Source organism: Corylus avellana, chromosome 3 (assembly GCF_965113065.1).
Source record: "Corylus avellana chromosome 3, dhCorAvel1.hap1.2, whole genome shotgun sequence".
Lineage (NCBI taxonomy): Eukaryota > Viridiplantae > Streptophyta > Magnoliopsida > Fagales > Betulaceae > Corylus > Corylus avellana.
The window spans coordinates 10308888-10379333 of NC_142492.1; the positions used below are offsets into that span (position 1 = coordinate 10308888).

Here is a 70446-nt window from a genome sequence, read left to right on the forward strand (position 1 = left end):
GCATTAAAATTATTTATTTTTTTAAAGAGGGTAGTCCGGCCGGGGGTGGTTTCGGCCACCCCCAGGTTAATAAACTATATGCAATTTGTGTATGTATTTTTAATAAACTATATGAAATTTTTACATATATTTTTAATTTAAAAAAAAATATATAAATTGAGAGAGTTTGAGATTTTTTGTGTTTACAAGTTATCTTAAAGGTTTGAGTTTCAAGTTATCTGTGGTGTGACTTAATAATAAGTGGTTACATTTAAGAAAAGGAAATTACACGTATTCGAATATTAATTAAAGTACAATTCGACATCTTTGTCGGGAAAATAAATATAACCTAAGATTGGGTTTTATTTGCCGAGAAATAATATATAGTAAAGAAGATGGGTGTGCAAATTTGTTTTTGCCACGTCAGAAATGATTGTAAAATAGTTATAGGTGTAGTATTACTTCCTGTACAAAATTGCTATGAGTATGTTTTCTTAATGTGTTTTAAGGGGTAGTTTTCTTTTTAGTTTGAAAAAAAAAAAAAAATTGTAATAATGCGACCTGTTTTTATATTTTGAATTGTTTGATAGTATTTTTAACTTAAAAGCAGGAGGAAAGAAAAAATACTTGGGCCAGATTCAGTCTTTAGAAACTAAGGGCCATTTGGGCCCAATAGGACCCATCTCAGATTCTCAATGACTGCAAAACCCTTAAAACCCTAACACATCATCTTCCTGCTTAAACCCTGCACCTCTCTCTCTCTCTCTGTCTCTGTGTCTCTGTCAACTCAAACCCCACTTCTCCAATCACTCACATTTCAACCAAAACCAAATGTACTCTTCGATCCTTCTGGAGCGTCATAGAACCTTCTCGAAGCTCTGCGCTCTCATCTTCACGCGCCCCATGGGCGGCGGGCCACGCACCTTCCCCGGCGGCGTAAACAAGTGGCAATGGAAGCGCATGCACGAGAAGCGAGCCAGAGAGAAAGAGAAGAACCTGCTTGAGCAGGAAAAGCAGATCTACCAGGTCCGAATCCGCTCCCAAATCCGTGTACAAGTCGCTGGGAAAACCGACTCGAATCCAACCACTGACCCGTCCACCGGTCACGGCCCGATGAGCCCCACCGACCACATAAAGGCCCTAGCCAACCGCTTCATGAGAGAAGGAGCCGAAGATTTGTGGAACGAGGACGACGGTCCGTTGAAGTCCCCTCCGCCGCGTGGACCGGACCGGCAGTCGGGGTTCACTGGGTCGAACCGACGGAGGGGATCGATCGGGTCGCCGATCGATTTGAGGAGGCTGGTATCGGAAGGGCGGGAAAATGCGAATTTGACAAACCTCAACCGCACTTCCGTAAATGAAAGGAACTACTCCGTGCAGAGGCGGAGGCGGTTTCGGCGAAACGGGAGCTCAGAGAGCTCCGACGACGACTCAGATTACCGTCCGGTGGTGAGCGAGCCGGTCAGGCCATTCGCAAAGAATTTGGCGGGAAACCGGAGAGATACGAATTCCAAAAATGCGAAATTCTGTAGGGATAATGAGAGTTCTGGGAGCGATGATTCGGGTTTCAAGGGAGAGTCAAAGAGGTATTTCGCTGGAAATTCGAGTTTGAAGTGGCCGAGGCTGAGTGTGGATGGAGAGGAGGGATTGAAGGATGAGAATGAGGGAGTGAGAGGTGGGAGGGGAGTGAGGAAGGTGGTGGGGAGTAGTGCTTCTCTGGGGAAGTATGATGTGAAGATAACGAAGAGGGTGCCGCTGCGGTCGTTGGAGGAGGAGTGTGATTTTTCGGGGGACGTGGAGTTGATAAGGCGTGAGCTTAGCAAGAGGAGGAGTTTGGTTGAGAATGGGAGGGAGAAGGGTGAGGAATCGGTTCTTAGTAAGAAAAGGTATGCTTTGTTTGGTTAATAAGTGAAGCTAGAAATGAGAAAAGAAGTATCGAAGTATTACTCATTGATCATTTGGAACTGCATTATTTGTAGTTACTTTTTGTAAACTATGAGATTGCTATTTCATTTATTCATTTGTCTTTTCCAGCAGTCCGCATGGAGCGTATAAAAATATGGTTTTGGGTGTATAGATAAAAAAAAAAGGTTTTTGAATTGGGGAATTCCTCTGTGCTAACTGGGAATTTTTTGGGTTTTCTGTTTATCCAGATTTGATGAGTGTGGTATATCCCCAATGACAGTCAAGGCATTTTCTGCTGCTGGATATATTCAAATGACACGGGTACAGGAGGCTACTCTATCTGTTTGCCTTGAGGGTATGTTTGTGGCTTCTTTGGCATTGTCATTTGTAATTCATATCCAGTTTTCTGTTACTTCTTCAATTCCTTAGTCACATTGATTTCCGAGGTAGATATTGTTGATACTGCTATGTTCTGTTATTTTCTAGGAACTTAGGCTCTTCATTCACCAAAGTACTGTGGTATCAGTTGTAGGTATTACTGAGTTGCGTCATTCAAAAGAAAACTTTGTGGTTGAAATATGCAAGTGCGTGTTAGTTACCTCCACCTTTTAAAAGGTGAAGGTGTGAGAGAAGTAGGGTTTTACATCCGCCGGATTTGGATGATTGAGGTGGTTTCGTAGGGAGTTAAGACGTCGAGGAATAAATTTGAGGTGTGATTCTGAAGTCCTGCATCGCATTGATAGATAAATTATCAATATGATTAGAATGCAGAAATACGAATTTGAGTGCTAAAGTGAAGCTTTATGATTGGATCAAGATATAGTGTTTACTGTTGCAGCCATCTTATGATGTTATAATGAGTGAAAATTTTGGGGACTTTATAATTACTACATGGGCTTGCTGCATTAAGCCATGTGCGGTTCATCTTTAATACAGTTGTTTCTGATGCATTCATCTTTAAGATTGTTGTTTACTTGATTAATTATTTGCTTGAATGCTAATTCCATGCCTAAGTATTATGTTCTTGTAGCCCCTGTTTGAGTCAATTTGTATTGCTTAAAGATGTTTGATTTCTTCTTATTAAGAAGAATCAAGATTATAATTGATGGTTTCCGTTCTACTGTGGGGGCAGGCAAGGATGCTTTGGTGAAAGCTAAAACTGGTACTGGCAAAACTGCAGCTTTTTTGGTACACACTGGCCCCTTTACGTTCTTGTGAATTAATATGTAATAGCTTTTGTTCTTTCCTTCAAAGTTGTTAAATACAAACAGCTTCCTACCATTGAAGCAGTTCTAAAGGCTACAAGTGAAAATACTGTTCAACGGGTGCCTCCAATTTATGCTCTTATTCTCTGCCCAACGAGGGAACTTGCAAGTCAGATTGCTGCAGAAGCGAAGGTTATGCTAAAGTACCATGATGGCATAGGTGTGCAAACGCTAGTTGGAGGTACACGTTTCAAAGAGGACCAGAAACGACTAGAATCAGAGCCATGCCAGGTTTGTTTATGTGTAATGCATGTTAAAGTTTCTGCTTTTGGAGTGTGTGATTACTAGAGAATGGACAGTTAATTTACAAAAAATCAAATTCTCCTGTTTTCATCTGTTACAACATGGATGCAGGAAGAATAATGATATCCTTTTTCTTTTGAAAATGAACTTTTTGCAGATAATAGTTGCAACTCCTGGTAGGTTGCTGGACCACATTGAAAACAGGTCTGGCTTGTCTGTCCGTTTGATGGGATTGAAGATGCTTGTCCTTGATGAAGCTGATCACTTACTAGACCTGGGATTTCGGAAGGACATGGAGAAGATTGTTGATTGTTTGCCCCGTGAGAGACAGTCCCTTTTGTTTTCTGCAACCATCCCAAAAGAGGTTACATTTTCTTAATCTTTCATCGCAAGCTCTAAAACCATTTTATTTATTTTCGTATAAAACAGCTAAAATTTTATGTTGCGGATCATGATTATGCAGGTTCGCCGAATATCTCAACTTGTTTTGAAAAGAGAACATGCTTTTATTGACACGGTGGGTCTGGGTTGTGTAGAAACTCCTACTCAGGTATAATATAACTGTAGTAATAAAAAGTTATTGTTGCTCTTGAACTTCTTGTAAAACCTTTAAGCTGATGACATGTATATTTTGTACGATTCTAGTAGACACTATTTTAATTGATAGTGTCTTGATGTTCTTATGGTTGTATACAGATCCTGTACATTACGTGACAATGGATGTTATGGTTATTTCTAACTACAACCTGGGAAGCAACAAGTTATAATGCTCATTTTCATTTGCTAAATGCAGGTTCAGCAGTCTTGTCTTGTTGCTTCGCATGAATTACATTCTCAAATAGTGTATCATCTTTTGAAGGAACATATCTCGCAATCACCTGACTACAAGGTAAGAATTTGTAGCTTCAGCTTTTCATTTTCTTGGTTTGTCTGTCCTCGTGGCCTAAACATATTTATTTGCACCCAGGTTGTTGTCTTTTGTACAACTGGGATGGTAACATCACTTATGTATCTACTTCTACGGGAAATGAAAATGAATGTTAGGGAGATACATTCTAGAAAGCCCCAGCTTTACAGAACTCGTGTATCTGATGAATTTAGGGCATCCAAGCGACTGATTCTTGTCACATCTGATGTTTCAACACGTGGAATTAATTACCCTGATGTTACTTTGGTCATCCAGGTATCCCTAAAGGCTTTTGATTTAATTCATTAGCTGCTAATATATTTCAAATATATCATTGATTTTGCATCTCTTACCTTCTTCCCCTTTAATAGACACATTCGCAATGATGCACTGAAAATCATGTATATTTTTACTTAGTATATTGGATTTCCACATGCTACATGAATATTTCATGGAAAGCTAGGATAGCTGTTCTGGTTATTTCTAATCAAATCTGGAAATCTGGACCATTAAAGAACAATTTGCTGTGGAAAATTATTAGATGTTTACAGTCGTGCAATATTAAAGTAAATGTCAAATAGGCCTGTGTACATAATTATCTGTTGTCTCTGCATTACTTATTGGTAATGTAAGCTAATGTGAAGGTTGATTATTACCAGATAGGAATTCCTTCTGACCGGGAACAGTATATACATCGCCTTGGAAGAACTGGACGGGAAGGCAAGGAAGGGGAAGGCATATTGTTGCTTGCACCATGGGAAGAATATTTCTTAGATGAAATTAAAGACCTGCCGCTTGAGAAAGTTCCTTTACCGCATTTGGATCCAGAGATAAAGTTAAAGGTTAGTGTCCAACTTGACACATGCTTAAGTTGCATTTCTCGTCAAAAAAAAAAAAAAAAAAAAAGTTGCATTTCTCGTCAGTATATTTTCAAACTGGATTCAACTAATTTATTAAGCTTATAAGTTTGAAAGATAATTAGAACAAAAACATCCTTGTAACTGACAACGTAGAATTTGTAGTAGTCTACATGCTGAAGTCCTGTAATTCAATGTTTTAAAGTCCCTGATGCATTTCAGATTTCTGGAATATATGGCCGCCTTGGATGGCAATTATCACTGAAGTTATACATTTGATAGATGCATGATGCAAAGCATCTGCTTTGTAGAATGTACAGAGATGCAGCTCTCTGTAAATAGCAGAACTTCAAACATATATGGTCTATTCCAATTTTCATTTGACCCCCCTCTTCTATGGCCTTCACCTTTTTGGCATGAGTAATTATATTCTTTAAACCCATTTCACACCACCGGCTGACATGACTTTCCAGCCACTTTAAACACGCTACGTCAGCCGGTGTAAAATAGGTGCAAAGAGTAGTATTACTCTTATTATGTTTTTGAAGCGTGCATTGCTAGGTTGTAGGTTTTCAGTCCCTTCAGGTTTCCTGATCATAATGCTTGGGATCGGTTTACACTTGCAGATTGAAGATTCGTTGGCAAAGGTTGACGGCAGTGTTAAAGAAGCAGCATATCATGCTTGGCTTGGCTATTATAACTCAATCAAGGAAATTGGGAGGGATAAGACCACTCTTGTTGAATTAGCCAACCAATTTTGTCAGTCAATTGGTTTACAGAAGCCTCCTGCGCTCTTTAGGAAGACAGCTCTTAAAATGGGTTTGAAAGGCATCCCTGGCATACGAACTAGGAATTAAATTTGTCTGGGAGTTGGGCAAAGCTCAAACTGTACACCAAAAACCAATACATTTTTGTGTAAATAATTGTAAGCAACAAGGTTTAAGATTATGATCGCATTGTTGTTTTGATGCACTTTTGCTTGCTTTCTAACGTGGTGTCCTCGTCTCCTAGAAAACAGGTATTCATTCCTTTTGAGCAGAATGATTATACTATATTAAAGTGTGCAGAATAGTTATTTTATTAGGAAAAAAAAATAGTCTTTATTGAGAATAGAAGGTCGAATAAAATAGCATATACTTATACTATAACACTTATAATAGCCATTCTTATGGTCCATGAACGAATGATTATTCTATAAAAGTTTTAGGAGAACTAGATTTTTCTTTCAATCATCTCAATTGTGATGTGACTTTTAAAATTACCATTGATTTTGAGATAATCATTATTGAATTTTGATTTATTAACGATTCTAATTAGGGAAATGGCGAACTACAACCAAATAAAAAAGAGAAGGGTGGGCAACCCAAACAACAGCTCAAAACTAACCAGAAAACGATGCAGAAACAAGGCAATGCGAACAAAGTAACAAGGTAACAAGCAGAAATGGGTCAAATAAATAACATGACCCATAGAGAGAACCAATGCAGCAACAAAGAGTTGCTATTAAATGCAAAACAAAGAGTTTCGGAAAGGGCAAGCCGACTGGAATCTTTGCAAACAAATCAGAACCTGCACCACAAAAGGTTTGATCTGGGTCACTAACGAGTGGCCACACCATATGAAACAAATTGGCAAACAACAGGCGAAAGGAAAAGTCCCCACCCAAAAGATTAGCAGCAATAGTCAATAGAGCAAGGAGACTAAATCCCACGAAAGAAAGCAACAAAGAAATAAAGGAAACAACTAAAAAACAGTAAAACAAATAACAAAAACCCAAAACACCGAGTTAACGAAGGTGGAGAGCGGCAGCAAGAGGAGCGTGATGGCCATGCACCGGTGCGTGATACACAGATGGAGGCTCGGAGGTGGACAGCAAGGGGCGAGATAGTCGATGGTGAGGTACGAAGGAGGATCAGAGAGGCGGATATGAGCATATCTCGTTATGCTCGTCAAAACCGATCGAGGATGAGCGTGACACTGGGCTGCCGAACAACGGAGAGGAGGTGGAGGACGATGGATTTGTGCAGGAGAGGAGAAGGGGACACCATTACCAAGGCTGGACTATTACGTTTTATGTAAAACCAAAAGAAAGGTAGAAAAAGCAAGAAAAGAAGAAAAAAAAAATGAGAAGAAAGAGGGAAGAGATGAGCTATGGACACCTCAAAAAGCTCACACGACTGAGCAGCTGTCTCAGAAGAGACGATGAAGAAAAAATCTTTCAGAGGACCTCTCTCAGCAAAGCCACGTCACATTTAGTAGAATTCAATGAGGACTCTAGCCTTCTTTCTAACATTACTCATGCGTCCAATAAAAATACACCTAAGGGTTTGAACTCACTACTTATACTTTAATACTACGTTAAACTATTACTTATATAATTCAATTATTTAATTAATATTCTAACATTCCAGAACTTTTTTCTCGGTCTTGAGTTTTTAGAATGATTACTTGTCAATATTAGCTGCTCAAAGACTAAGGATAACTAAACAACCCTAAACCTATAATAGGATGACCCACATATTTCAACAAAATAAATAGGTTAGTCAAACCAACACATTATCCAGCATGTACGATTGTAACAATTAAAAGCATGAAGTAGATTGCGCAATTGCTTGTACTCCTAGGTTTTGATGTCAGAAAAATCTCTCAATAGAATTTGAGATACTCAAAACAATAATATAATTATCTTTTATCCTTTGTGATAAACTGATAATCAAAGAAAAGGCCAAATATGACTTTTGGATTGACTCGAACAATAATAATGCAATGCAGAGCAATAATGTCCTCTAGAAAAAGTATCAAGTTTGGCTGCAGCTGCTGATCATCCTTCTACAAGGCCAAAAATGAATACATCATCAGTGTTGAAGATAACTTGAGCAACTTGCACTCAGCTTAAAGATGCAAATAAACCATTTTTTAAGATTTTTAGTGGGATAACCAAACATGCTTAAATAAATCTTAATCATATACAAGCCAAGCTTGAGCAAAATTGTGGGATTTTAAGAGCAATAGTATGGAGCTAGCCGCGCGCTTATTGTATTGTATTTATTTCTTATTATTATTGTTATTATTTATAGCTAAAATTTGGTTGGAATCAATAAAAATCACTCTACATTGGACTCTCCAAAGTTAGAATGTTATCTAAAATAAAAAATTGAATACAAAATTATCAAAAAATATTATTAATATAATAGAAAAAGATTGAGAGAGCGGAATGTTCATAATATTGATGTTAACACATATTGATAGACCACGCCTTATAAAGCAGATGTCACTAGTTCGAATACCTCCTTCCCCTCTTGTGTGGATTTAAAAAAAAACATATTGATGGAGCATTGATGGTTTCTTACATTTCGTATACGTCAATCATGCTTGTTAATTGGCCATCTCAATATCTTGTCTTCAAACTCCAAGATTTTTCAAGCTTTTCAAGCTTTTCAAGCCAAGCCTGATCCAGGAACAGTAGGGGAGGGGATGGGATTTTTTATTATTATTATTTTTTTTTTATGGCCAAGCCTTGCTTGGGGTTGGGGGGTTTTTCTAATGTAATAATTTAATTTAATTTAATTTAATTTGTCCATGTTTATCTATTTATTGGTGCTTGCTTATATAAAAATCCCAAAATTTTGACATTTGAGAAATGTTAGGGGTACTAATTCTTTTACTAATATATCTATATATATATATATATATATATATAGATATAAGCTTATTAAACTAATGTGTACATCATTTATTGGAGAAAAACAAAATAATTAATTACGAAAAATGTAATGAGTACCAATAAATAAACTACACATTAGTTTAATAAGTCTTTGCTAGTAAAAGAGTTAGTACTCCTAATATTTCTCTTGACGAGACATTTAGACTTGTTTTTTAAGAAGGGCTTATGAATCCATTTTGTTTTTGCTAAGTATCTTCAATAAGTTATTAGTTTTTTTTTTTTTTATAAAAAAAATGAAATTACACTTCTCCCTCAAATTACATTTACTATGTCTTCCCTGTCTTTCAATTTGTTTTATGTACTCTACCGATCTACTATAAAATAATAATAATAATAATAATAAAACCCACGGACATGCCATGGGTTAGTTAGTTTTTTCTGTTTTTTTTTTTTTTTTTTAACAATTTTTTAATATTTTTTTATATAGATTTTTTAAAGGGCATTTTTATATGTTTGGTGGCAAAAGGGGAGAGATTGCAACCTCAATGATAAATTGGTAAGGTACATTAACCAAATTAAAAGATTGAAGATTCATTACAAACTACAAATGGGGCGGTAGAATGAGAGAAAGTAAGTATAATTATTTACTTATTTAAAAAAACTATATCTAAGGATGTAGGTCTTACACATAAATATTGATGGAACAGTGATGGTTTGTTTATATTCCCTATCAATATCATAATCAAATCTTCTTTATGTCCTCCAATTCAATATGTAATCAAATTCAGACCCCAATGGAACCTGACAAGGCATTAAAGAAAATGTTGTAACTCTTTGGCTATTTTGAAGCCACTAGCCATCCTGGGATATGAACATCTCACAATACCAACCCCTCCATTAAAACTCATCTTAACAACCCTTTGCATTGGTGACCATTTCCACCACCATGACTTTTTTTTTGGGGGGAACATAATACCATGAAAGATGGGTAATTAACGTAGCTTATTTGCCTTCGTATAAACTAGTGTTACAGTCTATGTGGTACTTACTATGTCAGTCACTGAATGATTAAATTTAGAAAAAATTTCTGAAAGCTCTCTTGAACTTTCATGCGTTTTGAAAGTACCCATTCAAAGAACAAAAACTCTCAATTAAATGTATCAAACTTTTAATTTATTTCAATCATCCAATTCCATTAGAATTTTCCTTTAAATCTTGTCAAAATTTTCAAAATATTTTTATTTTTTTATTATAAAAAATTGTAAAAATTGAGGCGTTTATGTATTTTTTTACTAAAAAAAATTGCAATTTTTTTGCAACATCTTTGCAATTTGTTTTTTATAAAACAAAATATGGGTATTTTGAAAAAAAAAAAAGGGGGAATTGGGCAATTGAAACAAATTAAAAATTCGATAACCCTTAATTGAGAATTTTTAATCTTTAGGGGTAATGTCAAAATTAGTGAAAGTTTAGAGGGGATTTTTTAAAAAATTTCTCCTTATATTTATCAGTTAAATTTTATAGCTTAATTTTTTTTTTTCTCTCTCTCATATGGCATCATGTAACTTATAATAAAAAGGGTAATATCTCAAATATTTTTGAACTGAATATCAATAGAATAGGACCAAAATATCCTGGTCGGTCGGTCCAATTACCATTACTAATTAATGAGAGCTTAATTTGGAAACATTAACAACTAACAAGGGACGATTTTCATGGGTCGGTGCAGGCCAAGAATCTACTAGAAAATGCAATTGTTTTTCATGGAATTAGTCTTCAAAACCACGTCATTTTGGGTCTACATCCTATTAAATAGATTCTACAAGCTCATTGAATTTTCAACCCTTTGAATATTAGGTCTTCACTAAATCATCATTTTCCTGATTCCCTCTCTTCATGACGTAGTAGGACTATTGCGGTCATAATTTCTATTTCCCACGTTCTTCTTTTCTATTTTATTTATTTTTTATTTAAAAAAAAAATCAAGAAAATAATATTCTTTGGTGAAGGTGTATCAAAAGATAAGGATAGAGGAATTGCAGTTTGCCCGACCGTGCAAGAGGATTTAGAGAAAACTCTCTTATTTAAATAAGTGTTCGGACAATTTGAAACTTGTTCAAGTACGTAAATCACGTTGAGATTCTCTCTCAATCACCCATCCAAATTAACTACAAAAAATTCTACTCGGTATCGAAATCTTAGCTGAGATTATATATTAGCAATAATGTCTAGTCATCTTAAGCCAATACGGACAAGTAATTATAGAGAATCCCGATCCGGATCAAATGTATCAAATGCGTATTAGAATCAGAAATTTGGTGCCATTTTTCATTTGGAAATGGCCGGCTTAGAAGCAAGAACATGTGGTGAGGTAAAAACCATGACAGAGAACGTGGTGCCACTCGTCAATTTGATCAAGCACCACTTGTCCATGAACATACCACAATTCTCCAACAATAATTATATCACGACTTAAATAATCAAACCCATATGGGCAATTAGAGATCCAATTAATGAAGAGTCAACGGCCTCACCTCACCTTCACAAATGGTTTTTCAAATTGGCACTCCACTGCATGCAATAGGACAATCATAGCTTTCAACCTCTCATATTACATCAAATCAAGATGTGACAAGACCTCCCCACATGGATAAATCTAAAGTTAGGCATGAATAGATGCATTTGTGTCCATAACAATCTTCACCTTTATGAATCATCATGGTTCTTGTGGGATAAATTTGCGAAATAATTACATCGAAAAATGCTAAATTTATAATTTTTTTTTTTTTTTTTTTTTTTACAATTTAGTGGCACATGTCAATATATGATTGAAAGGTGTTAAAATTTTTCGGTAACTGACATGACTCCAATCAGGCAATCACATACCGACACATCTCAACAAGTTATAAAATAGTTGTAAAAATCCACATTAGTTGCAAAATAGTTTGATTGCAAATTCAGTGACAAGAAGGGGGCATTTCAGCCATTTCAATGGAATGAATTGAAGAGTTTTGGCTCTATCTTCACCACAGGTTTCCTGATCCTATATATTAAAAGAAACCAGACCTACCTGAATACTAAATCATAACTTGCTTCCTCTGCCTTTGTTATCATCAACAACAAGAAGACATGTTCTGATCACTGAAATCATGGGAACTCAATATCTCAGGCTTTCATTTGTGGTCTTTGTGATCATACTCACAATCAGCCAGCAATCATCTTGCCGCTTCATGTACAAAAGCATGAGTGAAAAAACCAAGCCATTCAACTCATATTCCCAGTTTTCATGGCATTTCTCTGCAAAAGGTCAAGAGGGATACCACAAAGAACGTACCGACCGAGCTTATGGAGTTTCGCTACGAGCAGTTCCGGGGGGACCAAACCCACTTCATAACTGATCAGCCTTCTTGTAAATCTTGTGTACTCAGTGAATATTAAATTTTTGCAGTTTGCAGTATAAACTCATTTTCTTTTCCTTTTACAGAGATGTATAATAGATAGAGTTGAGAAGGAATGTCAGTGATTGTAGTCTCTGAAGAAAATGTTATTGTACTTGATTGAATATATAGAAAAGACAATCCAAGAAGCAGCATGCATACTTGCACAATGGATGATATTCAATCATGTAATCTGCAGGAGTTTTGCTTTTCCCAGCAGAGCTGCAATCTGATCTGGGGAATAGCTTAATTGATGAGGAAGACGATAGAATTTTGTAATAAAGAAATAACAGCCAACAAAGAGTTCAACTCATGAAAAGTCAGAAGTGAGTTAAATAATAATTTCATGCTAAAAAAATAATGGATTGAAGTGCTACAGGAGGTATGAACGGGTTAAGCCACCAACTAAAGTATGTATTGGTCTAAAATAACTGTAATTGTCTAGGAAAGGAAGTCAAATTCATGCACATCAATGATTTTTAATTATTATTATCAACCAGAATGGTGGGGCAGAATTCTGGCTCTTGTGAAGTTTAAATTTTTTAAAATAAATAGTGGTAACAATAATTGATTTGCAATTTTTAAACATGTCTATAGTTCTCCCTGTACCAAGGTCAAACTCCAAGATGTGCTAAAAACCAAACAGGATTGTGACAGGCTTTATTAGACATAAAATGTTTATTTTGCTTATTTATGCAGTATTATCACATAGAGACTAAGGCTAGCACGCAAGTACCTAGAGGACAGATCAGAATGATCAGTGAATGCGGCCACTATACAGAAATTTTCATTCCATGAGCTGAGTTGAGCTGAAAATTATGCTAAAAATATTGCTAGTAAACAGGGAAAATCTTCTTGTATGGGTGACTTCAATCAATTTCAGAGGATGGAACTGATTAGGTTCAAAGCATCACCCAACATATTGCTTCCTTACCAGGGTCTTGTAGGACAGAACAAGTATCTGGTAGTTGGGCTTGACGCCATACATGAATAACATTTTAACCAAAAAGGTCATGTCTCTGTCCAAGCATACATACTGAGTGTGTTTTGCAGTTAACATATGCAGACAAGCTAGAAACAAGTTTCAAAAGTATATCACTTCTTGTCGAAGAGAAATGACACAAGAGATGGGCGCCTACAATTAAAGAAAATGCACATACAAGTGCAAGAGAGAAAAAATGCAGTTGGTGAAATATATCTACAGTAATACATAGGCAAGGGTAAGCAAAAGAATCAAGAAAGCAGAATCAGCATAACTTCGTAAACTGCCACTGTTAAGATAAAGACAGAAACTTCAGATGTATTGTTTGACCTTGTAGAGGAAGAGCTATAAAAATGTATAAAGAATTATCAGTCTATGGGGTCACTATACAGAATATTCATCTCATGAGAAGCTGAAAATTAGTATAAAAATTATTACAAGTAAACAGGAGATGTCTTCATGTATGGACATTTCCATCATTTTCTAAGGATGGAACTGATTAGGTTCAAAGTATCATCCAACATATTGCTTCCCTACCAGGGTCTTGTAGGACAGATCAAGTACCCAGTAGTTGGGCCTGATACCAACTATATACATGAATAACATTGTAACAAAAAACTCATGTCTTTGTCCAAGCATACATACCGAGCGTGTTTTGCGTTAACATATGAGAAACAACTCTTCAAAAGTATGTCACTTCTTGTCGAAGAGAAATGCAACATGAGATGGGCAACTACACTTCAAGAAAATGCACATACATGTGCAAGAGAGAAAATGCAGTTGGTGAAATATATCTACAGCAATACATAGGAAAGGGCAAGCAAAAGAATCAAGAAAGCAGCATCAGCGTAGCTTCGTAAACCGCCACTCTTCTCCCCTTCCCCTCTGTTAAGATAAAGACAGCAACTTCAGATGAAGTGCAACAGCTTTGAACAAACCCAACACAAACCACCTCATCACTTCGAACAACTTTATCAGCTTTATCAATAGAGGAATTCAGCAACTACAAGATTTAAATTTGAATAGTTCAATGATTTCAATCTTTAACCAGAAAATCTTTCAATTCCCTCCCCCCCCTCAAAAAGTACCACAAAAAAAAAAAAGAAAAAAAAAAAGGAAGAAAATCTGACCTGTACACCTACTCTTAGAGTGTTGAACAAAATAAGGAAGAATGCGTTTTCAAAACCTGCAAGAATTTGATGTAAACTATAAGATATAGGTACTCTTTCAAATAGGCATCAAATAAAAATTCACAGGGATTAATACAAACCACGAAGGACCTCGCTACATGATCTCAGTGCCCACTGGATCTACAGAAAAATGAATAGAAAGTGTTTTCTGGGTGATTGGATGGAACTTAGACCTCCACATCTGTTTTTCAGAATTCAAAGCTAATTAGATTCTTGCTACTTGATATCTTTTACAAGATAAATTTGCAACAGCTTGAGTTGAAATTGGCAGAAGGCATTGAGTCTGAAAAATTTAGAAGACTTCAGTTTTTTTTCATTTCCTTCTATTTTTCAGTTTTAAAGCTTTTAAAAAGTTTTAAGTTCCAGAAATTCACCCTTATCCATATGTAAAACTTCAAGATTTCCCAAGAAATTTTGGATTTTACTTATCAATTTTGACCAAGTCTGAAACAAAATCTAAAGAAGTAAAATTTAAAACTTCCACAGAAACTTGCATTAGACAAGGACCATAAATAGAAACCTATCAGAAAACAACTTATTGAGCCAAATAATTCAGAATTTTATTATCTAATAAAATGGAAGCATTTGAGAATCCTTAGCCACATTCATGATAAAAACACTTTCATTGAATTAACTATTGAGGGAATCCAACGGTGATTCATAAGGAAAACATTACTACAAGAGCTTGAGATATTTTTGCCATTTTTGCCTGCCCTCCCTAGTGGTCGGCCAGCGCATAAATACTAAGGGGCCATCAACACCTGAGCATTACAAAGGAAAGTGAAATATTGTGATATGCCTAATGGGCTTTATGGCTTATTTATGATTTAAAGTAAAAAGGGAAACTAATTAAGGAGTCAACTAACACATGTTTTCCATACATGTTTTTGGAGCCAACTATGTATGATGATCCTCTATTATTTTATTTTATTTTATTTTTCTTACCATGCAAGAACTCTTTCCATGTAAAAAAGAATAATGCATGAAGTGGATTCTCTTACCATGCAAAGAACACTTGCCATGTAAAGAAGAATAACGTAATACCTTAGACCCATATTGGAAAGATGAATAGTCCATATAAAATGGTTGAATTATAAAAGTATTCAAGGGTGCTAAGTCTCATATTGGTTCCTTACTAGGATTGAGCTTTATAAGTGATTCTAAGTAATCTCTAAAAATTGACTAATCCTTTTAGAGTGATAGTGTAGATGTGGCTAGCACTTTTCTGAGTCGTTACAAATGGTACGAGAGTAACCTAGTAATGCCATGTGCTACTCTCTTGAGTCCCTCCAAGAATGATGTAGCTATTAAAATCATCATTGAATTTGTGATTGATCATTATTGGAGTTTAATCAAATGATGATTTTAATAACCACATCATTCTTGGAGGGACACAAGAGAGACTTCTAGAATTACTCGGGGGAAAAGAAGGGGGGGGGGGGGGGGGGGGGGGGAGGGGGAGCTTATAACACTCTAGTCTCACAATGGGAAGATAGTGATCACTTCGAGGGGATTGGGCCTCCAATTCTTGTTTCAAGCAAAGGTAAATGTCTTTGATGATTTTGCCACATGACATCTATAGCTTTTATAGGGGAAAATCAAGCTAAATATGGATATAAGAAATCAAACATAACAATTAAGACAAACGTAACTAGCAAGAAAATAATCTATAGAAGGAAATTGATGTAGCGACCAAACTAGGTGTAGGGACCAAGCCAAGGGGAGGATTCCTTGAATCCTCGAGACTCCTATCAGATTATAAAGGCACTCTTGGGTGCTAAGTTTCACATTAGTTCCTTATTAGGTGAGACTCAATTTTTTAAGTGATTCTAAGGAATTTGCAAAAATTGACTGGTCATTTTGGAGTGATAGAGTAGAAGTCGATAGTGCTTTCCTTGGATCGTTACAAATAATGCATGAGCTGGATGTGGGTGTGTGAACCTATTTGTTCAATAGGCAGAATTTCCTCAAACACAGTTTGCAGGAAAAATTTGTTCACAGAAAAATCACATTATTCGTCTAGAAGTTCTTCACCACAGCTAGGGTTTCTTGAATGACTCATGTACAGAATTGAAAAGAAAATGCTTGCTATTTTATCCCACAAAAACTGAACAACAAATGATCACAACATTAGGATCCTTACATCTTGGTATTCTGAACTTCCCATAAATAACTCAAAGGCCTCGACTGCAAAATATGCAAGTACAAAGCAATCAACAAATGGAGGTGCCATATAATCAGATAATAAATGTGAAAGAGAGCTCACATGACCGAAATCGTATCACTATTCCATGTGTATATTCCTTATTGCTGAGATTTAAATTGAGACCTGATAATCAAATACTAATAAGATACGAGTCATGATTAAAATATTGAATATAATAGATTTTTCTTCATAGGAACCAAGAAACAAAATGATCCAAACAGTCCCAAGGGTTGTCTGGAATTGCTGTGAAACATAGATTATCTATAACCTGTTTATAGTTCAAAGTGGCCTGCTCAGGGAAGGCCACCATGCAGCATAACAATTGATGGGTTTCAGCTCACACACCTTGAGTAGATTGGACAATTAAGGATGGAAACCCAATTGTCAGCCTCGCAAAAGAAGCCAGTGCATGTTCAACAGGTCCACCAATTGCATTATTAACAAATGAAATCAAAAGTACGAACTCCAGACCATAGTTGAATTCCTGTCGCGAAAGTAGTATGAATCTCTTTAGATACTACAGTTTAATACCAGTAACCAAGAACAAATACCATATTGTAACATATGGAACTAAGAATGGAAACTCAAGATTCTATTTGGTTCCAAATTGGTAAGAGAATGGAAACATAAATGTAAACAACCAAGACATATATGATTGAGAAATGCTACTAAGCATTCTCAAATGTCCATCTCTGAGTATTCACATTCACATTCAGCCTCGCAAAAGAAGCAAAAGAACAAAAAGAATGCTAAGAGATGGACACTTGAAAATGCTAAGTGGCATTTCTCTATATGATTTCATATCATTTGAATCCCTTTGCTGTATCTGCATGATTAGCAATGAGCTATAGACAAAAAACCACAGGGAAATCAAAATTCAAAGCATTTCTGTTTCATCTCTAAAGCCAAAGTTCAAAGTACATCACACCTTACCTCTCCTTTTCGAAAGATAGGAAGGATATCATCTACTACTTCAGCTTCAAAGTCTATATTGAATAATCCCTGTTAATAGAGGCAAATATCAGTCCAACAAGTTGCACAAATTTGAAAATCTGAGGTAAGGTTGATTAAGAGAAAACGGGAAGAAATGAAATATGAACAGAGTGTCAGTGTTTACATGTCAGACCATACATGACAGTAAGGCATAACATGCTCTTTGAGAACTTCCAAGTAGAAAGGGTTCTCATAGAATTTTGCAAGGTCTTCTTTCCTTTGGAAACGGATATAGACAGCATGCGTGTAATTTTCGAGATTTTCTTCTGAGATACGTCCTGCTGGAGAAATTAGAAAATCTATTCTATACAAACTGAATCAATAAATATATGTATGTGCCTGTGAGAGAGTGTGCATAAGTGCGTGCCTCATTGAAATCGCAAATCAATTGATAGGTCATGCACATAGGCCCATTTATCAGTGTGGGTCGGGCAACTGCAAAAGCTACCAAACTGAACTGGTGTTTAGTACCATCAAAAGGTTGTCTTGGAGCTTCGACTACAGATCCAATTTTTTGATGCTTTGAAAAGAAAATAAGGCTTCCTTCATGCAAGTAATGTTAGCTATACAGTATGTGTCCTTGCATTCTATCGAGAGCAGAAACTCACCTAATGATATTGCAACAATTCCACCCATTTGATATTGAGTTGTATAGAGATAATCCAGCATATCCTTCTCTTCCTCATCAGATAAATTCTCCTTTGCTTTGAGCAGACAAATGTGCTCCACAACTTTTCTGTATAAATGAAAACAACCCATGAATAACAAGCAGCAGTGTCATACAAATGAAAGGAAACGTATGCATCAAACTGAAAAACTGAACTTGATAACAGAACCTATTAATATATGATGCTTATAGTTAGCAGGGACAATGTATGCAAGAATATATACGAAACAAACAGAAACAGCCTAGAAAACTATATTATATTGTTAAATTCAAGGGCACTGAAACTATAAGAAACCGATACGGGGATATAACTCAACTTGCATCAACTCTCAGAATTAAGAGTGGTATTCAAAAATAAACGTATCAGTAACTTCTATGCGTGGTACATGTATTCTATAATTTCCATTCAACATATTACTCTCATTGTCAATTGGCATGTAGAAGGAGCCCTGGCAACACAAAGGTTACCCACCATTTTTACCTATAGATATAAATGTAAGAAATAGTGTATACTTCAGAGTACTATCAGGTCTGAGCAACATGCATGACAATTCAGACTACTAAAATGTCACCCATCATAACTAAAAGCTGTCAAATCCCAGACAAATTTTGAAGGACAATTCGTATGATCCTTAATTTGTTCAATACAATGACTCTCTGAAATCTGAAAAAACAACATATGAATAACAAAATAAGCACTATTGGTGCTTTTGATTCATACAATTGTTTTTCATTCTGATACCCATATAAATTTTCATGACAACAATTAAAGTGCTATATGAACCTTTTCCGATCCAACTTGGAGCTCGAGCTCCTGTCCTCAGAGGCTGAAGCTACCACTCGCCGGTTCATTGCCCACCTCTGCCCCATGTTCATGACTCCATTCACTCGAGAAACTAGAATAGAATAGTATCCAAAAAAAAAGAAAAAAGAAAAAAAGAAGAGGGTAGAATAAGTGAATAAATTCATGTTTAGTATCTAATTATATCATAGTAACAGCTGAGCTTGACTCTGACATTACTCTACTTCTTATTTAAAGCTAAAAATTTTGCGTGTTTACCTAAAATTTGGGCTCACACAAGGGAGGAAGTACTAAAAATAACAAGGACGAAATTAAATTTAGCATTTCCTATAAGCACAGACATTTGGATGAATATATAAAAATTATCAAGAAAAAAACGAAGATTAAATAACCAAAATCAGATGCTGGCATGCAGATGAATCTAATTCAATAATGAAACCTACCACTAGAATGACAAGTATGAGATTGAATTGAGCATTTCCTACAAGCTCAGACATTTGAATCAATGGTAATTTATAAAAAGAGAAGGAAAACAAAGCGGAAGAAATAACCCAAATCAAGTCCTGGCGTGCAGATGAACATAATTCAATATCCTAAACGTGAGGACAGTAATGAAACCCTCTTGCATTTCCTAAAAGCTTAGACATTGGAATCAATGGTAATTTAAAAAAAAAAAAAAAAAACCCAAATCAAGTGCTGGCGTGCAGATGAATATAATTCAATATCCAAAACGAGAGGACAGTAATGAAACCTACCATTGAAAGAAGCAGAGCGAGGAGATGAAGTGTTAAGGCGGAGGAGAGGGTGGTGGATGAGATAAGTGGGAGAGCTTGTTGATGATGCATGGGGAGCTTGACTGAGCATTTTGGTTCTCTGGTTGATGAGTGTGTGTATGTGCGTTCGTTTTTTGATATCTCCAACGTTAAATAGAGCAGACAGTCCTCAAACTCACGCTCCTCAAATGGGTGGACGAGGAAAAACGATTTGTTAAAAATAACGTGTTCTTCAATTGCCGCCTTATTATCAACGACATTACCAACTTCCCCTTCTAATATAACCCCCATTTCATTTTTGGGTTAAATGTTCACCCATGTGTTTGCATTCTTTATTTTTAATCACAGGAGATCTTTTTGGTTTGCCTAAAAATGAAGATGGTCTCTCTACTCAAAATTTAACGGAAAGCCACTTCAGCATCAATTACGATTTGACACGTGTCCATATAATTAATTAAAAAAATATTATTTAATTAATATAATATATATATATATATATATATATATATATATATTTGCAACATCTTTACAATTTTTTTTTTTAATTTTTATAAAAGAGTATTTTGGGCGTTTTGACAAAAATTAACGAAATGAGGTAATTGAAATAAATTTAAAGTTCGATATCTTTATAACTAAGAGTTTTTAAACTTTTAGGGAGTAGTGTTAAAATGAGTAGAAGTTCAAAAAGATTTTATGAAATTTTCTTCTTTTTCTTTTTTTCACAAAGTTTCCTATGAGGGAATTCCTCTAAATTAGTTTGTTAAAATAAAAATAAATTTATTTCGGACCATTAAGTTATGCATCATTATGGAGTTGAAATGCATTTCGGGCAGTTTAAGAAAATAAAATAAAATGGAAATTATTTTTGGAGTATTGATATTGTCAAAATTAAAAATTCGAGACTATAATTACAAAAACATTGATATTTTGAAGAATAAGTGAAGTTTTTCATTCTCTTTCCTTTGTGTTATGATTTGTATAGGTTAAGCTTATGTTTGCTATATATCTAATTATGTATTTATGAATTATTAGAAATACTTAATATTATACTTTTATCTAATTTTTATTTGAGATCAATTTTTAAATCTAGCTTTATTAAATTGATAAGACATTAAAGCCGTAAACTGTTAATAAAGCTGAATTCTTGATTTATCTAATGCGGTGCGGTGATTGGATGTGATGGAATAGCTCGAAACAAGTACGGTTGTGGTAAGAGCATCAGATGATTTCTATCCGCAAGATCCATATACCGCCCAATTGATGCAAATACTCTTTCCCATCCTCTATAGAAAGTGCTATCACAGTAATTACCGTGGATTCGAATACCTACACATGCACCACAATCCTAGCCGTTAATTCCACGTAATCTCAATCATCCAATAAACCACTAACCTAAAATGCTAAAACATACTCGAACTCTTCCAAAGTTTTTCTTGCCTCGTTTCAGAAAACCCAGAATTAGCTTCACCCTAGCGCGCCTCTCTCTCTGTATTTCTGGCTCTCTCTACATTTTTAGGGTTTTAGCGATGGAAAACTCTAAAATTCCCCTTGAAGCCTAGGAAGATGAAGCAGGTTCAATCATTGGCACAACACTTTCTTGTACCAACAACAAAGAAAACTCCAAATCTTTGAAATCTTTGAAGTTGGCTCAATCATTGGTATTGACATTGGCACAACGCTTTATTGTTTTAGTGTCTACAAGAACAGGCAGGTTGAAATTATAGCCAACGACGAAGCATGTCTTATGTTTACTGACAGTGAGAATCAGATCGGTGAGGCTGCAAAGAATGAGGCTGCTGTCAACCCTGAAAGGACTATCTTTCACTTCATAAAGCCAATAGCAAGAAATTAAGTTGTTTTGTTGATTTGTTTTGTGATTATTTGTTTTGGTATTGACATTGGCACAACGCTTTGTTTTGAAGGATGCAATTTGTGTGCCCCATTCGTGCTAAGATCTCAAGCTGAGACAACTTCAACTCTTAAGCCAAGCTATGTAATGTGTGTTCAAGCTTGGCCCATAAGAAGTTCAGGCGAGCTCGAGCTCAGAGCTCATGCTCGAATTTGGCCGGTGGTAGTCCAACGCAACATTTCGTTTGCATCTGGTGTGACTCTTAATTTCTTCTATGCGTGTGTGCGGTTTTTTTTTTTTTCCTGGCTCTTCATTGCATTGTCAGTGTGTGTGGATATGGTTCGAATCATATCCACGAAGCTGCTGATCTAAGTCCGAATTTGGCTAAAAATATATATATATATATAGTTGGCCTAGTCCATTTAAATCAAAACTAGTGGGATTGACACTCAATTTCTTCTATGCGTGTGTACAGTTGTTTTTTGTTTTTGTTTTTTTTTTTTTTTTCTGGCTCTTCATTGCATTATCAGTGTGTGTGGATATGGTTCGCATCATATCTATGAAGCTGCTGATCTGAGTTCGAATTCGGCTTATATATATATATATATATATATATATATATATATATATATATATATAGTGGGCCTAGTCCATTTAAATCAAAACTAGCGGGATTTCTTCCTCGCCCTATCTCTCTTTTTGTATTTCTTACTTATTGCTCTCTTTGTATTTTTTGGGTTTTAGTGATGGAAAGCTCTAAAATTCCCTCTAAAGCTTATGAAGATGAAGCAGGTTCAGTCATTGGCACAATGCTTTCTTGTGCCAATGACCAAGAAAACTCCAAATCTTTTGAAATCTTTGAAGCTGGCTCAATCATTGGTACTAACATTGGCACAATGCTTTATTGTGTTAGTATTTACAAGAACGGTCAGGTTGAAATTATAGCCAACGACGAAGCATGTGTTGCATTCATTGACTGTGAGAATCTGATCGGTGAGGTTGCAAAGAACCAGGTAGCTGTCAACCTTGAAAGGACCATCTTTCACTTCAAAAGGCTAATAGAAGAAAAGTAAGTTGTTTTGTTGATTTGCTTTGTGATTATTTGTTTTGGTTTTGACATTGGCACAACACTTTGTTTTAAAGGATGCCATTTATGAGCACCTTTCGTGCTGAAGTTGAGATCTTGAGCCAATATCTCAAGTTGAGACAATCTCAGCTCTTAAGCCGAGCTATGTAATGTGTGTTCAAGCATGGCCCATAGAAAGTTCGGGCGAGTTCGAGCTCAGCACTCAAGCTCGAGTTTGTTAAGAATGTCATTTCGAGCCGAGTTGGGTACTTGACAAGCTTGCTTAAACTCAAACTTGAGAAACAAGGCTATTAGATTTTTTAGTGTGTAATCCGAGCGGAGTTTAAGCCCGAATTTATGAACAACCTTTATATATATATATTAAATTGTTATATACTAACTACTAATAGTATTACATATTAATTAGTGATTTTGTAGGCCTCCCATGGTTGAAAAGCCTTTCATGCAATGATAACAGTAGTTTTGCTTAGTTTTCTCTCTAGGGCGCCGTAAAACCCAAGAGGAGAAGAAGATTTCACTTCTGATTTTTTGATCTCAGAGAGTGGGGAAATACTCAACAAGGCGATTTCCTTGGAATCTGCGTGTTCCTATTGTGTAGCAAAGATGGCAGAAGAGTTGATAAAAAAGTGGAGGAAATTCTCACTGTCGGAAGAAGAAAGTGCTAGGGTGGAAGCTATTGACAGTGTGGTGGATGTTCTGGAATCGAGAGGACAATCCTGGCTGGTGGGCAAACTCATTGGTGAAAAGTTTATTGGGAAGGATTACATTCGATCTACACTCATTAAGGATTGGAAGTCGACCGGATCGTTATGCTTCAAAGTCCTAGGATAAAATTTATTTCTCCTAGATTTTAAACATTTTTGGGATAGATCGCGAGTACTAGAGGGACGCCCTTGGATTTTTTAGGGTCAACTGTTTGCGATTGAAGAGTTTGATGGGTTTACACCGCCCAATCAAATGAGATTTGATACAGCCACCTTTTGGATCCGAATGTATGATCTTCCGCTGGTCTGTATGGAGCAAGAGATGGGATTCAAAATAGGATCCACAGTAGGAAAGGTGGAAGAAGTTGATACCGACATTGACGGAACGGGTGGGGGGAGTACTTGCGGGTTCGGGTGCATGTAAATCTCTCAAAACCAATTCCAAGGGGACGTACTCTGAAGTTGAAAGACAAACTCTTGGGGTGCCTTTTCAATATGAAAAGATTTCAAAGTTTTGTTTTACCTGCTGAGTTATCAGTCATGGACCTGAAGGATGTCTTAAAGGGGGCGACAAGGGTAAACAGGGAGAAGGAGCAGAAATGGAGTATGGTCCATGGCTCAGAGTTCCACCCAACAGAGCTTGGTTGGAGAGATGGTGGATGCGACTCCGAAACGAGGCCAAGAATTATATGCAGGGGGTAGGGTGTGGCTCTTCCAGTTCACCGGTAGCTGCAGCGACGGCGGCGGCGCCTACTGCCAAGGGTGGTGCTCGTGTTAGGAAAGAGTTTGAAAAATCCAAAGATGGGCAAACTGCCCATGCACCCTACGTGAAGATGGGGAAATTTCCATATGAAGCGCTAGATCCTTTTGATGATAATAATGAGGTGAATAGCGGTTTTCATGGCAGAGGCGGAGTTGCGGGAAGGGGACCTAAGGACGGAAGGGCAGAAGGGGAAACTGGAAATGGTTATTTTCGGAAAGTTGTGAATGTTACACAAAATCAAGCGAAATCGGCAGAGTTGGTTCCAAATCCTGTTGATCACGCAAGTTCAAAAGCTATGGATTCAATGTCCCAAAATGGTGAAACAGAAATGGTTATGGAAAATAATAATGGAGGCATTGATGAGAATGATGGAAGCATTGATGATGAAGCTGAGAGAAGGAAAGGATAGAGTCAGAATGCAAATAAGGGAAGCAAGTCAATAAATGGGGAATATACGAATGAGAAGATACGACAGTTTTCTTTGGTAGATGAAGATAAGGCGTCAGGTTTGGGAAATAATATTAACCTAGAAAGTGATTTTGTGGCACAAATGACACCCTCTTTTGAAGGGCCTGCGATGGGACTGCCAAGTGGCTATTCTCATGGGCCACTTGGCGTGAGTCTGAATGAGGAGACAATAGTAAGGGAACATGATGAAGCATGTGTAAATCGTGGTGACGTGGAGCAAGAGATAGTACACTCAGTGAGGAACGTAACTGGCTGGAAGAGACGAGCACGTGCAAGCCAAGCAATACAGCAAGGTAGGAGTGGTTCAGTGCCGAACAAAAGAAAACAAGAGACTGAGATCGAGGAGGTGGGCTTGAAGGGGGGAGAAAAAAGAGTAAAAAAAGGAAAAAAGAAAGAGGACAATGCTATGGGGGTAGAAACAATATTTGGTTGGGGATTGGCGGGGGTTGTTAAACACCCCCACCGACCGCAATGAGTCTTTTATGTTGGAACTATCGAGGGCTTGAAAACCCTTGAACAGCTCAAGACCTCTACCGTATGGTGAAGGAAAAGCTGCCCAATGTAGTCTTTCTTATGGAGACCAAGTTACAAAATAATAAAATGATCTCCATCAAATATAAATTGGGTTTCCAAAATATATTTATGGTGGATTGCGGAGGAAAAAGTGGAGGTTTGGCTCTTCTATGGGGTGCCGAAGATGATGTGGAAATACAAAACTATAGCAAACGACATATAAATGCAAAGTTATCTCTCTTGTCTAGAGGGGTATGTTGGAAGTTTACGGGGTTCTACGGCCATCCAGAAGCAAGCAAACGACATGAAGCTTGGAAGCTACTTCGTCACTTGACAAGTATGGAGCCACTTCCTTGGCTCTGCGCTGGGGATTTTAATGAAATCCTTGAGGCATCCGAAAAAGTGGGGGGGAATGGAAAAACACAAGGTGCGATAGAAGTGTTCAAAAATACTTTGGAATTTTATGATCTCCATGAATTGGGATACCGAGGTTCAAAGTTTACATGGTGCAATTATAGGGAGGGGAATGACTTCATCAAGGAGAAACTTGATCAGGCGGTAGCTAATCTAGAATGGGTCACAAGTTCAGACCACTCCTCGATGTGGATTCTGTTGAAGAAAATGGAGTCGGGCCGAAAAAAACAAAGGTTGTTCCAGTATGAAGAGAGTTGGGGCAGAGAAGTGGAGTGTGCAAAAGTGATTAAAAAAGTGTGGAGGCGTAAGATACAAGTGGAGAGTACTTGGCAATTTGTAAAAAAATTTGGACAGGTGTCGGATGGGTTTGTTGAGATGGAAAAGAGTGGAAAGGAATGGTTTGGAGGAGGAAATAAAAATTAAAAAAAAAAGGATTTGCTGGACCTTTATGGGCGGGGATGTGCAACAACCAAATGACACCGAACCAGATTTACGACGGGAAGTGCGAAGATTGATGGAAGAATAGGATCTCAGGTGGAGGCAAAGAGCAAATGAGGAATGGCTGGAAAATGGGGACAGAAATACCAAGTATTTCCATGCTTGTGCGACTCAACGACGAACGAAAAGCCAAATTTTTTCTATACAAGACGAAAGTGGTCATATGTGGGAAACGCAAGATAGCATTGGTGGAGCTTTTGTGACCCATTTCTCTTCCCTATTCACGTCTGAATTTGTGGGGGGGGGGGGGGGGAGGTGGGAGCTTGTTTAAATCCGATCGAGAAGAAAATCACACCTGAAATGAATTCAACATTATTGAAGAAGTTTACAGAAGAAAAGGTGACAGTGGCTCTGGGGCAAATGTCGCCCTTAAAAGCATCGGGTCCTGATGGTTTTTCGGCTGGGTTTTATCAAAAAAATTGGGTTACAGTGGGGGATGAGGTTAAATAAAGAATTAAATTCTATGTACATTGCTCTCATTCCGAAGGTAGTGAATCCTACAACAGTAAATGAGTTCCCAACCTATTAGCTTGTGTGTCTTGTATAAGCTTATTTCTAAGGCACTTGCTAACCGGTATAAAACAGTTTTGCCTATGATCATTTCTCAAAACCAGAGTGTGTTTATACCTGGTAAGCTAATCACTGATACTATTTTAGCAGCCTATGAGACCCTTCATACAATGCATTCCCAGATGTGGGGAAAGAAAGGTTATATAGCTATTAAGCTCGACATGAGCAAGGCGTATGATAGAGTGGAGTGGGGGTTTCTGCAAGCGGTGTTGAGAAAGATGGAGTTTCCAAGAAGATGGATTCGACTGATGATCATGTGTGTCAAAACAGCAAATTATGCGGTACTTGTTAATAGAGTACCAATGGGTAGTTTTCAAGCTACTAGAGGATTATGACAGGGTGATCTAATATCCCCTTATTTGTTTTTGAGTTGTGCGAAGGCACTCAATTGGTTACTTGCCAGGGCTGAAATGGATGGGTCTCTTTCGGGGGTGCCAACTTTGAAGAGGGGGCCTCGGATTAATCATCTTTTCTTCGCAGATGATAGCCTCCTGTTTTGCAAGGATAATGTACAACAATGTCATTGGATGTCCCAATTATTAGATATGTATGAGAGGGCTTCTGGACAAAGATTGTATAGGCAAAAAACTTCAATTTTTTTCAGTCGTAATACATCCGTGGAAATGAAGTAGGAAATTATGGATATCTTTGGGATACCCTCTCACCAGAGGTTTGATTAATACTTGGGATTACCGGCATTGGTAGGGAAGTCGAGAACACAAGCTTTTAATGGTATAAAGGATCGAGTGTGGAAGCGGCTCCAAGATTGGAAACTGAAGTTCTTATCACAGGTCGGAAAAGAGATCTTGTTAAAAGTAGTAATTTAAGCCATACTGACCTACAGTATAAGTATTTTTTTACTCCCTAAGGTTCTGTGTAGGGAAATCAATGCTCTTATGCATAAGTTTTGGTGGGGTCACCTTGAGAAGGATACACAGATTCATTGGATGAGTTGGGAAAAACTGGGCACCCCAAAAAATAGGGGAGGAATGTGTTTTCGTTACCTACACTGTTTTAATAGGTCTCTACTAGCAAAAAAATTTTGGAGGTTACTTAAGGACCCGGAGTTGCTGTCCTCTAGAATCTTGAAGGCAAAGTATTACCCCAATTGTTCTATCATGGATGCAAAGGTGGGCTCAAAACCATCTTTTGCATGGAGGAGTATACAAGGGGTCAGAGATATCATCAAAGAAGGTACAATTTGGAGGATAGACAATGGCTGTTCAGTACGTATTTGGGGGGAGCGGTGGATTCCAACCCCAAACACTTTTATGATCCAATCATGTCCAATGAGCCTCAATTCGGATGCCACAGTGGCCGCATTAATAGATGTAGACACGGGGTGGTGGAATACCATTGCTTTGGAGGAGAATTTTTGCAAGGAGGAAGTAGCGGTGATTAAAAAAATTCCTCTAGCTAGTTTGCAACAATCGGACATCCAAATTTGGAGGGGAACAGCAAATGGTTGCTTCTCTGTGAAAAGTGCATATTATTTAATAAAGGAGATGGACAGAAGATCTTCCCCGGAAGGCTCATCTCGAAGTGGAGATAGTGAGATTTGGAGGGCTATGTGGAGTATGAATCTTCCAAATGCGACAAAAAATTTTATGTGGCGTGCTTGCCATAATCTGCTCCCTACTAAGGATAACCACTTGAGACGTAAGGTGGTATCGGATCCAGATTGTCCGATTTGTGGTTTGGAGGCGGAAACAGTTTACCATGTAATGTGGGGATGTCCGGCGGCAAGGGACGTTTGGGGGGTGAGTGACCGATGTTTTCAGAAGAGTACATTGCAATGCCCAAATTTCCTCCACGTCACAGAAGGTATTCTCACAAGCCACGGTAGGGAAGCTTTAACCATTTTTGTTGCAATAGCAAAACAAATATGGTTTAGAAGAAATCAACTAGTCCATGGAGGTATGTTCATTCATCCTAATCTTGTAGTTTGTAACACAAGGGTGGCAATGGAAGAATTTCAAACGATCAATTAGCCATGTACAATGATGAGCCCAAACGAATCGGGTGAGATATCTCCACGTTGGATTGCCCCACAAGCAGGGTGGAGAAAAGCAAATTGGGACGTTAGCCTCGACGAGAACAGGGAGAGAATGGGTATTGGAATTGTGGTTCGTTACCATTTGGGCAGCGTTCTTGTAGCTTGAGTTGACACGAGATGGCACACCAGATCCAAGTTTAGCCGAAGCAATGGGTGCGTATTTTGCTACTTGTTTTTGCAAGGACTTGGGCTTTCAAAAGATTATTATAGAAGGAGATGCGAGGGCAGTGACCAATGCGATATGTAATAAGGAGATAAATATGTCTCGTTTTGGACATATAATATCATATACACAACGAGTCCTACAAGGGTTTGGGGAATGGAAATGTAGGTTTGTACGTAGAGATGCTAATGGAGCGGCCCATATTCTAGCAAATGTGGCCAAACAATTTTTCATGGATAAGATTTGGTCGAAAGAAATTCCGGGATGCATCCGTGATGTAATTTTGAAAGAGAAATCTACTATTTCTTTTGATTGATATGTAAGAATGAACATTTATTATTCAAAAAAAAAAAAAAAATTACATATTAATTATAATACTTTGATAATATTATATATATATATATATATATATATATATATATATAAACTAACTAGTTAACACTAAGTTCTAGTATATGTTTACACGCACATGCACACAAAGTTATAGTAGGTACAATTGAATTAAAATATTTTAGGTTAAAATGTTTTGGATTAAAAGATTCTTGATTAATCTTTTTGGACATTTTAAAATGTTTTGGATTAAATGATATTTTATGATTTTTCTTCAAAAAAAATTTCAAGGTTAATCCGACGATGATTAATTCTGGCTTACAACTTTCTCAATTGAATAACCGTGATCCCTTTCTAGATGATAATCATTTTGAAAAACATGAGATGCTGAAGGTGTTTTCTAATGGTTTATACATCGATTGGGTTTTAGATGAAAGTGTTGATATACAACTTTTCACTATCGAAAACCAAGTTTTGAGCCAAATTATGACATGACTCTTCCTCTATGGTCTTATCCACTGTCTAGCTCCAAGCTATTGGGAATAAAACGAGCTAAATTTCTCTATTTGCTCCTTACAAAAATCCCGATTAACTTTGGTAAACATGTGGTCGATGTGATCGTCACCACTTTCAAAAGTGAAACTCGAGAGTCTTATCATTTGTTTACATTATCACACTCATGGCATTGTCTGCGGGTGTCCTGTTATCCGCATATATATTTTCTTCCTCGCACCCCTCTCTCTGGATTTATTCCTTCTTGCTCTGATCTCTGCATTTTTAGGGTTTTAGCAATGGAAAATTTTATGATCTCCCTGAAGCCCATGAAGATGAAGCGGGTTCAGTCATTGGCACAATGCTTTCTTGTGCCAACGACCAAGAAAACCCCTAATTCTTTGAATTCGTTGAAGGTGGGTCAGTCATTGGTATTGAAATTGGCACAACACTTTGTTTTCAAGGATGCCGTTTGTGTGCCCCATCCTTGCATCATTTTGGTCGAACATTTTAGATATAAGCATCCTAACATCACCGTTGTCTAACATTACCGTCACTCTTATATTCTCACCGCCACCACTAACATATAGACCACCTTTCCAAACGGCGCCACGTACAACACATCTCCTGAATATGCGCCGTAAATATGGAATCTCGTGCCACCACCATGGCCGAAGTGGCGAAACGCCACATAGACATAAGAGACTCACGTTGCTCGATCCCCTTGTCGAGTCACATATGGAGCTGTGGAAGCGACCAACGCATGAGGGTTGGCTGGTTGTAGTCCAACGCAGCATTTCGTCTGCATTTGGTGTGGCTTTTCATTTTTGGGTCACTGTGTGACTAGGCCACCCCACGGCCAAAAGGGGTAGTTGGCCCAACGGGTGGCTACGGCCAACCCCAATTTTTTATTTTTTATTTTTGAGTTTTTTTTTTAAAAAATAAAAAATAAAATTGTAGGGACAATTTAATATTTTCTATTATTTCCGTTAGAGAAAACAGAAATAGTTAACAGATGGGCCACATTGAAAAATTTTGAAACTTTGATGGGGTGCATTGCAATTTTTGAAACATTGAAAGTTAAATTAAAAATTGTCTAAAATTTTGGAGGTAAAATGTAATTTTCCTTTCTTTTTTCTTCTTCTCCTTGGGTCTTCCTTGCTTTATGTGTGTGTGGATATGTTTCGAATCATATCCACGAAGCTGCTAATCTGAGTTCGAATTATATATATAAACTGGCGGGATTTCTTACTCGCGCCCCTCTCTCTTTCTCTATCTCTGGATTTCTTCCTTCTTGCTCTGATGTCTACATTTTTAGGGTTTTAGCAATTGAAAATTCTAAGATTCCCCGAAGCCTTTGAAGATGAAGGATTTTCTTGTGCCAACAACCAAGAAAAGCCCCAATCCTTTGAATTCGTTGAAGCTGAGTTAGTCATTGGTATTGACATTGGCACAATGCTTTGTTTTAAAGGATGTCATTTGTGTCTCATTCTTGCATCATTTTGGTCGAATATTTCAGATATGAGCGTCCTAACAACACTGTTGTGGGCAAAAAAGTTGGGGTTGTATCATACCTTTTTAAAAATCTAACTGTTGTTTGTTAACTCCTGCCACGTAAGAAAAAAACAGAATTGTTGCAGAACTTTTGTTGTTCCGTAGCATTACTCCTTTTCATATGGAGACTTGACTGAGCATTGTGAGTGTCTTTTGCTTTTTGGTTATCTAGTTGATCAGCGTGTATGAGCATTCTTTTCTGATATATATACATATATACATAAACCAAGACATATGTTATCTGGGTTCAAATAACAAGACTGAGGCACTTTGTATTTGGCAAAGCTAGTAAAGATATAACAACGATAGTAATGGTTTGACATATAGAAAAGACTAATAACGACAGTAAGCATAAGAAATATGTTCAGAATAATGATTAGAATAAACAAAAACTGTAAAAGTATATAGCACAAGTAATTCCGAAGTTAAATATACTGGAAACTGATACTCATAAATAAACACTTACAAATAAGTTTGTTTGTTTGTTTGTTTTTTTTTTTTTTTTCTTCCAAGTCAAATAAGTTGCCATGCTCTTTGAAATCATTTCAAAGGTTGTGGGCTTCAAAGGTTTACACAAAGGAAATATTCCAGAAGGAAATATGGTTTCAAGGATCACAAAATCAAGGAGATTGTATTGTGCAGTCTGCCTGATCTTTGGAACTGGAGTCCTCTTATATAGGCCCAAAGGGACGATTCCAATCAATGCATTGTTGACTGGATGACTAGGCTCAGCAGGTGCTGTCTGGCATGCACCATATATATATCTTTTCCCGTCTAAGCTCAAATACAACTTTGCTCTCTTGCCACAAAGAATTGATCATCATCAGGCTTATCAATGGTTCTAAAGGCCAAACTCATGCTCAGGTTTGTGTTCGCACCAAATCTAACCCAAAAAAAAAAAAAAAAAATCAATTTCCTTAACCAAGTTGAGTTTGTGGATGTTAGAATATTTAGAAAATATTCTCTATATTAGAGTTTATTCCCTTCCTTATTTATTCTAAGGTTTCTTGTTCACTATTCTTAATCACTAGATAAATATCACAGTATAATACAGTTTAATATTTAGGATGTAGCCCATCAATCTTTCTCTCTACGCTGCCACTCTCAGTCTTTCACATTATACCTCATTCTATATTTCTTCATTTTAGTGTTATTGTTTTGTTGCTTGAATAAATGCAGGTTCCTAAAGCACATGATTTGCTAATTTGTCCTCTTGGCTTAAGATTTCATAATGTTTCAGCATGGTGTTAATTATGTGGCATAAGATAGAAGTGTGAAGCACTGAGGCCACGACTTCAATGTAGACGGAAATGGAATGAATCTATTCAATTAGTGAGGACTCGTCCATTCCTTGGAATGAATCTTCTGCAGAAAGATAAAACACTAGAGCTACATTCTTCCAGGCAAACAAAATATCTAACTGAGCTAAATTTACAAAGAAAGAAAAATTGATAGGGGCAATCTGTAATTACAATGTTGGACCAAATAGGCTTTTCCATTACAAATCAACTGATGATACAAGATCACACCACGTAGTCTGATGGGCCGCTTCCCAACAAGTGTTCGGAAGCTTTCCCGCCGACGTCCTGCCCATGTCTGCCATTAGTATCAAGAGTGGCAAAGACCCAAGAATCAATTTGGGTTTAGAACTACTAGAACACTACATATCTACAAAACCGATGCAAGTAGCACAACAGCAAGTTACATCTGTGTATGGTTCACCAATGGCTCATCGGAAACTTCAAGAATTATTAGTGCCTAGGTTCCGGAAAAGCTCTGGAAGATGGGCGTTTGTAAGCTTTGTCCTCTTGGTGATCTCATGCTTCTTTTTCTTTGGCTTGGGCTTGGAGGAAATGCCTTGAACCTCTGATCTGGCCCTCCTCTGAGCAGTGTTGGTAGCAGGCTTCATCCCGTTCTTCTGGAGATCCCTCTCAATGTCAATCATATCACGAGGCAGTTCAATTCCACGAAACAGCTGTTTAAGGTCATCATCCACCATAATGGGCACCCTGGGGTCATTTGGATACGCAATGTCTTCTTGGGAATCAAAGTTTGATAGGAGCCAAATCAGACCCGCAGCTTTCAAAACCTAAGGAAGAATAAGTTCATATAATTTATTGCAAGAGAAACAGGTAATCGATTGTGTTCCCACTTAGTACCAGGGTACACCTTCCCTTTTTTGCAAGGAAAATCAACTTTTGAAAAGCTAATCCATGCATCCAAAGCCAGAAAAACTTTACCAGATACAACTATATCACACAATTTGCTCCTTTTAATGATAACTATTCAAGCCCTAAGATCTTTTTGTTTATCATACTGAGAAAAGGAGTTCCCACCCGACACCAAAAGGTCAAGGGAAGGAAGGCTTCCAGGCCCTTTCAAGTCCCACCAACACACAGTCACCAGTCACCTCTGAACTATGCTCGGGAAGTTGTACACAGAGAGATAATCAAATCCATAGAATTCAAAGGTTTGTTCAGTGGCCTATGCAAGATGAATTTTTTCTAGCAACCTTTTGTTGTTTTTTTTTTTTCTTTGGTCAATCAGTTTTTTAAAGGCCACATGATAATGGATAATCTTTGCCCTCCCCAATCCAACTGCTCCCATGGATTAAACCCAAGACTACACCTTACAGAAAGAGGGAGGCATGCACAAGGCTAAAAGGCCTAGCAGTTTTTTCCAGAGGCTTCTCTGAACAAAATTCTGGTGCTATAATGAAATCATGAATATCATGATGTAAAAGTTCATCAAACAAAATGGGGAAATCAAATATTACATGTACCTGCAAGTCATCCATCACAGTTGGGTATGCATCCTTAAGATCAATGACAGCAATCCCCTCTGGTTTTTTCCTTATTAAGTAAAGAAGCTGATTCTTTTCCTTTAGATCATACTTAGACTGTAGACCAAGTGACAAGTCAAAATGTTACCCACCATGAAAGAGGTATAAGGAAAAAACTAAATACAACTTAAATACTAAATCGAAAAAGTTTATTAGTCCATGAAGTTCTGCAGCTACGTAAGTTTAATGTTACCTTGTAAGAGAAACGCTTCCCATCATAGTGCACTTTCGGGTTATTCCTCAAACTGTCAAAGACAGCTTTGTTGGCATTCGCATCAACATAACATGATTCATTTATTTGCTCCGGTGTGAAGGCTTGCCTTGTCTGCAAATACAAACAGCATTCAGCTGGTAGTAATTAACATTCACCTGGTCCAACCAGGGCAATGTAACTGATGTTGACTTCTATTGATTTTATATACCCCGTAATTACAGTAAACAAAACCGCAATACAAATTGCCCACAAACATCTATAATTTATAATTACCTTCAATTCAAAGTACAAACTGTCTATCAAGTATTATCAGTTTCCCCTTAAAATCATGCCATATAAACAAGGTTTTGAGTTTCCCCAATTAATTGCAAAAAAAAAAGGTCCCAGTTTGATGAAGGTGGATGACTATAACTATTTCTTTTGCAGTAAACACACAACTTTTAAATCATTTCCACAATGAGCATTGCGAATAACTAGAGCATTAGGCAATACGTATGTATAGATAAAGGCAAGAAGAATTTGGTTTAAACCTCCAGTAGCAGATCTATAACACGCTTGATCTGAGCTCCTACAGGGGCTTTCCGAATGCTGTTGATGTGTTGAAGTCTCTCTGTATCATTTGAAAATTTAACGGCAGGAGCAGGGGTTCTTGCATTGGCTGACAGTGCTGCAGCTACAGGTGTGGATTTCTGAATTGTGGACTTATTAGCTGCTGCAATGCTCGTGAGGGTTGACTGGCACTTCTCTTGCTGCTTCTTGAATTTATCTAACTTTTCTTGTAATGCCATCTAGACATGAAAATGTTTGCTTTTTTAGTAAGAGCTACTCAAACCCATCATTAATATTTAAGAATGTAAGAAAATAAGGGATTTTAAGTACAAGATGGTAAAAGATAAGAATTAAATTGAAATCACTGAATGGCCAAAATTGACTCCAAAATATAAATACTCATGTCATAATTCAGGAAGAATTAACAGCTAATAATCAAGACATTACCATAATTTACTAAGAAAACTGCATGCTCACACAAGCAACTCTGAAAACTCCCATTTTTGTGTAACACAAATTTCATGAAACAAGTAGAAATAAATAGGGCACATTAAATCTAGGGAAAATTACACTTTACCCCCCAAAGTTTGGGGTCATTTTCAATTCGACCTCCAATGTTTCAATTTTTGCAATCCACCCCCCCGAACTTGCCAAACTTTTGCAATTCAGCCATTCCATCAGTCAAAGCCATTTTGACTGATGGAACAGTGATCACGTGTGACCCACGTGATCACTTTTGTTTTTTTTTCTTCCTAAAATACCCCCATCCTTGACTTAGCCGACTCCATGGGATCTTCAACTCCTCGCAGTCGATCACATCCAAAAGGGTCTTCTCTTCCTCAAACCTACACCCTCCCAAGAAAAAAAAGTAAAAGGCAGTGAGAGTGTCATCGATCACCTAAAGACCTCTCTATCCCGCATGTTGGATATTTCTATCCTCTCGCCAGCCACTTAGTCATGGTTGAAAACGATGATGATAAGACCACCTCTTTCTTTGTCGACTGCAATAACCATGGAGGAGCAGAGTTTGTTCATGCAGTGGCAGATGGCGTCACTGTGGCCGATATCCTTGAGCCCCTCTACGTTCCCGATATTGTCAACTCCTTCTTTTTGATGAACAGGGTGTTGAACTGCAAAGGTGTTTCCAAACCATTGCTGGCGGTGAAAGTGACTGAGCTCGTTGATGGCCTCTTCATCAGTTGCACTATAAACCACAGCCTTGCGGATGGCACCTCCTTCTGGCGTTTCTTCAATACTTGGTCTGGGATCTCTACGGGTTCTTCTGATCCCACTTCACAATCTCCTCCGATCATCGGATTGGGTTTTCTCGATGGTATTATCGATCTCCCCATTCGCATTCCTTTCCAATTCCAGCACAATGAAATTCATGAGGAGGAGAGTTCCAACACTTCTCCACCTCTAAAACAAAGAGTTTTTTCATTTTTCAAAGGAGAAAATCCAACAACTTAAAGCCAAAGCAAATTCTGAAATGAGCACTAACAAGATCTCGTCCCTTCAAGCGGTTCTTGCTCATCTTTGGCGATCTGTGGTTCGTAGCCGGTGTCTCAATGCTGATGAAGGGGGCATTTTAGGAAAAAAAAAAACCAAAAGTGATCACATGCATCGCACGTGATCACTGTTCCGTTAGTCAAAGTGGCTTTGACTAACGGAATGGCCGAATTGCAAAAGTTTGGCAAGTTTGGGGGGTGGATTACAAAAATTGAAACATTGGAGATCGAATTGAAAATGGCCCCAAACCTTTTGTGGGGGGGGGGGGGGGGTAAAGTGTAATTTTCCCTAAAATCTATGGGCAATAAACATTCCAATCGTTCTCCCTACATTAATCTCTAGCCTGTAAATGGCTTAATGCAGAACATGTGCAATAATTTCACCACCATGTACAGTGCACAAAGAACAAAATGCAACTAGAAAATGAGTATCCAATTTCTATGATACTGAGCAATTAGTGATCAGACAACAGGCTTTACTCATTGATCAATCCTTAATCTAGTATTAAGCAAAAAAAAAAATATATATATTCAAATCTTTCCTAAAATTCATCACTAATGTCAAAAATCAATCCAAATTATTTGTTGCAGTTGGGGCTAAACGGTTCTCTCTGATAACATTTTACATAATTGCAAGTCTGGTAACACTAGCCTGAATATTATTCAAATATAATAAACCAGTCCACATTGATATTTAGAGTCTCCTACATAGGTCCCCCCAATTCTAATGACCCAGAAGAGTCCCATAAGCAATATTGCCCAGGTAGAAGCAACAGACATACTTGAAGACACCTAAAAGAACTTCCAAGAATTGACAAAAGAGAAACATAATCGATGATAGTTCCCAATTAAGTTAAAAGAAGTTCACTTAAAATTCAACATCCCAACATAGACATTGAAGGAATTTACAAGACCAGTCCATATCAGTTTGAGTGAGCCAACTCCAACAATTTTTCACCAACGAAGCACAAGAATCTTACATAAACATTCAAACCAAAGTTTTTCAAACAAAGAAAAACGCATTTGATTCCGTCTGAACCCTAAATTAAACCTAATTTATCCGGACAAAAACCTTAGGTTCACTACTAATGCAAGTAATAAATATATCTAAAACCACTTGATAATAGTACAAATTAAACCCCTGAACCCTAGAACTGAATACGTAAATTACGAAAGTCTAAAGAATTTACAAATTAAAAGTTTTAGACCGGAAGCGATCTTACCTCGGTGTCCCTGAGAACTGTGCTTCTCGTCGATTGGAGAGAGAGAGAGAGAGAGAGAGAGATTGGGTATGTGATTTGGGCGAGTTGAGGTGGATTGGGTTGAAAATGAAAACCCAAGCCCATATATTTTTTAGCGAACAGAATATAGTAATATACCTTTATTTTTTATTTTATTATTTTTTTAAAAAGAAGAGTATTAAATATGATAATTTCTTTACACACGGAGATTCCTATGAGAGTAATTTTTTTTCTAAGGAGTGCTATAAGTGACATCCGCTATATTATGAGTGGTTCCAGCTGATTGAGGTACCTCTCTGGGATGCTATAAGTATTTATTATGTCTCTTTTGTTTCATTCCAAAAAAATGAAGTAGCTTGTAAAATTATAATTTGATCAAAATTAAATAGTGATAAATCACAAGCCCAATGATAATTTTAAAAGTCACAATTTTTTGAGTGATACGATCGAGAACGACACATGAAAAACTTTTAGCATTACTCATATGTAGCACACATGCAAGAAATTACATACACACCTAACCAAAATGAGAAGGGAAATGCTAGGTTTTTCAATTTTTATTTATTTTTTATTTTTTAAATTTGGTTTCAAAATGATGTGTTACCATTCTATGTGGTCTATTGTTTAATAAATAGACAAATATGGTAATAGGATGGTGATACATCATTTTGTAACAAAATTTTTAGAATTTTTAACTTAAAAAACTTAGCATTTCTCGAACAAGAATTGTAATTAGACAAATAATTTAAGGATCCGTTTGGGATTGGGATTTCAATAAGTACGATTTTAAAAATTGTGCTTTTGAAATCATTACTTTTTAAAATAGTAAAAACATTTGGTAAAATGTGTTAAAAAGTATTTTTTATTAAATATTTATTATGCAAAATCATGATTTTGATTTAAATTTGCGTTTTTTCAAATAAGCACCATCTAACCTGTTTATAGAATTGCAGATTTTTTATTTATTTTTTATTTTTAAGATTAAGTGCTTTTTAAATCGCAATGCCAAACACCTTACGTTTTATGATATCTTAAAAAAATACAAATTATTCTTGCGAAATTGCAATCTCAAACGCACTCTTATTCCGCTCTTTATTTATTTTCTTATTTCTAGTTTCTTGCTCAAAAAACAAGAGAAAAGTCTAAAACGTCACCGTATACGTAACAAGCAAGATTGCAAGTCGAAAGATGTCACTGCGTGCGTAGAAAACCCAGAGATGACCAACTATAAATACCCCATAACCTTACCTTAAACAATAAAACCAACAGCAAAACCGTAAACTTCCATAAATTGGCATCAACGAACAGCGGAAACAAGTCAACAAACATGACGAAGAGGTAATTTCATCTTTAACAAAAAAAATTCATATGAGCCTCATATATATATATATAGTGAAACATCGATCCTTAATACTCACCCTTAATTTCGTTTTTTTTGCATTCGTTTCAAACTTTTTTCTTCAGGGTTGCTGTTGTTACGGGGGCCAACAAAGGGATAGGATTTGAAATATGTAAGCAGTTGGCTTCAAATGGGATCAGGGTGATATTAACTGCTAGAGATGCGAAGAGGGGCAATGAAGCTGTTGAAAAACTCAAGGCTGCTGGATACTCCCATGTGATTTTTCATCAACTTGATGTGGGGGATAAGGCTACCATTTCTTCTCTTGCAAATTTCATCCAAACCCAATTTGGGAAGCTTGACATACTGGTACATTTTCTAAACTCTAATGAATTTTTATCGGGTGTAATTAGCTCTCTTTATTGCACGGGAAACTCTAAAATGAGAGGGGTATAGGTGAACCTCATATCTATTTGAACTATCCAAATACCTGCACGAATAAGTACATATATGACTCATCTATCCTCTCACATTATTTGCCCATATCAATTGAGTCATAGCCTCACTCAGCCCCACCAGAGTATCAATGAAAATTTAAAGTGGTTAATATTAATCCGGCATATGGGGATTCTCTATTGTAGAGATTCGAACTCACACTCTAGTATATGCTTTGACCACTTGAAAACTTTCTTGGGCTATTGAACCATCACCCTTGATAAGGAGGATGATAATAATTACATAAAGATTCCTTTCTAATCAGTCTATAGGAGCCTTTTTTAAATGAACATAACGTCATTTGCTTGTTGAAAAATAAAGACCAATTGTTAACTAGATAAAATCTTGTTCTTATGTACTCTGATATTGAAATTGTTTCAAATTGCAGATAAATAATGCAGGGATTGGCGGATCCATAATCACAGCAGAGGATCAAAAGAGCTTAAAACTAGAGTTTGATAAAGTAAGGTTTTCAATGCAATATAATCTTATATAGTTTAATGTTTTCTCTCCCACACTGTAGGAGAAGTCTCATAAATGAAAAAAGAAAAAAAAAAAAAAAAGGACAGTTTTTGGCCGGATAGGAGGAAATTCTTTCTCATAGTATTCAAATGATTTTAATTTCTAAACATGTATGCTGCATCATGATTTATCACTACATACATTAATGATACAGGTTATAGGTGCAAATCCCGGATCCTTGGAGACATTTAAGCAAACTTACAAAACTGCCTTGGATTGTCTAAGAACAAATTATTATGGGATGAAGCAAGTGAGCAAAGAACTAATTCCACTTCTTGAATTATCCAATTCTGCAAGAATAATAAATGTCTCCTCCTCCTTCGGACAGCTAGAGGTACAATATTATTATATTGTTGGAAGTGCGTTTTAAAAAATTGCGGTGCATTTTCAAATCGTGGGTAAAATGGTGCTACTCAAAAGAACTCCATATATCAAAAAGTAGCAACTTCTAGTTATATCATACTTGCTAATTAACAACAATGGAATTTCAGCGTGTCTCAAATGAGAATGCAAGAAAGGAGCTAGAAGATGTAGATGGCCTTACAGAAGAGAAAGTGGACAATGTGGTGGAAAGGTTCTTAGAAGACGCCAAGGAGAATTTGATAGAAATCAAAGGCTGGCCTGCAAATTATTCTGCTTATATTGTCTCCAAGGCAGCTCTGAATGCTTACACAAGGGTTTTGGCTAAGAAGTACCCCAACATTGCCATTAATGCAGTTTGTCCTGGCTTTGTTAAGACGGATTTGAATCACAACACCGGCGTCTTGACTGTTGAAGAAGGAGGTAAAGGTCCTGTCATGCTGGCTTTGATGCCTGAAGGTGGACCTTCCGGCCTATTCTTTGCTAAGACGGAAGTGTCAACCTTTTAAGTGATATATAATTGGTGCAATACGATGCGATGTTGCTCATTTTCATGACACATTTTGTAATACTACTTTCTCTAGTTCTTGCAGTTGTTTTACTTTTCAGTACTTACATTGAATAAAAGTTTTCTATGTTGCATATTGAGAAAGGTATCAAGATCATTTTGCATTTTAAGGGATCAAGATCAACTGCAAGGAAAGTTGTGTTGCCTTCTGGAGGTGACAATGTTGTCACCGGAATATTGCTGTATCTACCTTCTCTTTCATGCACCACAGCTCCCGCTGTAAAAATTAAAGGGAAACAAAATATTGATGATAATTAAGTTGATGCTTCATATTCAATAATTTATTCAAAAAGTTTGATATTTTTGTTTGGTTCATCTGCAACCTTCAAACAGAGTTTGTGGACGACGGCTTCTACTTGCAAAATTAGTCCAAACTGAATGGCTCGTCTACAACCTCGTTCGGACGGGGTTTACATAAAAGGGGTTCTGTATGCTCGTTTGCAACCTCATTTGAACGAGTTTTGCAGACGAGTGGTCCTATACAAGAAAGAGAAGGAAAAATATTTCATTTTATACTTCCATTGCTTGAACCCCAAATTGGGGTTTGCCATCCGACTTGTTAGCAATCCGAGCACCTAAGTGCATGAAATCCTCATTCTATAATAAACAAATATGCCAATCGATTCTTAACTGACATGTCTTCTCATTTGAGCTTAAACCGCAATCATAAAATTAACATTCACCTTAAATAAATATATTAGCTAGGGAAGTGGCTAGGTAGAGAATATAGATATTAACATATTTGTTAACTTACTACTTATTCCAAAAGTTTAAATTAATAATAAAAATAATAAATTTAAGGGAAAAATATAAAAAAGCCTCTCAAACTATCAACTGTTTTTTGATTTAGCCCCCTAATGTTTCAAAAGTGATAAAGTAGCCCCCTAAACTACCAAACTATTACATTTTGGCCACTCCGTTAGTCAAAACTGTCAGTTTGGATGGAAACTACAAAACGACGTCGTTTGGTTACGGGTAAGTTACTACAATGCCCTTGTATGAATTTTATTTTATTTTTATTTTTTTAAAACAAGATGTAAAACGGCACCGTTTTGCTTCAAATTAGAGTTCCCTTACCCTAAGCAAAACAACGCCGCTTTGCTTAGTGGTAAGGATTAATACTGAAATCCCTACTTCTCTGCGTAGCCGGTCCCGTCTTCCCCATCCAGCCGATCATCTCCCTTAAACATAAGAAACCTCTCTTATGGTTGTGTCCAATCCGCTTTACAAGAAACCTCTCTTCTTTTGGGACCTTGTGGACAGGAAGGTACTTCACACAAACGAACACAACGACAAAGTGAATTGCAGGTAGGTTGGTGATGAAGTGGGAAAAGATCTGGGGTACTCCACTTGCAAGCTCAGTGTACACAAGTCCTATCACAAGGACACGGACAAGTCCTAGACTGGGGCCAAGCCTGAGAATCCATGCCATGGAAACCTTATTGTGAAACTCGGATTTCGCTGGGTCTCACCGGATTTCTGATTGGGTTGATTGTAATTTCTGATTGGGTTGTTGATGTAGCTGATTGCAAAAATTTGTTTTTGTTGATTTTGTTGGGTCTCTTTTGGTTCGGCTGATTGAGGTTTGGAGTTTGGGAAGAAGAGGGGATTTGGAGTTTGGGATTAGTTTTTTCTGTTTAGTTTTTTCTTGTTTTTTCGCCAGCCGTTTTTTTCTGGATGAAGAGAAGAGGGTTTGGGAGAAAGAAAAGAGGGGTTTTTCTGGTTTTTCCGGCTGGCGATGCTGGGTTTGGGAGAAAGAAAAGAGGGTTTGGGAAAAAGAATGCTGGCCGGCGATGCTGATTTTTTGGGGCCGGAAAGCTGGTTTTTGCTAGCCGGCGATGCTAATCGGTTGTATGCTCTCCGGCGCTAGTGGGGGTGGGTTTGCTAGCGCCAGTTTGTTTTTTGGTTTGCTGTTTTGATTTTATTTTGTCAAAATGAGCTTGGTGATGTGTCACCACAAGAGTTGATGCTACAAAATATCCCAAAGGGCTCCCTTTTAGTATTAATCCTTACCACTAAGCAAAACGCCGTTTTGCTTAGGGTAAGGGAACCCTAATTTGAAGCAAAACGGCACCTTTTTTTTTGTTTTTTTTTTTTTAAAAAAAAAATCTTACAAGGGCATTGTAGTAACTTACCTATAACCAAACGACGTCGTTTTGTAGTTTCCGTCCAAATTGACGGTTTTGACTAATGGAGTGGCCAAAATTCAATAGTTTGGTAGTTTAGGGGGCTACTTTATCAGTTTTGAAATATTATGGGGCTAAATAAAAAACGGTTGGTAGTTTGGGGGGCTTTTTTATATTTTTCCCTAAATTTAATTATTTAACTAATACTTAACACTCCCCTGAGGCCTAAACACCTCCTTAATACATTTATGGTACACACCCTTCTTCTCCCTTCAAGGGATGACCCCTCTCTTGATCTCTCTCTCTCTTTATCGCCCCTCAAGCTAAAGTCAACATTGACTTAAGCATTAAAGTGTCTTCAATATCCTAAATGGAAGCTTAATTACTGAAATTGACGCCTTTGATCCCTGTTTTGCAGGTGATCATCAACCCCGTCCGCACGTGCATAATTTGGGATCTAACAGATTTCTTTGTACAAATTCAAATTCCTCTGTTATGAGGATTACCATATCTAGTAATTGTATAAATATATGATGTATACAACAAAGGCTGGTATTTGTTACTTTAAACATCAAGGATAAGTCTTCGATTTCAGCCACTTCCTCTTCTCCATACATTAAGAGAGATGAGTGGAAAAAACCCTAGCCGTCTTTTTTCTCTCTAGCCGCCAGAGAGAAAAGCGAAACCCTTCAGCCACATAGGGGAGGAGGGTTGGCCGGTTGGCAGCCTCCCTCCTCCCCTCGTCCTCCTCGCTCCGGTGCTAGCTATTTACCTGATGCCCTAGCCCCGGTGCCTCCTCTCTTCCCCTTCCTTGCAGCTCCTTTCCCCCTCCGTTTTTCTCTGTTTTTGCCCAGTCCCTGCTGCTTTTCTTCCCCCGCCTTCATTTTCTGCAGCGGGCTCCTTAGCCTTGTTTTGGCTCTTTGTGGGTTCGAATTTTGTCTATAGTCGCCGCCGACCTGTGTCGCCGCTTTGCTGCCTGCTATTAGGGTTTTCTTTCATGCGTCCCCGTTGTCGGGCTCCCACGCCCCTTACGCGGCCGTTTCCTGCCTACACGGGTCCGGCGCCCTTCCAGCTACTGTCTTCCCACTTTGTGCTCATTTTTCTTGTTTTTTCCCTGTTTTGGTGTCTCCTTTTTTTTTTTTTTTTTTTTTGTGGTTGTTTTCAGGTCCTGCTTTGCCAATCTTCTCCGCGCCTGTTCCCCGCCCACCATCCACTGTTGGGCCTTTCGACGCGTCCCCGCCGCGATGAGCTTCGAACGCTCCTTCGGTTTTCGGTTCTTGGTGTGTGCATGATTGGAGTGTGCTGTTTTTTTTTTCTTGTTTTATTTCCCTATTCTGTTGCTTCTTTAAGATGTATTTGTGTTTTGGCATGTGTTTTTTTCCTATATTGTTTAATTTTCATGTTTTGTTCGGTTTGTAATAAGGCTCTTTCCCCTCTCACTCGATCTATGTTGCCTTCGGATTAATTAGTTTTGGTCTAGGCCTTTGGGTTGTGGATGTGATCATTATCCTGGCCTTAGGGTCGAGAAGGAAGAGTTTTGGCATGAAAGTCTTTCCGCTCTCAGGATCGAGGAATAATTGCTATCCATGCATTTGGTTGAGTTTGTCTGTCACAGATCTAGTATTAAATCTGATTTTAGTCATGGGTTAGCGGATTGATCTCGAATCTTGTACTAAACCTGGTAATCTTATAGCTTTATGCTATGGTTGCTTCAGAGCTTTGCTCTGTGATATAAGAGCTTTATGCTCGTGATATTATTGAATGAAATGTTATGTTTTTCTCAAAAAAAAAAAAAAAAAAAAAAAAAAAAGAGATGAGTGGCGATAAGGGACAAAAACATCAAACCCACTAACACAATTTATAATACATTTATGATCTGAAAAGGAACGTGCCTTGACTTTGGCCACAAAACTTTCGGTTATACTAAATAATATACATTATTAATTAGTTTAATCATGATATCAACTTGTGCTGGAAAATATTTTGTAGCGATATCCTATATATAAAATTCTAACTCTAATTTGATTAACTTTGGACTAAACACATTATTAAATTACAAAATTACTTAAAATTTTGGTTCACGCCCATTATTAACTTACAAATAAAATTGATAACCTAAATCAAAATACTAATCTAAATCAAATTAAAAGACCAAATTCTTTATTCTTTATCCTGCATCACTATGCCAGTAACGTTTTTCTAAGCAACATATATAACGTTAGACTACATTACTCAATATATATTCAAGATGCAAGAAATTACATACACTGCTAACCAAAACGAGAAGGGAAATGCTGGGTTTTTCAAAAAAGAAATTTGACGCATCATTTCAACTCATTTGTGGTGCAATACGATGCAGTTGTTCATTTTCAGGTCACATTTTTGTAGAAATTTCTTCGGTTCTTTCTTGCGGTTGTTTTACTTTTCACTTACATTGAATAGAAGTTTTCTATGCTATGTATTGTGAATGAATGATGTTACATATTACACCTTTATCCGACTATGTACCTCACTAAGTTGATGTGGCTTGAAACACTAGTATATGTACCTTATGCTTATTTCTCGTTTTTCCTTTGACAATTCATGTCATATTGAACTTCATAGAGAGGGAGCAGCAGATGAGCCTCGCAGCCCCGACTCTCTGAGCGTGTCTAATTTGTTTGTAATTCGAGCACCTAAATGCAAGAGATGCTCATTATGTAACAAACAATAAAATTGACCAGAAGTGTTTATGCAATAAAGTTGGACCAAATCTCAACAAACTCATGATTTATAATTTGAGGCAGTCAAATATGCCAATCGATTCTTGACTGACGTATATATCATATCATCTCATTTGAGCTTAAACTGCCATCATAAAATTATTAACATCGAGCAGAAATAAATATATTAGCAAATTAATAAAGATTCATTTTCTTGGGAAAGTAGCTAGGTAGGGAATAAGGATAGTAGAGTAATGATAGATGTTATTTTTGTGTCATTGTTGTGTCTTCCTAAAATTGATCGATGTGTCTTTTAAAATTATTATTGGATCAAAATACAATAATAATCTATCACAAATCCAATTAAATTTTAAAAGTCATCAAATTTGAGTGGACATTAGAAAGATACAAAGGTGACAACGTCTATAATCACTCAGGGATTGTAATATATTAACATCGTGCCCAATTTAATATATTATTAGCAGGTTTCGTGTCCAGTGCATATAGTTGAAATTAAGATTGCTAATAATATATTATTTACAAATAGTTATGAACAGGTTGTTTTCTTATTTTATATGTGGAAAATTAAGTTTTCCAAATTAAAGTCAAGAGATAGATCACCTTCTATAGGCTGCATGTTGTTATATATTACCTATTAAAATGTTGTTATATATTACCTATTAAAAGGGAGTTTAAGCACACATGAAGGGGAGTATTAAACTAATAATTAAGCTATTAAATTTACCTCTTTTTATTAGCTTAAACTTTTAGGATAACTGGTAATTTAATATGGTATCAGAGCCGATGGTCATAGGATTGAACCTTAACTCCGTTAAATCACTCCCATTTAAATTAAATATTCAACATCTAAGCTTATGGTAAAAGTAGTGATTTAGCTTGGTTATCAGAGTCAAAGGTCCTAGGATCGAACCTTGACTCCGTCAATTCACCCCCCATTTAAATTAAATATTCTACGGGTTGGACCTCACCTATTAAAAATGATTTTAAGCTCACACATAAAGAGAAGTGTTAAAGTAATGATTAAGTCTCCTATTTCAGCCAAAACATCAAACCCTCTAACTTAACCTATAATACATTTATGGACCGAAAAGGCCACGTGACTTGACTTTGGCCACAAAACTACTTCAGGTTATACTAAATTATCTACTTTTCTCCATAGGGGGGCTCCGCAGCCTTCCCCACTATAATGCTTGACAAAATAGAACACAACAACACCTTAAGTGTTATTAAGACAAAAATAACATGAATAAGATATTCCTCAAAATACTTTAAGAGTACGAGAGTACTGCTTCGGGGAAGGTAGGAAAAGAAAAGGAAAGGAACAAGAAAATGGGATCTAAAGAGACTTCGAAAAATCATGATCAGACCGTCTTGGCTGATACACATATGGCGATAATTAAGGTTGATAACTCGTGTTCGCGTATCTCATTGATGGTTGTAGAGCTCAAGTCTTCTTTATTATGCTTGCCGAACCATATCCTGTTCAAAAAAAAAACAAAAATTAATCCTTTTTTTTTTTTCCAAATTCAAGCTTCAACCTTGAATTTGAGAGAAAATGTTAGAACTATATCCCATTCCATGTCTGTTTCTTTGTCTTGCTCACAAAAGTTAATAGACGTCACAGTATACGTAACAAGTTTTAAACTTAGTGTTGGAAATAATTTTGGATGGTGCACAAATTCTCATTGATATAAAATCATGGCAATCTAAAAATTAACAATAAAATAAATAAAATACAAGAGATGAAAAGTAGAGTATGGAAAGATCTCACAATGTGGTATAGAATCACGCAAGAGCGTTGTCCTTAAAGGTTGATTCGTGCCTCCCGGAGTGTATAACTCGGTGCGATCGGATCTTTTGACACGCAACCTCCCAGGATTAGACTATAGCGTCTACCTTCGTTAAGGACGCACTTCCAATAACGAAGACTAGTAGAACAACCCTTTGATCTTCTTAAAAAAAAACCGCAAAGAGAAAATATAAATTGAATAGAATAGAATTCTATGCAATTGATCTTCTAAAATAGGACAAAACTCTTTTATAAAGAAAATGAGTTTGCCTTTCTTTCTTTCTTGTTGCAAGCTCACTCTACCATGGGATTGTGGATGTTTTCTTTTCTTTTTATAATGTCCAAATGGTCATAACAACAAAAACGATAAAACATTTGTTAATAACAAAATGGTCAAACTACAATAAAACTTGTTAAAGACTAACGGTCAAAACGGTAAAAATCAATTAAAACTAATTTTTATTTAATAACTCATAACCAAGTAATAAATACAAACGGTCATAAAAGTTATATCTCATAACCAAGTAATAAACACTAACGGTCATCAAAGTTATATCTTATAACCAAGTAATAAATACAAACGGTTATAAATCAAAATGGTTAAAGATGATTTTTATTTCTCATAAAAACCTTTAAGAAGATATTATCAAATGATAAAACATTTCCAAATGACTTAAAAATGAATGTTTGTAACAAATATTACAACCCTTAGCTCTATAGACATCACAGTATACGTAGCCAAGCAAGATATATAGCAACTGGGAAGATGTCACTGCATGCGTAGAAAACCTAGATAGAGATGAGCAACTATAAATACCCCACAACCTTACCTTAAACCATCCAAACAACAGAAAAACCATAAACTTCCATAAATAAGCGTCAACGAATTGCAGAACCAAGTCAACAAATTAACATGACGAAGAGGTAATTTCATCTTTAACAACATGTTTTAATATGAACCTCAGATGTATATAATTATATATCGTAGTAAGCAGTGAAACATCGATCCTTAATTTCTTTGTTTTTGCTTTTGATTCAAACTTTTTTCTTCAGGATTGCAGTTGTTACGGGGGCCAACAAAGGGATAGGATTTGAAATATGTAAGCAGCTAGCTTCAAATGGGGTGAAGGTGATATTAACTGCTAGAGATGTGAGGAGGGGAAATGAAGCTGTTGAAAAACTCAAGGTTGCTGGATACTCCGATGTGATTTTTCATCCACTTGATGTGGGGGACAAGGCTAGCATTTCTTCTTTTGCAAATTGCATCAAAACTCAATTTGGGAAGCTTGACATATTGGTACGTAATCCAACTCACCGATACTTGTGATCGGGTGTAATTAGTCGTTGCCCGTATTGCATGCATGGGTGGCTAACGTGACCGGATACCGTAGATAAGCCTTGTACTGATTTGTATAGTCTAGACACCTGCTTAAGTAGGTAAGGGAACACCTATCCTCTTATATTAACTGCCCGTATTGTATGTTCTGATCCTTGGTAAGACACTTGATTTTAATGGAGAATATGACTTTGACTTGTAGATGGGAATATCAAAATTCACAGGGATGTGTATTTCCTATTGCTTCACTAGGCTGCTTTTCCAACCTGTTCATAGTATAGAAAAGAAAAACGAAAAAGTATAAGTATGGATGAGCCCTTATCCAATAGTCTAAGGCAGATTAATTATATAGATACCTTTCTAATCAATCTATACTTTTGAATTAAGATGAAATCATGTAATCTTTTTTAGATAAAAATAAAGTCATTTGGTTTACCATTAATGGCAGTGGTCTAGTGGTCTCAATAAAATTCTCCAAATGGTTTTAGATATGTACTAAGGTGAGAGTTTAACTCCTGAAATAAGAATCATCAATCCTATTAGTATTAGCTGCTTTGGGTCATACTGATTTCTTGATGAAACTAAGTCAGGTTATGATTTAGTCAGACTTAAGAGACAATATGTGGTTCCCATTGTCTTGGTCTTTCCCTGTACTGCTCTTAGCGAGTAAGGATTACTATGGTCATACTTAGATAGAATAGCCATAAGTGATCTCCTCCGTCGGCTTTTTTGAATATGAGAAAAAAGAGTCATTTGCTTGGTGAAAAATAAAGACCAATAACTATATGAAGTCTTGTTCTTATCCCACATTTAGTACTCTACTATTGAAATTATTTTAAATTGCAGATAAACAATGCAGGGATTGCTGGATCCATAATCAACGCAGAAGATCAAGAGGGCTTAAAACAAGGGTATGATGAAGTAAGTTTCCCAATGTAATATAATCTCTATCAGCATTTTAAATTTAGAGTATAATCCAGAAATTTGAAGTACTTAATTACTGCAAGATAATGTGTTTAAGTGGAAATGTAGACTATAATATATGGTTTAATGTTTTCCTTCCCACACTGTATGAAAGAAAGTCTCATAAATGCAAAAAATAAAAATAAATAAAAGGACAAAGTTTTACTTCAAACAGGAATGAAGGAAATTCCTCAAATACAATTTATTAAATTAACATATGTCTTTAGAGTATATTATTCTTATATGCATTTTCACATGCACTAAGGACAGATACCACATGCTTGGTTAATTTTATGAGAAAATTACAAAATTAGTTATTGTGGTTTACTTAATTTGTAATTAACCTTCAGTGGTATCAAAATGAATTCAGGGATCCCTAAGGTGTACCAAAAAGACAATTTACTCCTTACAGTAGAATTTCATCAACTGATTTAACAGATTTTGATTATGTAAATACGTCAGAACTAATAAAATTGTGACACATGTCATATTTTAATCAATGTCATACTAACGGAATCTGTTAAGTCAGTGAACGAGTAAATTATTTTTTTGGCATATCTCAGGGACCTTTGAGTTCATTTTGATACTACAGAGATCTAATTTACAAATCAGGTAAACCACAAAAACTAAGTTTGCATTTTCCCCTAATTTTATTAAAAATGTGAACAAATCAATTTTAGTTTAGATTGGGTTGATCCGAAAGAAAACTTTCTCCACAATAAAATAGTATTCAAATGATTTCAAACATATATGCTACATCATTTACCACTGCATACGATGATACAGGTTGCAGGTGGAAATCGCGGATCCTTGGAGAAAGTTTTCAAGCAAACATTCGAAACTGCCACGGATTGTATAAGAACAAATTATTATGGAATGAAGCTAGTGAGCAAAGAACTAATTCCACTTCTTCAATTATCCAATTCTGCAAGAATAATAAATGTCTCCTCCTCCTTGGGACAGTTAAAGGTACAACATTATTATATTGTTAGAGAGTGCGTTTTAAAAAAATTGCGGTTCGTTTTCAAATCGTGGGTAAAATGGTGCATTTTTTTGAATGTAATATTTTCAAATTGAACGTTTTAAAATAATTATTTTTTAATTAGCACCTGTGACATCACTTTTAGTGATGTCACAGGTGCTAATTAACAACAATGGAATTTCAGCATATCCCAAATGAGAATACAAGGAAGGAGCTAGGAGATGTAGATGGCCTCACAGAAGAGAAAGTGGACAAGGTGGTGGAAGGGTTCCTAGAAGACGTCAAGGAGAATTTGATACAAGTCAACGGCTGGCCGACAAATTTTTCTGCTTATTTTGTCTCCAAGGCAGCTGTGAATGCTTTTACAAGGGTTCTTGCTATGAAGTATCCCAACATTGCCATTAACTCAGTTGGTCCTGGCTATGTCAAGACAGATATTAATCACAACACTGGGGTCTTAACTGTTGAAGAAGGAGCTAAAAGTCCTGTCATGCTGGCTTTGATGCCTGAAGGTGGACCTTCTGGTCTATTCTTTGATAAGACTAAAGTGTCAACCTTTTAAGTGATAATTGATGCAATATGATGCACTTGCTCATTTTTATGTAACGTTTCGTAGTACTTTTTCCAATTCGATATTGTAGTTGTTTTACTTCTCACTTACATTGAATAAAAGTTTTCTATATTGCATGTTCAGAAAGGGATCAACATCATTTCCATTTTAAGTGAAATGGGTTATTTATTTTGTGTTATATATATATACCTGTACGTTTGAGAGGGAGAGTGCCGGAGTGTGAGAGACTGTCAGCTGGTGAAGTCACAGAGAGAAATGAGAGAGCGAGAGGGGCCTGGCGTGCGCGGGAGGAGAAGAAAGAGAGAGTGTCGGAGAGTGAGAGATAGTGCCGGAGTGTGAGAGAGACTATAGGAGAAGAAGAGAGAAAAAGAGAGAGGGAGAGTACGGAAGAGTGCACTGCGCGCGAGAGCAAGAAGAAAAGAGAAAGGAGGGGAAAAAAAAAGAGAGAAATGAGAAAGAAGAAGGGGAAGGTCGTCTAGGTTTGGTGCGCCTTCCCAAGGCCTGTTAGTAATGTGCTGTTGGCAAAGTGTGGCTCACCTTTGTTGACAATTGGGTTCACTATCATTATGTTGGCAAAGTGTGGCTCACCTTTGTTGACAATTGGGTTCACTATCATTACTCATCACATTTCTCCACGTAGAAATTTGCAGCTGCAATCTTTGACAAAAAGGAGCTTTGTTAAAGCCTTGGCCGATTGACTTCCCTTAAGAAGCCTTGTCTCATTGAAAGCTTATAGATAAGGGGGCTTCTAGATGAAAGAAGAAAAAATAGGTGTGAAAGGAGAATTGTGGGCTATGCTATAGAGTAAGTGACCGAAATGTTTGAAATATGGGTGCAGGAAATTGCCTATATAACAAAATGGAAGGCCACTTGCAAATTAGACACCAACGAGAGCTTCTTAAAAGAAAGTGATAGTGCTTTCATAAAAAGAGCAAGAAAAATACAAGAGTAGTGTTTTTCTAAGAGAGTGAGCAAAACACAAGAGTGTGTATTTTCAGGAGTGTGAGAGATACACTGTGTGAGTGAGATCTGCTGATCCATAATTGTAGTTCATTCAAAGTGATATAGTAATATCTGGTGTGCTCTGTGGATGTAGGCAGTATTGGCCGAACCACGTATAAATTCTTGTCTTGTGCCTTTATATTTTATTGTGTTGTTGTTTTCTTGAAAAATTGAATCCCAAGATCCTATCAAAAGAAATTAGCGGCGTCCTAATTTCCTAACAATTGGTATCAGAGCTCGGTTCGTGTTCCGTTCGAGTGGGAGCAATAGCGTCAAGTTTATACAACAAGAAGTATGTCTCGCGAAACCCCCGAAACCACTCCTGAAGTTGCTTCTTCAAGTGACAGTTCAAAGAAGTGGAGTCCAAATTATGGATCCGGTGGATCTATGAAAGTTGAAATAAAGCCATTTGATGAGAAGATCAGTTTTGGCTTATGGCAAAGGCGGATGCGTGGCGTTCTTATTCAACAAAGGCTGTTAGTTGCCTTAGAAGAAAGACCGGAGGGCATGACTGACCCCGAGTGGTCAGATATCGATCAACGGGCAATCTCTACCATTGAGATGTATATCACAGATGATGTGTTAAATCATGTGATATCAGCAATCTCTGCCAAAGATATGTGGGACAAGCTAGAAGCCATATATCTGGGGAAATCCTTGTCAAATAAGCTATTCCTCAAGAAGAAACTCTTCAAGCTGGAGATGAAGGAAGGCGAGGATGTGATGAAGCATATCAACATCTTCAACGCTTTGATCAACGACTTGAACCGGATAGATGTTCAATTTAGTGAAGAAGATCGAGCCTTGTTATTGCTTGCATCATTTCCAGATTCATATGAGCATTTTGTCACCACGCTCATGTTTGGAAAGACAACTCTCAAGTTCAATGAGATTGTGCAAGACATCATCTCTCATGTGACCATGAAGAAGGCAGATGATAAGTCCACTTCCGGATCTGCTTTGAATGTGGAAAGTAGAAGCAGAAGTTCAAACAGAGGTAGCGGGCATGGAAGGTCGAGATCAAGGGCCGGCAGGTCAAAATCAAGATATCCAAGAAATTCCAATAGCCAGAGCAGCTCAAAAACTATTGAGTGTTGGAATTGTGGCAAGACGGGTCACTACAAAAATCAGTGTAAAGCTCCGAAAAAGGAGGCAAAAAGCGACTCTGCAAACGTGGTGGCAGATGAAGCGCAAGAGGCCCTGATCCTCTCGGTTGACAGTCCCTTTGATTCTTGGGTGTTGGACTCAGGGGCTTCCTTTCATACAACAGCGATACGCGAAATCTTGGAAAACTATGTTAGTGGAGATTTCGGGAAAGTGTATCTAGCTGATGGTACGGCACTTGATGTTGTGGGCATGGGAAATGTTCGGATCAGAATACATGCCGATTCAGTATGGAAGTTGGAAAAAGTCAGACATGTTCCAGAGCTGAAGAAGAATCTGATCTCTGTGGGACAGCTTGATGATGAAGGGCATGGCATTCACTTCCACGGAGGTAAGTGGAAGGTCACATTTGGGGCTATGATGATAGCTCAAGGTGAAAAGACTGGTACCCTCTATATGACCACAGATATGAGGGATACTATTGCTGTTGCGAATGCAAGTGCTGAAGCAGATCTGTGGCACCAAAGGCTAGGCCACATGAGTGAAAAAGGGCTCAAAGTTTTGCACTCATTGGGGAAGCTACCAAAGTTAAAGTCGATTAATATCGACTTCTGTGAAAATTGCATTTTCGGCAAACAGAAACGGGTGAGTTTCAAAACGGGTGGCAGAACCCTCAAAAATGAGAAGCTGGAGCTAGTTCACACAGATGTTTGGGGGCCAGCTACAGTCCCATCCATTGGCGGAAAGTCATACTTTATGACTTTCATTGATGACCATTCCAGGAAGGTATGGGTTTATTTCTTGAGACAGAAATCGGAGGTGTACGAAGTATTCAAGAAATGGAAGGCCATGGTGGAGAACGAGACAGGCTTGAAGATCAAGAAGCTAAGATCTGACAACGGTGGAGAGTACGAGGACACCGGGTTCAAAAAGTTCTGTTTCGAGAATGGGATCCGTTTGGAACGGACTGTTCCAAGAACCCCACAGCAGAACGGGGTGGCAGAACGGATGAACCGAACATTGACAGAAAGAGCCAGAAGTATGCGCATTCAGTCAGGCCTACCCAAGCAGTTTTGGGCTGAAGCAATCAACACAGCAACCTACCTCATTAATCGAGGACCGTCAGTGCCGTTGGAGCAACGCATACCGGAGGAGGTATGGAGCGGAAAGAAGGTAAATCTTTCATGGTTAAAAGTTTTTGGTTGCATTGCTTATGTGCACATTAGTGACCATGTGAGGGGAAAGCTAGACCCTAAGTCACTAAAGTGCACCTTCATTGGATATGGAGGAGATGAGTTTGGTTATCGACTCTGGGATGATCAACATAAGAAAATCATTCGAAGTAGAGATGTGGTTTTCAATGAGAAGGTGATGTACAAGGATAGAGGTACTGTACAACCTACTAGTCCAGTACAAGATGATCATATGTATGTTGAGTTGGATGATCTTCCTGAAAGTAGTCCGGTGCAGCAAGTTGGTGAGGATCCTCAGCTTGAAGAACCTGCAGAACAACAAGCACCACAAGATCCAATTCCTACGCCTGCACCTAGAAGGTCTGCTCGTCCACATGTACCAAACAGGAAGTACATGAACTTTCTGTTATTAACAGATGGTGGAGAACCTGAATGCTATGATGAAGCATGTCAGGTAGAGGACTCGAGCAAGTGGGAGCTTGCAATGAAGGATGAGATGAAGTCTCTCATCTCTAACAAGACATGGGAGCTAGCTAAGTTACCCGTGGGAAAGAAGACTCTACACAACAAATGGGTATATAGAATCAAAGAGGAACATGATGGTTCCAAGAGACACAAGGCGAGATTAGTGGTCAAAGGCTTTCAGCAGAAAGAAGGAATTGACTACACAGACATTTTCTCACCGGTTGTGAAACTGAATACCATTCGTTCAGTTCTCAGCATTGTTGCAGCAGAGGGGTTGCACCTAGAGCAGTTAGATGTGAAGACTGCTTTCCTTCATGGAGACCTAAAGGAGGAGATCTGCATGCAACAACCAGAGGGTTTTCCAGTCAAAGGGAAAGAGAAACTTGTGTGCAAATTGACTAAAAGCTTGTACGGCCTGAAGCAAGCTCCAAGGCAGTGGTACAAGAAGTTCGATGGGTTTATGCAGAGGCATGGCTACAACAAGTGCAACGCTGACCATTGTTGTTACTTCAAGAGGTTTGAATCCAGTTACATTATTTTGTTACTGTATGTCGATGACATGTTAGTAGCAGGTTCAGATATGGATGAAATCCAGAAGTTGAAGAAGCAACTATCGAGTGAGTTCGACATGAAGGATTTGGGCGCAGCGAAGCAAATTCTTGGGATGAGAATAAATAGGGACAAGCAAATGGGTACTTTGCAGTTGTCTCAAGAGGAGTACATTTGCCGTGTTCTGAAAAGGTTCAGCATGAGTAATGCTAAGCCAGTTAGCACACCCTTGGCTAGTCACTTTCGGCTATCCAAGGATCAGTCCCCCAAGACAGAAGAAGAGAAGGAATTCATGGCTAAGGTTCCATATGCCTCAGCCATTGGAAGTTTGATGTATGCCATGGTTTGCACGAGACCAGATATTGCTCATGCAGTGGGAGCTGTGAGCAGATTCATGTCAAATCCCGGAAAACAACACTGGGAGGCAGTGAAGTGGATACTAAGGTATCTACGAGGTACAACTGATAGAAGCCTATGTTTCAGAAAAGGCGATCTAAAACTACAAGGGTTTGTAGATGCAGACTTTGCTGGAGAGGTAGATCACAGGAGGAGCACTACTGGATATGTTTTCACAATAGGTACTACTGCAGTGAGTTGGATTTCGCAAATACAGAAAATTGTTGCCTTATCCACTACAGAGGCAGAGTATGTGGCTGTGACTGAAGCCAGCAAAGAGATGATCTGGTTACAGGGATTGTTAGCAGAAATGGGATTCAAACAGGAGAAGAATGTGTTGCACAGTGACAGTCAGAGTGCAATACATCTGGCAAAGAATTCAGCATTTCATTCTAGAACCAAGCATATCGGACTTCGGTATCATTTAGTCAGATCACTTCTAGTTGATGAGGTGTTGACACTTGAGAAGATCCAGGGCAGCAAGAATCCCGCTGACATGTTAACCAAAACAGTTACTACAGAGAAACTGAAGTTGTGCTCAACTTCAGTGGGTCTTCGAGTTTAAAGACAGAGAAGGAGCACACCATTTTGAATGAAAGTCAGCTACTTGTGCAAAGTTCGCCAAGTGGGAGATTGTTGGCAAAGTGTGGCTCACCTTTGTTGACAATTGGGTTCACTATCATTATGTTGGCAAAGTGTGGCTCACCTTTGTTGACAATTGGGTTCACTATCATTACTCATCACATTTCTCCACGTAGAAATTTGCAGCTGCAATCTTTGACAAAAAGGAGCTTTGTTAAAGCCTTGGCCGATTGACTTCCCTTAAGAAGCCTTGTCTCATTGAAAGCTTATAGATAAGGGGGCTTCTAGATGAAAGAAGAAAAAATAGGTGTGAAAGGAGAATTGTGGGCTATGCTATAGAGTAAGTGACCGAAATGTTTGAAATATGGGTGCAGGAAATTGCCTATATAACAAAATGGAAGGCCACTTGCAAATTAGACACCAACGAGAGCTTCTTAAAAGAAAGTGATAGTGCTTTCATAAAAAGAGCAAGAAAAATACAAGAGTAGTGTTTTTCTAAGAGAGTGAGCAAAACACAAGAGTGTGTATTTTCAGGAGTGTGAGAGATACACTGTGTGAGTGAGATCTGCTGATCCATAATTGTAGTTCATTCAAAGTGATATAGTAATATCTGGTGTGCTCTGTGGATGTAGGCAGTATTGGCCGAACCACGTATAAATTCTTGTCTTGTGCCTTTATATTTTATTGTGTTGTTGTTTTCTTGAAAAATTGAATCCCAAGATCCTATCAAAAGAAATTAGCGGCGTCCTAATTTCCTAACATGTGCCACATGTCGCACATTACTAATGGCTGACGTAGCACATGTGGCACGTTACCAAAGGGTGACGTGCCACATGTGGCACATCATGGCACGTCACCATATTGGTAACGTGCCACATGTGACACGTCACTAATATTTAAATTTTGTAATAAAAAAATAAACATTGCTCTTAATTTACCAACTTAGTTTTTAAAAGCAATATATACTAATTAAAACTAAGAGAACACCAAGTATTTTCATATATATATATATATATATATATATATATATATATGGTCTAGAATATTAATACTAAAAACCACAGTTTCATTTTTTAATAACATTGGGAGTAAGTCGATCTCAAGCTAGTACATAATTGATATATTAATTTGAAAGTGTAACTATCAAATTAAACTATTGTACAATAGTTTACTTATATCTATGGTTTACCAATAAATTTATAATGCTAATTGACATATTCTTTTGACAAATATACTTAACAAGTAATAATATACATTGACTATATGTTAATGTTAATTTGGTATAATATTCTTATTGTGCTATCATTTCCAAATTTGGTGTAATATTCTTATTGTTCATATATAGTTATACAGTGCATTGGATGGCATAGTTTTTTAATAATTAACCTATTCCTTTTACAATTGTAAAAAACTTAGGGCCAAGCTATTACGTAGTTGGGAATTCCTAGGGTTGTAATAAACGTGTTCTATAGGTTATGGGCTGCATGCAATTATATGCCTCATAAGTTGTAATTTGTAATTTGTAATAAACGTGTTCTATACGTTGTAATTTGTAAACCTTAGGGGCACCCTAAGCGAGTTGATGTTTTAGCCGGCCATATAGCTTTCTAATTTTTTAGAATGTCATAAGATGATGATGATCTAGGGTTGAGCTCGTAGGTAATATATATATAAGCTATTCTAATTTTCTTTTTTATTACAAAAATAAAAAAATATTGGCGCGCGTTAAACAAGCTTTTTCCGAGTTTTGTAAGGGTATGTATCGATGGTGAATAAGTACTACATGAACCAATTTATATTAAATTTAGTCTATAAATATATGGAATGGATCCATATATATAAGTACTATATAATTATTTATTAAGTATATATTTGGAATTTGGATTTACTAATTAAGTAACAGTAAGCACGTGGTACTTACTGTTACTTAATTATAATTAAGTAAATACTTAATAAATTATTAATCAGACACTTAATAAAGGGTAAATATATTATAAGATCCTGAGTTAACTCGCTAAAATTAAATAGTCCCTAAGTTTTTTTTTTTTTTTTTTTTCTTTCAAAAATTTACTCCTAGGTCAATCAAAATGCAAGAAAAAAAATCTTTACCGTCAGAATTTTGTAAATGCTGTTAGTCCCTTCTAAACGTTGCGTTTTTGGAATGCCAGATCAAGCGAAAATGTTGATCCTACGTGTCCAAGTGTATTCGTAGGATCAAAACTCAACGTTTTGGGTTTCCCAAAATGTGAGTTTTGGAAACTTGGAGGTTTTATTTTGAAACGCCCAAGTCATATTTCTTTCCCGATGAAACAAACGGACAAAAGAATCCCAGGCATACCCATCAACCAACGTAGCGGCTGAACGGAGACCCATTGATGCACCCATAGACGGCTGAACGGACACCCACCGACGAACCTACCAACGGCTAAATGGAGACCCACCGGCGCGACATAATCCACCATCAAGCCTAGCGGTTCGGCGTCCAACCTGAATTCGGCGTCCACCCATTTCTGCCCTTGAACCAAGACCCACCGATAGGCAACCCATCTGAGGTATTTCCCATAATTTTTTTGTGGTTTGTGTTAGTCTAACAAAGCCTACCACCCTTAGGGTTGTAATTGTTTTCAACCCTCTCTATGACCCACAATCAAATGTCAAAGGACAAAACACGACAAACATTGGCTATTATGGACAAAGCCATTACACCCCAAAAGTTCACAATAATAATGGAATAATGACATATTCCATTTGAACAACAACCAATATGGACCACACCCGTTGCCAACAATGCAATAAAGTATGTTTTGTAAGATTCCAACACAGATTATATTGTATATATAAATCCAACACAGATTCAACAAAAATTTTGGGGGATGGAGGTTTTGACAAAAATCTTCCAATACAACAAAAGCTTTCTAAAACTAGAAGAAAATGCTTCCACACTGTTAGACCAACACAAACCACAAAACAATTATGGGAAATTACCTTGGATGGGTTGCCGGTCGATGGGTCTAAGCTCTAGGGCAGAAATGGGTGGACGCCAAATTCAAGTTCGACGCCGGACTGCTAGGCTCAACGGTGGATTCTGTCCCCCTGTGGGTCTCCGTTCAGCCGCTGTGTTGGTCAGTGGGTATGCCTGGGATTCTCTTGTCCGTTTGTTTCATTGGGAAGAAATATGGCTTGGGGGTTTCAAAATAAAACCCACAAGTTTCCAAAACTCACCGTTTTGGATGTTCCCAAAACGGTGAGTTTTGATCCTACGTGTACACTTGGACACGTAGGATCAACATTTTCGCCTGATCTGGCATTACAAAACCGCACCATTTAGAATGGACTAACCGCAGTTACAAAATTCTAATGATAGGGATTTTTCTCGCATTTTGACTGACCTAGGGCGTAAATTTTTTAAAAAGACAACTTATGGACTATTTAATTTTGGCACGTTGATTCCGGGACTTATGCTATATTTACCCCTTAATAAATAATATAGAATACCAAATTATTAATGTATAGTACTTAATTATAAGTATGTATATATATTACTAGAACTTGTTATTATATGTATATACAATAAATTATAAATAGGGGAAACTACACTAAGCCCTCCTGAACTTCCGGCCGATTTTGTAGACCCCTACTGAACTTCCAAATCTCTCATTTTGGACCCTTGAACTTCCATTTTCTCTCACTTTGGACCCCTCTGTTAGTTTTCAACGTTAAAGTCAAACAGTCTGACTTTTTTATGCCCATTATACCCTTACTCAGTCCACTTGAAATTTCGAAAATGCCCAAAACTACAGCACCCACCCTAGCCCAAAACGACACCGTTTTGGGCATTAAAATTATATATATATATATATATATATATATATATATATATATATATATTTCTTAAAAAAAAAGAAAATGAAAAATATGAAAAAACTTAAAAAAAATAAAAAAAATAAAAAAAACCCTAGCCCAAAGCGGTGTCGTTTTGGGCATTAAAATTGTTTTTTTTTTTTTTAAAGGGAGAAAAAGATCGGGGTGGCTGGCCAAAATGGGGTGGCTGAACCACCCAATTTTTGGCCAAGGGGGTGGCTCCCATGGCCGGTATGGGGGTGGTTCGACCACCCCCATGACCAAGGGGGTGGTTCGGCCACACTCAAAAGGCAAAAAAAAAAAAAAAAAAAAAAAAAAAAAACAGGTTTTGGGATGGGTTTGGGCTTTTGAGGGTGGCCGGACCACCCCCAAGGGCTTGGGGGTGGTTTCGGCCACCCCCATACCGGCTGTAGGGGGTGGCCGAAACCACCCCCAGGCCCTTGGGGGTGGCCAGGCCACCCCCAAAGCCATTCCATTGTCTTTTTTTTTGCCAAAAAAAAAAAATTAATGCCTAAAACGACGTCGTTTTGGACTGGGTGAGTGTTCTAGTTTTGAAGTCCAAAACGGTGTAGTTTTAACGTGGGAGTATAATGGGTATAAAAAAGTTAAACCGTTTAATCTAATGTTGAAAACTGACAGAGGGGCCCAAAGTGAGAGCAAATGGAAGTTCATGGATTCAAAATGAGAGATTTGGAAGTTTAGGAGGGGTTTGCAAAATCGGCCGGAAGTTCAGGGAGGCTTAGTGAAGTTTCCCCTTATAAATATTAGTCGCGCTAATATTATTTACGAACGTTAAATGATCGAGCCTAGTTTGATATGGGTATATTAAACGAATGTTAAACTTGTTCTATTGCATGAATGAAATACCTATGCAAGCTTTAATAATTTATAATTTTCGTAATTTTGTTCTCAACTCGTGCTAGTATTCGTGCGAACGTTAAACGAGCGAGCAGAGTTTTATTAAACGATTGTTTTATGTATTGATCGTTCCATAATTGAGTTAATTAATTAAAAATTTACAAAATGGTGACGTGTCAATGCATATTATACGTCATTCTTTAGTAACGTGTCAATTTGACAAGTTACCATTTGGTAATGTGTTAAGGTGGCACGTTACACTTTTCGTCATAATGAAAATCATCTTTTGAGAAAGCTAATCCATGCATCCAAAGCCAGAAAAACTTTACCAGATACAACAATATCACACAATTTGCTCCATTTAATGATAACTATTCAAAACCTTGGATTTTTTTGTTTATCATTCTGAGAAAAGAAGTTCCCACCCGACACCAAAAGGTCAAGGGAAGGCAGGCTTCCAGGCCTTTTCAAGTCCCACCAACACACAGTCACCCGTCACCTCTGAACCATGCTCGGCAAGTTGTACACAGAGAGATAATCAAATCCATAGAATTCAAAGGTTCGTTCAGTTTTCTTACCAAATGCTTTTACTTACAAAAAAAAAAAAAAGGGTTCATTTAGTGGCCTTCAATGCAAGATGAACTTTTTCTAGCAACCTTTTGTTTTGTTTTGTTTTTTTTTTTTTTGGTCAATCAGTTTTTTTATAGGCCACGTGATGATGGATAATCTTTGCACCCCCACAATCCCCCCCCCACCCAATCCAACTGCACCCATGGATTAAACCCAGGACTACACCTTACAGAAAGAGGGAGGCATGCACAAGGCTAACAGGCCTAGCAGTTTTTTCCAAAGACTTCTCTGAACAAAATTCTGGTGCTATTTTGAAATCATGAATATCATGATGTAAAAGTTCATCAAACAAAATGGGGAAATCAAATATTACATGTACCTGCAAGTCATCCATCACAGTTGGGTATGCATCCTTAAGATCAATGACAGCAATGCCCTCTCGTTTTTACCTTATTAAGTAAAGAAGCTGACTCTTTTCCTTTAGATCACACTTAGACTGTAGACCAAGTGACAAGTCAAAATGTTACCCACCATGAAAGAGGTATAAGGAAAAAACTAAATACAACTTAAATACTAAATCGAAAAAGTTCATTAGCCCATGAAGTTCTGTGGCTACGTAAGTTTAATGTTCCCTTGTAAGAGAAACGCTTCCCATCATAGTGCACTTTCGGGTTATTCCTCAAACTGTCAAAGACAGCTTTGTTGGCATTCGCGTCAACATAACATGATTCATTTTTTTGCTCCGGCGTGAAGGCTTGCCTTGTCTGCAAATACAAACAACATTCAACTGGTGATAATTAACATTAACCTGGTCCAACCAGAGCAATGTAACTCATGTTGACTTCTATTGATTTGATATACCCCGTTACTACAGTAAACAAAACTACAATACAAATTGCCCACAAACCTCTATAATTTATAATTACCTTCAATTCAAAGTACAACTGTCTATCAAGTATTATCAGCTTCCCCTTAAAATCATGCCATATAAACAAGGTTTTGAGTTTCCCCAATTAATTGCCAAAAAAAGGGGTCCCAGTTTGATGAAGGTGGATAACTATAACTATTTCTTTTGCAGTAAACACACAACTTTTAAATCAATTCAGCAATGAGCATTGCGAACAACTAGAGCATTAGGCAATACGTATGCATAGATAAAGGCAGGAAGAATTCGGTTTAAACCTCCAGTAGCAGATCTATAACACGCTTGATCTGAGCTCCTACAGGACTTTACGAATGCTGTTAATGTGTTCAAGTCTCTCTATATCATTTGAAAATTTAACGGCAGAAGCAGGGGTTCTTGCATTGGCTGACAGCGCTGCAGCTACAGGTGTGGATTTCTGAATTGTGGACTTATTAGCTGCTGCAATGCTTGTGAGGGTTGACAGGCACTTCTCTTGCCGCTTCTTGAATTTATTTAGGGAAAAATACATTTTACCCCCCTGAACTATTTATCCATTTGCACTTTCAACTCTAATGTTTAAAAAGTGACACTTTACCCCCCCCCCCCCCCAAAACTTTCAAATTGTTGCAATTCGACCATTCTGACTTTTTTTTTTTTTTTCCAAAATGCCTCCATCCTAAGTTAAAAAAAATAAAATTAAATAAAAATTAAAAAATTAAAAATTAAGGGGTGGCTGGCCACCCCAGACCGGCCACCCTTTAATTTTAATTTTAATTTTTTTTAACTTGGAATGGGGGCATTTTGGGAAAAAAAAGTTAGAATGATCGAATTGCAACAATTTAAAAGTTTGGGGGAGGGGGGGGGGGGGGGGAAAGTGTTACTTTTTAAACATTGGGGTTAAAAGTGTAAATGAGTGGATAGTTCAGGGGATAAAGTATATTTTTCCCATTTATCTAACTTTTCTTGTAATGCCATCTAGACATGAAAATGTTTTGCGTTTTTTAGTAAGAGCTACTCAGACCCACCATTAATATTTAAAAATGTAAGAAAATAAGGGATTTTAAGTACAAGATGGTGAAAGATAAGAATTAAATTGAAATAACTGAATGGCCAAAATTGACTCCAAAACATAAATACTCGTGTCATAATTCAGGAAGAATTAACAGCAAATAATCAAGACATTAACATAATTTACTAAGAAAACTGCATGCTCACACAAGCATATATCTACCAGACACACAAGTAACTCTGAAAGCTCTCAATTGGTGCGTAACATAAATTTCATCAAAGAAGTAGAAATAACAAGGCCACTGAAAATCTATGGGCAATAAACATTCCAATAGTTCTCCCTACATTAATCTCTAGCCTGTAAACGGCTTACTGCAGAACATGCGCAATAATTTCACCACCATGTACAATGCATAAAGAACAAAATGTAACTAAGAAAATGAGTATCCAATTTCTATTATACAGAGCAATTAGTGATCAGACAAAACGCTTTACTCATTGATCAATCCTTAATCTAGTATGAAGAAAAAAAACATTCAAATCTTTCCTAAAATTCATCACTAATGTCAAAAATCAATCCGAATTATTTGTTGCAGTTGGGGCTAAACCGTTCTCTTTGATAACATTTTACATAATTGCAAGTCTGCTAACACTAGCCTGAATATTATTCAAATATAACAAACCAGTCCACATTGATATTTAGAGTCTCCTACACAGGTTCCCAATTCTAATGACTCAGCAGAGCCCCATAAACAATAGACATACTTTATTTATTTATTTATTTATTTTTATGTTTTATTATTAATTTTTTTTATAAGTAATGAAGAATTGAAGATATCATTAAAAGCCTAAGGTTGCCCAAGTACACTGGAAGTATACATTTGAAAATACCTAACTAGAAGCAACAGACGTACTTGAAGACACCTAAAAGAACTTCCAAGAATTGACAAAAAAGGAAACATAATAGATGATAGTTCCACTTAAAAGAAGTTCACTTAAAATTCAACATCCCAACATAGACATTGAAAGAATTTACATAATATCAGTTCGAGTGAGCCAACTTCAACCATTTTTCACCAACGAAGCACAAAAATCTTACATAAACATTCAAACCCAAGTTTTTCAAACAAAGAAAAACGCATTTGATTCCGTCTGAATCTTGAATTAAACCTAATTTAACCGGACAAAAACCTTAGCTGCACTATTAATGCAAGTAATAAATCCCTCTAAAACCACTTGATAATAGTAAAAATTAAACCCCTGAATCCTAGAACTGAATACGGAAATTACGAAAGTCTAAAGAACTTATTAATTGAAAGTTTTAGATCGGAAGCGATCTTACCTCGGTGTCTCTGAGAACTGTGCTTCTCGTCGATTAGAGAGAGACAGAGAGAGATTGGGTATGTGATTTGGGCGGGTTGAGGTGGATTGGGTTGAAAATGAAAACCCAAGCCCATATATTTTTTAGCGAACAGAATATAGTAATATACCTTCTGCTTTTATTTTTGTATTTTATTATTATTATTATTATTATTATTATTTTAAATAGAAGAGTATTAAATATGATAATTTCTTTACACACGGAGATTCCTATGAGAGTAATTTTTTTTCTAAGGAGTGCTATAAGTGACCTCAATTGGTTGAGGTACCTCTTCCGGATACTATAAGTATTTATTGTGTCTTTTTTGTTTTACTCCAAAAAATGAAGTAGCTTGTAAAATTATAATTTGATCAAAATTAAATAGTGATAAATCACAAGCCCAATGATAATTTTAATTGTCACAATTTTTAGAGTGATACGATCGAGAACGACACATGAAAAACTTTTAGCATTACTCATATATAGCACACATGCAAGAAATTACATTCACACCTAACCAAAACGAGAAGGAAAATGCTAGGTTTTTCAATTTTTATTTTTTAAATTTGGTTTCAAAATGATGTGTTACTATTCTATGTGGTCTATTGATTAATAAATAGACAAATATGGTAATAGGATGGTGATACATCATTTTGTAACAAAATTTTTAGAATTTTTAACTTAGAAAACCTAGCATTTCTCGAACGGGAATTGCACTTAGACAAATAATTTAAGGGTCCGTTTGGGATTGTGATTTTAATGAGTACGATTTTAAAAATTGCGCTTTTGAAATCGTTACTTTTTAAAATCGTAAAGACATTTGGTAAAATGCGTTAAAAAGTATTTTTTATTAAATATTTGTTATGCAAAATCGTGATTTTGATTTAAATTTGTGTTTTTTCAAATAAGCACCCCCTAACCTGTTTATAGAATTGCAGACTATTTATTTTTAAGATTAAGTGCTTTTTAAATCGCAATGCCAAACACTTTACGTTTTATGATATCTTTAAAAAATATAAATTATTCTTACGAATTTGTAATCTCAAACGCACTCTTATTCTGCTCTTTATTTATTTTCTTATTTCTAGTTTCTTCCCACAGTATACATATAATGAGTCTTATTTCTAGTTTCTTGCTCAAAAAACAAGAGAAAAGTCTAAAACGTCACCGTATACGTAACAAGCAAGATTGCAAGTCGAAAGATGTCACTGCGTGCGTAGAAAACCCAGAGATGACCAACTATAAATACCCCATAACCTTACCTTAAACCATAAAACCAACAGCAAAACCGTAAACTTCCATAAATTGGCATCAACGAACAGCGGAAACAAGTCAACAAACATGACGAAGAGGTAATTTCATCTTTAACAAAAAAAATTTATATGAGCCTCATATATATATATATAGTGAAACATCGATCCTTAATACTCACCCTTAATTTCGTTTTGTTTGCATTCGTTTCAAACTTTTTTCTTCAGGGTTGCTGTTGTTACGGGGGCCAACAAAGGGATAGGATTTGAAATATGTAAGCAGTTGGCTTCAAATGGGATCAGGGTGATATTAACTGCTAGAGATGCGAAGAGGGGCAATGAAGCTGTTGAAAAACTCAAGGCTGCTGGATACTCCCATGTGATTTTTCATCAACTTGATGTGGGGGACAAGGCTACCATTTCTTCTCTTGCAAATTTCATCCAAACCCAATTTGGGAAGCTTGACATACTGGTACATTTTCTAAACTCTAATGAATTTTTATCGGGTGTAATTAGCTCTCTTTATTGCACGGGAAACTCTAAAATGAGAGGGGTATAGGTGAACCTCATATCTATTTGAACTATCCAAATACCTGCACGAATAAGTACATATATGACTCATCTATCCTCTCACATTATTTGCCCATATCAATTGAGTCATAGCCTCACTCAGCCCCACCAGAGTATCAATGAAAATTTAAAGTGGTTAATATTAATCCGGCATATGGGGATTCTCTATTGTAGAGATTCGAACTCACACTCTAGTATATGCTTTGACCACTTGAAAACTTTCTTGGGCTATTGAACCATCACCCTTGATAAGGAGGATGATAATAATTACATAAAGATTCCTTTCTAATCAGTCTATAGGAGCCTTTTTTAAATGAACATAACGTCATTTGCTTGTTGAAAAATAAAGACCAATTGTTAACTAGATAAAATCTTGTTCTTATGTACTCTGATATTGAAATTGTTTCAAATTGCAGATAAATAATGCAGGGATTGGCGGATCCATAATCACAGCAGAGGATCAAAAGAGCTTAAAACTAGAGTTTGATAAAGTAAGGTTTTCAATGCAATATAATCTTATATAGTTTAATGTTTTCTCTCCCACACTGTAGGAGAAGTCTCATAAATGAAAAAAGAAAAAAAAAAAAAAAAGGACAGTTTTTGGCCGGATAGGAGGAAATTCTTTCTCATAGTATTCAAATGATTTTAATTTCTAAACATGTATGCTGCATCATGATTTATCACTACATACATTAATGATACAGGTTATAGGTGCAAATCCCGGATCCTTGGAGACATTTAAGCAAACTTACAAAACTGCCTTGGATTGTCTAAGAACAAATTATTATGGGATGAAGCAAGTGAGCAAAGAACTAATTCCACTTCTTGAATTATCCAATTCTGCAAGAATAATAAATGTCTCCTCCTCCTTCGGACAGCTAGAGGTACAATATTATTATATTGTTGGAAGTGCGTTTTAAAAAATTGCGGTGCATTTTCAAATCGTGGGTAAAATGGTGCTACTCAAAAGAACTCCATATATCAAAAAGTAGCAACTTCTAGTTATATCATACTTGCTAATTAACAACAATGGAATTTCAGCGTGTCTCAAATGAGAATGCAAGAAAGGAGCTAGAAGATGTAGATGGCCTCACAGAAGAGAAAGTGGACAATGTGGTGGAAAGGTTCTTAGAAGACGCCAAGGAGAATTTGATAGAAATCAAAGGCTGGCCTGCAAATTATTCTGCTTATTTTGTCTCCAAGGCAGCTCTGAATGCTTACACAAGGGTTTTGGCTAAGAAGTACCCCAACATTGCCATTAATGCAGTTTGTCCTGGCTTTGTTAAGACGGATTTGAATCACAACGCCGGCGTCTTGACTGTTGAAGAAGGAGCTAAAGGTCCTGTCATGCTGGCTTTGATGCCTGAAGGTGGACCTTCCGGCCTATTCTTTGCTAAGACGGAAGTGTCAACCTTTTAAGTGATATATAATTGGTGCAATACGATGCGCTGTTGCTCATTTTCGTGACACATTTTGTAATACTACTTTCTCTAGTTCTTGCAGTTGTTTTACTTTTCAGTACTTACATTGAATAAAAGTTTTCTATTGTTGCATATTGAGAAAGGTATCAAGATCATTTTGCATTTTAAGGGATCAAGATCAACTGCAAGGAAAGTTGTGTTGCCTTCTGGAGGTGACAATGTTGTCACCGGAATATTGCTGTATCTACCTTCTCTTTCATGCACCACAGCTCCCGCTGTAAAAATTAAAGGGAAACAAAATATTGATGATAATTAAGTTGATGCTTCATATTCAATAATTTATTCAAAAAGTTTGATATTTTTGTTTGGTTCATCTGCAACCTTCAAACAGAGTTTGTGGACGACGGCTTCTACTTGCAAAATTAGTCCAAACTGAATGGCTCGTCTACAACCTCGTTCGGACGGGGTTTACAGAAAAGGGGTTTTGTATGCTCGTTTGCAACCTCATTTGAACGAGTTTTGCAGAGGAGTGGTCCTATACAAGAAAGAGAAGGAAAAATATTTCATTTTATACTTCCATTGCTTGAACCCCAAATTGGGGTTTGCCATCCGACTTGTTAGCAATCCGAGCACCTAAGTGCATGAAATCCTCATTCTATAATAAACAAATATGCCAATCGATTCTTAACTGACATGTCTTCTCATTTGAGCTTAAACCGCAATCATAAAATTAACATTCACCTTAAATAAATATATTAGCTAGGGAAGTGGCTAGGTAGAGAATATAGATATTAACATATTTGTTAACTTACTACTTATCCCAAAAGTTTAAATTAATAATAAAAATAATAAATTTAAGGGAAAAATATAAAAAAGCCTCTCAAACTATCAACTGTTTTTTGATTTAGCCCCCTAATGTTTCAAAAGTGAAAAAGTAGCCCCCTAAACTACCAAACTATTACATTTTGGCCACTCCATTAGTCAAAACTGTCAGTTTGGATGGAAACTACAAAACGACGTCGTTTGGTTACGGGTAAGTTACTACAATGCCCTTGTATGAATTTTATTTTATTTTATTTTTAAAACAAGATGTAAAACGGCACCGTTTTGCTGCAAATTAGAGTTCCCTTACCCTAAGCAAAACAACGCCGCTTTGCTTAGTGGTAAGGATTAATACTGAAATCCCTACTTCTCTGCGTAGCCGGTCCCGTCTTCCCCATCCAGCCGATCATCTCCCTTAAACATAAGAAACCTCTCTTATGGTTGTGTCCAATCCGCTTTACAAGAAACCTCTCTTCTTCTGGGACCTTGTGGACAGGAAGGTACTTCACACAAACGAACACAACGACAAAGTGAATTGCAGGTAGGTTGGTGATGAAGTGGGAAAAGATCTGGGGTACTCCACTTGCAAGCTCAGTGTACACAAGTCCTATCACAAGGACATGGACAAGTCCTAGACTGGGGCCAAGCCTGAGAATCCATGCCATGGAAACCTTACTGTGAAACTCGGATTTCGCTGGGTCTCACCGGATTTCTGATTGGGTTGATTGTAATTTCTGATTGGGTTGTTGATGTAGCTGATTGCAGAAATTTGTTTTTGTTGATTTTGTTGGGTCTCTTTTGGTTCGGCTGATTGAGGTTTGGAGTTTGGGAAGAAGAGGGGATTTGGAGTTTGGGATTAGTTTTTTCTGTTTTGTTTTTTCTTGTTTTTTCGCCGGCCATTTTTTTTTGGACGAAGAGAAGAGGGTTTGGGAGAAAGAAAAGAGGGGTTTTTCTGGTTTTTCCGGCTGGCGATGCTGGGTTTGGGAGAAAGAAAAGAGGGTTTGGGAAAAAGAATGCTGGCTGGCGATGCTGATTTTTTGGGGCCGGAAAGCTGGTTTTTGCTGGCCGGCGA

General features: G+C 37.0%; 7 protein-coding genes and 1 pseudogene across 7 annotated transcripts; 6 read left to right on the top strand and 2 right to left on the bottom strand.

The window, feature by feature from the left end:
* Nucleotides 1-650: 650 nt before the first annotated feature.
* On the top strand, nt 651-6134 carry LOC132176370 (putative DEAD-box ATP-dependent RNA helicase 48). The gene is made up of 10 exons (XM_059588557.2): nt 651-1865; nt 2133-2239; nt 3017-3072; nt 3156-3380; nt 3550-3756; nt 3856-3942; nt 4186-4281; nt 4360-4575; nt 4959-5141; nt 5783-6134. The coding sequence occupies exons 1-10, from the start codon at nt 811-813 to the stop codon at nt 6011-6013; spliced, it is 2463 nt and encodes an 820-aa protein (XP_059444540.2). The 5' UTR covers nt 651-810; the 3' UTR covers nt 6014-6134.
* Nucleotides 6135-13641: 7507 nt separating this feature from the next.
* On the bottom strand, nt 13642-20053 carry LOC132173354 (Stress responsive alpha-beta barrel domain protein). The gene is made up of 11 exons (XM_059584825.2): nt 19853-20053; nt 19080-19191; nt 18237-18364; nt 17767-17906; nt 17569-17637; nt 16981-17119; nt 16696-16758; nt 16573-16616; nt 14510-14610; nt 14370-14425; nt 13642-14242 (listed from the first exon to the last, which is right to left on the bottom strand). The coding sequence occupies exons 1-9, from the start codon at nt 19959-19961 to the stop codon at nt 14524-14526; spliced, it is 891 nt and encodes a 296-aa protein (XP_059440808.2). The 5' UTR covers nt 19962-20053; the 3' UTR covers nt 13642-14242; nt 14370-14425; nt 14510-14523.
* Nucleotides 20054-21353: 1300 nt separating this feature from the next.
* On the top strand, nt 21354-23058 carry LOC132176653 (uncharacterized). Its single transcript, XM_059588919.2, has 3 exons — nt 21354-21972; nt 22464-22788; nt 22863-23058. The coding sequence occupies exons 1-3, from the start codon at nt 21867-21869 to the stop codon at nt 22954-22956; spliced, it is 525 nt and encodes a 174-aa protein (XP_059444902.2). The 5' UTR covers nt 21354-21866; the 3' UTR covers nt 22957-23058.
* A 9572-nt stretch (nt 23059-32630) lies between these two features.
* LOC132173660 (transcription initiation factor IIE subunit beta) lies at nt 32631-37773 on the bottom strand. Its single transcript, XM_059585222.2, has 5 exons — nt 37668-37773; nt 34918-35175; nt 34367-34498; nt 34114-34230; nt 32631-33420 (listed from the first exon to the last, which is right to left on the bottom strand). The coding sequence occupies exons 2-5, from the start codon at nt 35173-35175 to the stop codon at nt 33073-33075; spliced, it is 855 nt and encodes a 284-aa protein (XP_059441205.1). The 5' UTR covers nt 37668-37773; the 3' UTR covers nt 32631-33072.
* Nucleotides 35186-36569, top strand: LOC132174356 (putative acetyltransferase At3g50280 pseudogene; annotated as a pseudogene).
* Nucleotides 37774-38959: 1186 nt separating the features above from the next.
* Nucleotides 38960-40995, top strand: LOC132173659 (salutaridine reductase-like). Its single transcript, XM_059585221.2, has 5 exons — nt 38960-39023; nt 39150-39393; nt 39908-39982; nt 40196-40375; nt 40533-40995. The coding sequence occupies exons 1-5, from the start codon at nt 39013-39015 to the stop codon at nt 40908-40910; spliced, it is 888 nt and encodes a 295-aa protein (XP_059441204.2). The 5' UTR covers nt 38960-39012; the 3' UTR covers nt 40911-40995.
* A 7525-nt stretch (nt 40996-48520) lies between these two features.
* On the top strand, nt 48521-51456 carry LOC148586768 (short-chain dehydrogenase/reductase 1-like). Its single transcript, XM_088514320.1, has 5 exons — nt 48521-48531; nt 48661-48904; nt 49790-49864; nt 50693-50875; nt 51073-51456. The coding sequence occupies exons 1-5, from the start codon at nt 48521-48523 to the stop codon at nt 51448-51450; spliced, it is 891 nt and encodes a 296-aa protein (XP_088370446.1). The 3' UTR covers nt 51451-51456.
* A 15143-nt stretch (nt 51457-66599) lies between these two features.
* Nucleotides 66600-68557, top strand: LOC148586769 (salutaridine reductase-like). The gene is made up of 5 exons (XM_088514970.1): nt 66600-66663; nt 66790-67033; nt 67548-67622; nt 67836-68015; nt 68173-68557. Exons 1-5 carry the CDS (start codon nt 66653-66655, stop codon nt 68548-68550), a joined length of 888 nt encoding a protein of 295 aa, XP_088371096.1. The 5' UTR covers nt 66600-66652; the 3' UTR covers nt 68551-68557.
* Nucleotides 68558-70446: the final 1889 nt, after the last annotated feature.

What these genes read in the sequence shown, in the direction of transcription:
- LOC132173660 (XM_059585222.2), bottom strand. Translation starts at nt 35,175, where the DNA reads ATGGCATTACAAGAAAAGTTAGATAAATTCAAGAAGCAGCAAGAGAAG. An exon ending in TTATAGATCTGCTACTGGAG is followed by an intron (nt 34,499 to 34,917) that starts GTTTAAACCAAA and finishes TTGTATTTGCAG; the next exon opens with ACAAGGCAAGCCTTCACACC. An exon ending in GGAAGCGTTTCTCTTACAAG is followed by an intron (nt 34,231 to 34,366) that starts GTAACATTAAAC and finishes CTTGGTCTACAG; the next exon opens with TCTAAGTATGATCTAAAGGA.
- LOC132173659 (XM_059585221.2), top strand. An exon ending in TTGGGAAGCTTGACATACTG is followed by an intron (nt 39,394 to 39,907) that starts GTACATTTTCTA and finishes TTCAAATTGCAG; the next exon opens with ATAAATAATGCAGGGATTGG. An exon ending in TAAAACTAGAGTTTGATAAA is followed by an intron (nt 39,983 to 40,195) that starts GTAAGGTTTTCA and finishes TTAATGATACAG; the next exon opens with GTTATAGGTGCAAATCCCGG.
- LOC148586769 (XM_088514970.1), top strand. An exon ending in TAAAACTAGAGTTTGATAAA is followed by an intron (nt 67,623 to 67,835) that starts GTAAGGTTTTCA and finishes TTAATGATACAG; the next exon opens with GTTATAGGTGCAAATCCCGG. An exon ending in CCTCCTTCGGACAGCTAGAG is followed by an intron (nt 68,016 to 68,172) that starts GTACAATATTAT and finishes ATGGAATTTCAG; the next exon opens with CGTGTCTCAAATGAGAATGC.
- LOC132176370 (XM_059588557.2), top strand. Translation starts at nt 811, where the DNA reads ATGTACTCTTCGATCCTTCTGGAGCGTCATAGAACCTTCTCGAAGCTC. An exon ending in GCAAAACTGCAGCTTTTTTG is followed by an intron (nt 3,073 to 3,155) that starts GTACACACTGGC and finishes AAATACAAACAG; the next exon opens with CTTCCTACCATTGAAGCAGT. An exon ending in ATGTTACTTTGGTCATCCAG is followed by an intron (nt 4,576 to 4,958) that starts GTATCCCTAAAG and finishes GATTATTACCAG; the next exon opens with ATAGGAATTCCTTCTGACCG.
- LOC148586768 (XM_088514320.1), top strand. An exon ending in TTGGGAAGCTTGACATATTG is followed by an intron (nt 48,905 to 49,789) that starts GTACGTAATCCA and finishes TTTAAATTGCAG; the next exon opens with ATAAACAATGCAGGGATTGC. An exon ending in TAAAACAAGGGTATGATGAA is followed by an intron (nt 49,865 to 50,692) that starts GTAAGTTTCCCA and finishes ACGATGATACAG; the next exon opens with GTTGCAGGTGGAAATCGCGG.
- LOC132176653 (XM_059588919.2), top strand. Translation starts at nt 21,867, where the DNA reads ATGTGTGTTCAAGCTTGGCCCATAAGAAGTTCAGGCGAGCTCGAGCTC. An exon ending in CAACATTTCGTTTGCATCTG is followed by an intron (nt 21,973 to 22,463) that starts GTGTGACTCTTA and finishes TTTGGGTTTTAG; the next exon opens with TGATGGAAAGCTCTAAAATT. An exon ending in AAAAGGCTAATAGAAGAAAA is followed by an intron (nt 22,789 to 22,862) that starts GTAAGTTGTTTT and finishes TTTGTTTTAAAG; the next exon opens with GATGCCATTTATGAGCACCT.
- LOC132173354 (XM_059584825.2), bottom strand. Translation starts at nt 19,961, where the DNA reads ATGCTCAGTCAAGCTCCCCATGCATCATCAACAAGCTCTCCCACTTAT. An exon ending in TCGCTCTGCTTCTTTCAATG is followed by an intron (nt 19,192 to 19,852) that starts GTAGGTTTCATT and finishes ATTCTATTCTAG; the next exon opens with TTTCTCGAGTGAATGGAGTC. An exon ending in TCCAAGTTGGATCGGAAAAG is followed by an intron (nt 18,365 to 19,079) that starts GTTCATATAGCA and finishes TCATTTATACAG; the next exon opens with AAAAGTTGTGGAGCACATTT.